The sequence below is a fragment of the Neoarius graeffei genome, chromosome 25 (genome assembly GCF_027579695.1).
Source record: "Neoarius graeffei isolate fNeoGra1 chromosome 25, fNeoGra1.pri, whole genome shotgun sequence".
Classification (NCBI taxonomy): domain Eukaryota; kingdom Metazoa; phylum Chordata; class Actinopteri; order Siluriformes; family Ariidae; genus Neoarius; species Neoarius graeffei.
Window position 1 is genome coordinate 15,996,119 of NC_083593.1, and position 72,089 is coordinate 16,068,207.

Below are 72,089 nucleotides of genomic sequence, written 5' to 3' on the forward strand. Positions count from 1 at the left end.
GTGATTGTCTCCAAAATCTGCTGCAAATTCTCACCGGAACAAAAAATATTGGTGTCGTCTGCAAACAAAACAAATTTCAGTATTTGCGAAACTCTACATATGTAATTGATATATAATATGAATAATTGTGGACCTAATATTGACTCCTGTGGTACCCCGCATGTAATGTTCATGAAATGAGATTTATGGTCACCTATCTGCACAAACTGTTGCCTGTTTCCTAGGTAGCTCGACAGCCAGCTCCACCCAACTCCCCTAACACCACACTTTTCTAGTTTACTTAATAATATACTGTGATCAATGGTATCGAATGCTTTTTTTAGGTCCACAAATACTCCAATTGCTATTTTTTTATTGTCTATACAGTTTGTGATTTCCTCTATTAGTTTCATTAGTGCCATCGATGTTGATCTGTCCGTTCTGAATCCATATTGACTGTCTGTAAGGAGGTTGTGTTTTTCACACAGAAGCCAAATACCCTTAGTCATCCATCAACATGGGAAAGATAAGAGAACACACAAACCAAATGAGGGAGAAGTGTGCTGACCTTCATAAATCAGGGAATGGTTATAAAAAAAGCCTGAAAATGCCCATTTTTACTGTTAGGGCAATAAAAAAAAGTGGACACCAACTGGAACTGTTCTAAACTTGTCTAGAAGAGGACCCAAGGTTATTTTGCCCCCGTGTACAGTGAGGATGATGGTAAGAGAGGCAAAAAAAAAAATCTTGGGGTTTCCAAATCTCCAAAACTACCATTATACTCTACCTCCATGCCAACAGATTATTTGGAAGGTACACCAGAAAAAAGACTTTTCTGTCTGTTAACCACAAACATAAGCACTTGAAGTTTGTGAAACACAACTACAACTTTGACTGGAACTGTGTTCTGTGGTCTGATGGAACATAAATGGAGCTTTTTGGCAATGAACAGTCAAGGTGGGTTTGGTGTAAAAAGAAGGACGGCTATAATGAAATGAACCCGATCCCGGCTGTAAAATATAGTGGAAGTTCTGTGATGTTTTGGGGCTGTTTTTCCTCCAAAGGCCTGGAAACCTTGTTCAGGTACATGGCATTATGGTCTCCATGAAATACCAGGACATTTTAAATAAAATCTGTCTGCCTCTGGCAGGAAAATAAAACTGGGTCGTCACTGAATCTTCCAGCAGGATAATGATCCGAAGCATATGCCCAAATTAGCACAAAAACAGTCGCTGAGCACAGAATCAAGCTTCTGCCCTGGCCATCTCATTCCGCTGACCTGAACCCCAGTGAAAACCTGTGGGCTGAGCTGAAGAGGAGAGAGCACAAGAGAGGGCCGAGGACTCTGGATGATCTGAAGAGATTGTGTAAAGAGGAATGGTTTCAGATGCCCTGCTCTGTATCTCCAACCTTATAAAATGTTATCAGAGAGACTCAGCGCTGTTTTACTGGCAAAGGGAGGTTGTACAAATTACAAAATACAAAATACAGAGGTGCTAATAATAGTGGCACACATGTTTTTGGTGGTGGCACAGTGGTGTAGTGGTTAACGCTGTCGCCTCACAGCAAGAAGGTCCGGGTTCGAGCCCCGTGGCCAGCGAGGGCCTTTCTGTGCGGAGTTTGCATGTTGTCCGCGTGGGTTTGCTCCGGTTTCCCCCACAGTCCAAAGACATGCAGGTTAGGTTAACTGGTGACTCTAAATTGACCGTGAGTGTGAATGGTTATCTGTGTCTATGTGTCAGCCCTGTGATGACCTGGCGACTTGTCCAGGGTGTACCCCACCTTTCGCCCGTAGTCAGCTGGGATAGGCTCCAGCTTGCCTGCGACCCTGTAGAACAGGATAAAGCGGCTACAGATAATGAGATGAGATGTTTTTGGTGAAAATAATTATTTCTTGATGAGGGATTTATTTTTCTCTGAATAAATTTATTTCAGTTAAAGGTTGGATTTTTCTCATTTTTTTTCAGTGTGAGATGAAGCGACTTCACCAAAAGGTGGATTTTTTTCTAGCAATTTTTAGTAATCTTTACAACGGGTGCCAATAATTGTGGAAGGCACTGTATATTAATTTGCTTTAATACTTCTGCATATCTGCAGTCATTTATTCCTGGATTTGTTTTTTACAGTAATCTTAGATAAATGTTTAATTCAGATTTAATTTTAAAATCAGATTTAAATTTCAGCGAAGTATTCATTTAAATATTGCATCTGAGGTGGTTTATATGTGTAAATTGCCAGCATGTATGAGATGCAATATTGGATGTTTTGATAATTTGATAATCCCAAGAGTAACAAGAGTAAAAAGTAAACAACCATTTACTTTTTCAGCTTGCAAATCTATCACGTTTGACAATCAGACTCAATCCCAAATGGGTTTTAATCACAGGAAAAGCGTTTAATTGTTGATTTACTGAGCCATGTTTAAAAGTAAATGATGAAAGAAGCTGAAAAATAAAATTGATTTCATCCTTGTTGGTGCAAGATTAAATCATGGGTTTGTCACGCAGAGTCACGGGCAGATTTAACCTGTCTTGTTTGGGGCCGCAGTCCAAAAGTCTGGTGGGCAACTTTTACAATCATGCTTGCCAATGAAATATAATATCTGTATCATAATGAAGGACTGCAGGCTCCTTCCTGTATGTTTTGTTGAAATTTTCTTTTTCTTTTCATTTCTGTACAGCCATCCACAAAGACAGTGGGATAGTGTTCTTGTGCTTCAGCACTATATGAACACACTATATGGCCTATTTATAAGTTTGTGGACACCTGACCATCAGACCCACGTGCATTTTTTGAATGTCCCATTCCAATTTTAGTCCCTCTTTGCAATTTGCAGCTAGATGTAAGTGTGAATTATATCAAACATAGCAGTAAAAGCGCTGATTTTAAGCACCATGAGATGTGAGCTTTCGTGTGATGTATAGCTGCAGTCGCTACACTGTGGTGAGAGTTCTCGATGTGTGACTAGTAGAGCCTGTGGGCCTTTTCAACTGGAGCAAGCTGTATTTGGCACTTGATTTAACTAATGTACTTGATATCCATCCATTATCCACAACTGCTTATGCTGTACAGGGTTGCGGACAAGCTGGAGCCTATCCCAGCTGACTATGGGCGAGAGACGGGGTACACCCTGGACAAGTCTCTAGATCATCGCAGGGCTGACACATACCGGTAGAGACAAACAACCATTCACACTCAGTCAATTTAGAGCTACCAGTTAACCTCACCTGTATGTCTTTGGATCGTGGGGGAAACTGGAGTACCCGGAGGAAACCCACGCAGACACGGGAAGAACATGCAAACTCCACACAGAAAGGCCCCCATCGGCTGCTAGGCTCGAACCCAGAACCTTCTTGCTGTGAGGCAACAGTGCTAACCACTACACCACCGTGCCGCCCCTACTTGATATCCAGCACCCTCCCAATTCCGGCCCATCTCAGAGTATCAGAAAGGGTTCCATGTAGATCATCTTGAGAAAGCTAAGAACTCTGACCTATCCAAATAATTAAGGGTTATTATACTAACAAGAAATCCCTCTCTCTATGAGTGCAGCACTGTGCTCATATCTCCTCTCCGCACAATCATTATTGCTCATTTCCAATATCACAAGTCAATCCAGGGAAGACTAGATGGTTATACAGGGATCAACACTGATCCAGGAATGTGATGAATTGGGGGTGTTGTGACCTTTAAATGTGTCTGTTAGAACAATCCTCCAGACCAGAGAGTTGTGGGTGGTTATAGTTCAGAACTCTTTAAATATCCCGTATGTAATTTGCTCAGCTCCGACATGGTCTATTCTGCATAGCTGTTTTATAGTTCACGTTTCTGAATGTTTCGAATTTCTTCAGGTGACATAAAACACACAAAGAAGCACACAGGAGAGGATGGAAAATAGATTTATGCTGAATGCCTTAAAAACACATGACCACCAACATCAACAATGCTACATGATCAAGAAAATGTAGATTTGCTTTTTTTGGTACATGCTCAGAAAATAATACCTTTGGGGTACAATGGCTTGCACTGGGGCAGGATGCTCTAAGGTATTTATTTGTACCCTTTATATACTGCTTGGGAATATATATGTACAACCCCGATTCCAAAAAAGTTGGGACAAAGTACAAATTGTAAATAAAAACGGAATGCAATAATTTACAAATCTCAAAAACTGATATTGTATTCACAATAGAATATAGACAACATATCAAATGTCGAAAGTGAGACATTTTGAAATTTCATGCCAAATATTGGCTCATTTGAAATTTCATGACAGCAACACATCTCAAAAAAGTTGGGACAGGGGCAATAAGAGGCTGGAAAAGTTAAAGGTACAAAAAAGGAACAGCTGGAGGACCAAATTGCAACTCATTAGGTCAATTGGCAATAGGTCATTAACATGACTGGGTATAAAAAGAGCATCTTGGAGTGGCAGCGGCTCTCAGAAGTAAAGATGGGAAGAGGATCACCAATCCCCCTAATTCTGCGCCGACAAATAGTGGAGCAATATCAGAAAGGAGTTCGACAGTGTAAAATTGCAAAGAGTTTGAACATATCATCATCTACAGTGCATAATATCATCAAAAGATTCAGAGAATCTGGAAGAATCTCTGTCCGTAAGAGTCAAGGCCGGAAAACCATACTGGGTGCCCATGATCTTCGGGCACTTAGACGGCACTGCATCACATACAGGCATGCTTCTGTATTGGAAATCACAAAATGGGCTTAGGAATATTTCCATAGAACATTATCTGTGAACACAATTCACCGTGCCATCTGCCGTTGCCAGCTAAAACTCTATAGTTCAAAGAAGAAGCCGTATCTAAACATGATCCAGAAGCGCAGACGTCTTCTCTGGGCCAAGGCTCATTTAAAATGGACTGTGGCAAAGTGGAAAACTGTTCTGTGGTCAGACGAATCAAAATTTGAAGTTCTTTATGGAAATCAGGGACGCCGTGTCATTCGGACTAAAGAAGAGAAGGACGACCCAAGTTGTTATCAGCGCTCAGTTCAGAAGCCTGCATCTCTGATGGTATGGGGTTGCATTAGTGCGTGTGGCATGGGCAGCTTACACATCTGGAAAGACACCATCAATGCTGAAAGGTACACAGTAAAAATCATAGTGTCAATTTTACTCTTTAAGAGTTGAATTTAACTCTCTGTCAGATAACATTTGGTCCCACTCAAAATCAGTGTAAAATTTACTCTATAGCCAGTGTAAGATTTTTAGAGTTAATTTTACTCTATTTTGTGTCAAAATTAACAATGAGGTGTGTAAAAATATTTAACACTATAGATAGTGTAAGATTTTCAGAGTTAATCTGACTCTATATTGTATTTTCGCGGGGAATCATCACCCTGCAGAGTAGATTTTGTCGTTGTGTGCAAGTGGGAATTAACTCTCACTTTTGACACTACCATTTAGACGATTTTACTCTGCATAGTGTTATAACTACTCTATCCAGAGGAAAATAGGTTTACACTGCAATATTGACACTCCATTTTTTTACTGTGTATATCCAGGTTCTAGAGCAACATATGCTCCCATCCAGACGACGTCTCTTTCAGGGAAGACCTTGCATTTTCCAACATGACAATGCCAAACCACATACTGCATCAATTACAGAATCATGGCTGCGTAGAAGAAGGGTCCGGGTACTGAACTGGCCAGCCTGCAGTCCAGATCTTTCGCCCATAGAAAACATTTGCCACATCATAAAACGGAAGATACGACAAAAAAGACCTAAGACAGTTGAGCAACTAGAATCCTACATTAGACAAGAATGGGTTAACATTCCTATCCCTAAACTTGAGTAACTTGTCTCCTCAGTCCCCAGACGTTTACAGACTGTTGTAAAGAGAAAAGGGGATGTCTCACAGTGGGAAACATGGCCTTGTCCCAACTTTTTTGAGATGTGTTGTTGTCATGAAATTTAAAATCACCTAATTTTTCTCTTTAAATGATAAATTTTCTCAGTTTAAACATTTGATATGTTATCTATGTTCTATTCTGAATAAAATATGGAATTTTGAAACTTCCACATCATTGCATTCCGTTTTTATTTACAATTTGCACTTTGTCCCAACTTTTTTGGAATTGGGGTTGTACCTTTGTGGCCCTTAAAAGGTACACATTACCTTGAGGTCCAATAATGAGCCCTAGGGGATACATTAGTATAGACCAGTGTTGTAGTTGAGTCACTAAGCCTCGAGTCCGAGTTCAGTCTCAAGTCCCCAGTGTTCAAATCCAAGTCAAGTCCAAGTCATTAAAGAAAATTTCGAGTCGAGTCCGAGAACAAGAATCCAACTGCACAATTTGACGGTGGCTGTTGCTGCCTTTATGTGAACCCGTCTCTGCTACTGTGTGGACTAACGTTACTGCTTGCCTGCCCCATTTTAGTTAATAGGCTACAGATAAAAAGCTTGTTCATCACTCAGCAAGCCACGCCCACTATCAACAGGGCAAATAACATGAGCGAGGGTTAACACTAGCTAGTTCATCAGTCAGCAAGCAAGCCCCGCTATCAACAGAGCAATGAACGTAGCGTATCACTTCCTTCTCTGGGTGGAGTTTTGCCAAATGACGATTGAAGTTCGAGGTTGTCCCCGTCGTCTCCTCGATAGTTCTTCTACATATGGAACACACAGCAGTGCATTTTTTTTCCCACTGCACAAGAAGCCTGTATAAGCAAAGCGGACAATCCTAGGGGCGTTCTCTCCAGGCATTTTAGTGCCATTAACGTTAGTTTGTTCCTGAACATGACGTATGAACAGGTGAATGTGCATTCTCTTGCATGAAATTAGTATAAAAATTAATGTAGATATAAATATCTTATGCCAGATTATTATGGCATGTTACAAATGTTACAAATCAGAGTCCTCGTCTCCAGTTTACGAGTCTGAATGCAGTGAATTCACAAGTCCAAGTCCGAGTCATCAGTGCTCAAGTCCAAGTCAAGTCACGAGTCCTTAAAATTAGGGCACGAGTCGGACTCGAGTACTACAAGCCTGGTATAGACTGTACCTTGAGGGACAGAAATGGACTCCTACTGTACCCCTATTTCTGACAGTGTAATATATACTGTATATATACACACACACGTAGTAGCGCATTATGTCAAGTGTGGATTTGTGTTTTGTGTGCCACAAACTTATTTCTACACTTTCGGTTCAGTGATACTCCTGAAATGCTGTAACCTTTGAGCTGCTGAAAGTTAACATGGCGCATCAAAGCCTAATGTCAGCTGAAATCAAGTGTGGTATTATGTTTGAACTGTAAGTTCCTTGAGTCAGTATTCAGTCTAAACCTCCATTAGAGGCATACAAAGAAATAGCCACCTACACACACACACACACACACACACACACACACACACACACACACACACACACACACACACACAGTAGGGGTTATGCCATGCTTAAAGTCACCTGGTATCTCAGCATTGTGTCTGAAGGAGATGGACCTTTAAACACAAACACACACATACACGCACTATGTCCTCTAAAAACAATGTTCCTGTAAAGGTCACGCTATTTCACATGGCAGTCAAATTGCATTAGAGAGTGACACTGTTTCCTGCTGAGAGACCTTATGATGTCTATGTTGTCATTCAACTCAGTGCTCATCACTGTGCCTTCTAGCTCAGGGACACAATCAGCACTATCTCGAGGTGGCACCTATTCCTACTTAATCAAATCCTAGCTTATTGAACTCACTGCTGCAGTTAAAAAAAAACCAACCCCCCCCACTAATTGTATTCTGTAGCTACAAGGTACCGAATATAGAAAAAGTTTTGAAAAAATGAAGCAAGAAGCCGGGCGGCATGGTGGTGTACGGCATGGCTGTTAGCGCTGTCGCCTCACAGCAAGAAGGTCCGGGTTCGAGCCCCGTGGCCGGCGAGGGCCTTTCTGTGTGGAGTTTGCATGTTCTCCCCGTGTCCACGTGGGTTTCCTCCGGGTGCTCCGGTTTCCCCCCCAGTCCAAAGACATGCAGGTTAGGTTAACTGGTGACTCTAAATTGACTGTAGGTGTGAATGTGAGTGTGAATGGTTGTCTATGTGTCAGCCCTGTGATGACCTGGCGACTTGTCCAGGGTGTACCCCGCCTTTCGCCCGTAGTCAGCTGGGATAGGCTCCAGCTTGCCTGCGACCCTGTAGAACAGGATAAAGCGGTTAGAGATAATGAGATGAGATGAGAAGCGAGAAACCCTAATGTGACATCTGCAGTGTGACATCTGACCGAGCCCATGGCTCCTTCCCCATCGGCTCATTTCCTTCCGACTTCTTCTAGGCATTTCTATAGTGAGAACAACACGCGGCACATCAGAAGGAAGAATGAAAATTCCCATACGCATATCTTCAGCTGTCCTCAGTCACTGCACTGTTCAGAATACTGGAAATAGCAAGTAACAAGTGTTTAGGTGAGCACAAAACAAACAATGACAGCGTTGTATTTAATAACTCAATAAGCGGATGAACAAGTCGGCTAATAGAATGTCTGGAAAAAAAGCTAGACGTGCTCACTTTGGTTGGATGAAAACAAATGTGATTTCTTGAGGCTGACAGCTGATAAATAAGAAAAGAAAACATCTCATCAAAAGCAATATTGCAATCGCCTTGTCGAATGCTAAGTAGATTTCCATACGGCTTGCTCTGTCACAGTCGAAGAATGCAGCGCGTCACAGCAGCCATCCTGGTTACTTTTCTGGCCAGGAGAAAATGACACAGTTCAGAGACAGTATACAGTTTTATCTATGAGAATGCATAAGAGAAGACGTTTGTCAATCAGACTTTCTAATATCAGAACACTTTGCAGGATTTGATGATATTCTGCTCCAATTCCTGCAGGTTTTTTTTTCATATATATTTTAAATGAAACACTCTGGTCTCGATGCCACCTCGAAAACAACTGATATGGATCACCAAGCTCTAACCAATCAGTACAAGGAGGAATATCAATCCAGAAAGCTCCCCTTCTGTTATTATTAGTATTCATGTATTTGTGCCAAGGCAGCACCACATGGCAGCAGGTGTGGTTACCCTGGTAGTGATCTTTCTTTCTTTCTTTCTTTCTTTCTTTCTTTCTTTCTTTCTTTCTTTCTTTCTTTCTTTCTTTCTTTTTATCCCTCGCCCAAACGAAGTTTGTGAGGGATATAGAAATGGGTTCTGTCCGTCCGTCTGGTCACATTTTTCATTTCATGAAACTTTGTATACATATCAAACAACATGTGAACTTTTGCTATTTTGGATTTTTGAAAAAAAAAATTCAAATTTTTACATTGACTTAGTTTCTAAGAGCAATGTTCGTTTCTGGAGCATATATCCAAAACTATTTACGATACGGATTTGAAGCTTGGTATACTTGTTAACAAGGGGATGTAGATGTGCCTTTTCATACTAAGACATTTGAGAATTTTTAATTTTTCATGTTTCCATGGAAACAATTTCAGACTTCGTCTCTCAGGTTAGTCTTAGGGGTAGGTTTTGTTTCTGGAGCAGAACTTGAAAACTGTGAGTGGTACGGTCTTGAAAGTTGGTATATGTGTTGATTAAGTAATGTATATGTGCCTTTTGATACTAAAAAATGTGAGAAATTTGAATTTTTAGCTCACCTGGACCAAATATGCCATGGGCTGCTGAGGTCAGTGTAAAGAGGTAGAGCTGGTTTCCTGCACCAGAACTTGAAAAATGTGACAAATAATGTCTTGAAACTTGGTATATAGTTGGTATATAGGGCGGGGGATATAGATGACTCTTTCTTTCTTTCTTTCTTTCTTTCTTTCTTTCTTTCTTTGTGATTCACTGCGTAGGATATATTTATTCAGGAACACTCCAGTATAATCGTTTTTTTAATTTATAAATTATATATATATATATATATATATATATATATATATATATATATATATATATATATATATATATTTTTTTTTTTTTTTTGAGCTTGCTTTTTCATTCAAACTAACTTGGTAATTTAACCCTCATGCTGTGTTCAAGTCAGTCAGTCAGAAGATTGAATATCCCACAGCACTGTAGAATTCTGCAATATGATTGGTCAGAAGGTATTGATTAGTTTTCTCAACAAGCAGCTCTGACAATAGTGTATGCTGCAATTCAAATCACAAGGTTTTAATAATGTGCTTGTTTTAATACATTATCGTTGCTGTCATAACAACTTGTATGACTCCACATGATCTAAGATGAATAATAAACGGACTAAAATGTGCTGTTATTTAATAAACTTCAAGAAAGAGTCAGGTGAGGGTTTATAACTCCTATACCATAAATGATAACAAGAAGTACAACCCCAGTACCAAAAAAAGTTGGGACACTGTTTAAAACATAAATAAAAACAGGATGTGAAGATTTGCAAATCATGGAAACCCTGTATTTCATTGAAAATAGTACAAAGACAACATATCAAATGTTGAAACTGAGAAATTTTTATTGCTTTAAAAAAATGTTCATTTTGAATTTGAGGTCAGTAACACATTTCAGAGAAGTTGGGATGGGGCAACAAAACACTGAAAAAGTTGTGTAATGCTAAAAACCCCCTAATGTGATTAATTGGCAACAGGTCAGTAAGATGATTGGGTATAAAAAGAGCATTCCAGAGAGGCGGAGTCTCTCAGAAGTAAAGATGGGGAGGGATTCACCACTCTATGAAAGACTGCGTGCGCAAACAGGGCAACAATTTAAGAATAATTTTCCGCAATGTAAAATTGCAAATAATTTGCGATCATATCATCTATGGTATGATTAAAAGGTTCATTAAAAGATTCAGAGAATCTGGAGAAATCTCTGTATGCAAGAGACAAGGCTGAAAACTGACACTGGATGCCTGTGATCTTCAGGCCCTCAGGAGACACTGCATTAAAAGCAGACAGGTGTCTGTAGTGGAAATCACTGTATGGGCTCAGGAACACTTCAGAAAATCATCGTCTGTGAAAACAGTTCATTATTGCATCCACAAATGCAAGTTAAAACCAGATATAAACAATATCCAGAAACACCGCCACCTTCTCTGGGCCCAAACTCTTTTACAATGGACTGAGGTGAAGTGGAAAATTGTCCCGAGGTCTGACGAATCAAAATTAGAAATTCTTTTTAGAAATCGTGGACACCACGTCCTCCAGGCTAAAGAGGAGCGAGATCATCTGGCTTGTTATCAGTGCACAGTTCAAAAGTCAGCATCTGTGATGGTATGAGGGGGCATTAGTGCATATGACATGGGTAGCTTGTACATCTCGGAAGGCATCATTAATGCTGAATGATATATACACGTTTCAGAGCAATATGCTGCCATCCAGATAAAATCTTTTTCAGGGAAGGCCTTCCTTCTTTCAGCAAGACAATGACAAACCACTTTCTGCACATATTAAAACTGTATGGTAAGTAAAAGAGTCCAGGTGCTAGACTGGCCTGCCTGCAGTCCAGACCAGTCTCCCATTTAAAACATTTGGCACATTATGAAGCGCAAAATACGACAAAAGAGACCCTGAACTGTTGAACAACTGAAATTGTATATCAGGCAAGAATGGGACAACATTTCTCTTTCAAAACTACAACAACTGGTCTCCTCAGTTCCCAAACATTTACAGAGTGTTGTTAAAAGTAGAGATGATGCAACACAGTTGTAAACATGGCCCTGTCCCAACTTTTTTGAAATGTGTTGCTGACATCAAATTCAAACAGCATATATTTAAAAAAAAAACAATAAAGTTTCTCAGTTTCAACATTCGATATGTTGTCTTTGTACTATTTTCAATGAAATATAGAGTTTCTATGATTTGCAAATTATCGCATTCTGTTTTTCAGGGCTGCCAACTTTTCAAAATTCCTTGGAGTGAGATTTTTTTTGGGGGGGGGTTGATGGCAAAATTTTTCTGCACACCATGCAGTAAGTGGGAATTTTGTATTCAGTTTGATATTCACATGTCCCCCTGCATTCTGGTGTTTTGTTTGTGGGTCGTCCAGCTGGAGATGGACAATGGGGGGGGGGGGGGGGGGGGGTGTTGAGATTTTGGATTTAGTAGATATTCCTGCATTCTGGTGGATTATTGGAGTGGCCTGCTGTGCCATACCTACATTCTTACACACCCTGACTTGCCAGGCCTTCAGCTTGTGGCCAACAAAAGCACCAAGTTTTGGCTTAAAAGCCCCCACACTAGAAAACTACAGATGACTGCCAATGTTCCTGTAGCCCTATAGACCTGTGTTTCAGATTTAAGGGGAAGTTCATGTTTGAAAATATTTCATCAGCTAAGCCTAAACACCTTCTGAATTGAAACTAAATGTTAAGTTTTTAATAACTGTTGCAAAAAATAAGATTGTCCCTCACTGACTATTCATTATGCATTTAAGGGCTTTCCCCACCACTGGGTTCAGCAGAAGATTGGCATGGGGAAAAATATCAACAGCAAAAGAACAAATAAAATGCTTAAACAGTAAGCAAAATGTGCATGTGCTACAAGAACATTAAAATGATTAAGTTTGAACAGTATTAAAACACAAAAAGCTGAACCTTGGCCATAGGTGGGACTGTGCACACAAAGTTGGGCTTAAAAATTTTGGTCATACTTAAATAAGCTATATTAATATATTTCTTATTAATTTATTTCTTATCTATGTTTCTTATTAGTAATAGAGCATTCGTCAGGGCCTGTTATCTGACAAATATTCTCTACCTGTCTTGCCCTCTTTGAAACCCTGTCTCCTCAGTATATTGTTCTCTGTCTTTTTTTTTAATTATTCACAAGTTCAAGTTCTTTGATATTACAGGTGACCATGCTTTATTTACTTTAACTGAGCAATTACATGCATCATAAATAATTAAAAATAAATACCCTGTAAATAAACAATAGGTATGGTGGCTAATGGCTCTTCTTGCATTTGTAATATTATCTCTTACTTTATTTTACAACATTTCCAGTATGGCTTCAAATAAAGTCATAAAGTATGATAACATACAGTAAACAAACTAAAAATGCGCCTTAATAAACGTGTGCTAAGGAGGTACTCTCCTGTGCTGCTTGTTGGGGAAGATAGAGGCTGTGGCATGGCAGTAGGCCTATAATGATTTATCATGCCTAGTACACAGCTCTCGATATGGCATTAAATATTCTCACAACACTTATAGGCTAAAACGATTAAGAAACTTTATATAAGTTCATAATTACGCCAGTAACGCCACACATTGGCGTGCATATGTACAAACCTGTCTGAGACACCCGTCTTCAACTCGGATACCTTCTTCTCTCTCCTCTTCCTCTAAATTGACGGTAGGCAATTATCCAACTTCCGGCGAGTGCAGCATCATTAGATGCGCCACCTACCATAGGGGAGTGTGTACAGAAGGGAACACCTCTCTGCCTGTTTAGCCGTGCATAAGGCGTAATTGGTCAATCGCAAGTGGTTGGCGCGACGCAATGGGTAGCCTAGATCAGATAGATAAACTAGATTTTTTTTCTAGCGTGAGAAATCGGAGGTATGGTGTGTGAGCGTGTGAAGACACTCATTGCGTGAGAGTTGGCAGCCCAGTGTTTTTCTTTACAATTTACACAGCGTCCCAACTTTTTTGGAATTGAGGTTGTAAGTTCTTTCACGAATGTTCCAATTTTTAACTATTAAATCATGTATTCTTCTGTAATTAATAAAAAAAATCTAATTGTCTGCAAATCACTGTGTTATCAGAGGAATAAAACACTTCGGGATGTGCTGTTATAGGGTAGCAACACCACCATATCATTGATTATTTTCCTATAACTGCATGCCCATTAGGTTGTATTCTTTACTTATTATGACCTATTTACACAACACAATTCTAACCATTATCATTATCATTATCATTAACAGCAAGCAATGTATAGTATGTAAAACTTATTTATATGCACAATGCATTTTTTATTTGCAGCAGTGGAGATCAGAGACCAGAAAAAAAAACCTTGAGTGAGTATTACAAGCTGGCAGGCCAGACTGCTGTGTCAAAGTTTAGCCAAGATACTTGTATTTCAAGCATTGCAAATTCAATCATATTAAAAGGAGAGCTGAACAGCGCCACAGAATAAAACAACAACAACAAAAAAAATTCAAATTAATATTCATTTGCAAATCTGATAAATGTGTGTTCAAGCATACAAGTGCCAATGTGTAGTCACAATAGCGGGTGAGCAGGTACTTATATAAAATATAATCAGAAAAGGGGTGAGAGAGAACAATGCGAGTGAGAAAAAGGAAGACTCAGGTGAGAGAACACATGAGACGTGGTAAAGGAGAAGACAATGATGGAGAACTCAGTAAAGGAGAACATAATGAGAACACAGAAAAGATGTGCATTTGTAAGTGTGTGCATGAGAGAGGAAGAGACAGAGAGAGTTCTTACTTCGCATCTTTTTATATCGTCGCCCATTAATTTTGCATGGCTGGTCAGATCTGACTGGAACACCACAGATGCAGAAACAGACTGTGCATTAACATGTTCTCTATGTCAGATTATATGAAAAAGACTCTCTAACGATAGACCTGTGATTAAAGAAAATTGCTACACTCTACTTACATAATCCATCAGTGTGATACAGGCCCTGCAGAAAATGTGGTTGGATAAACAAAACACTCTGAATTTTTAAGGTACAAAGGGAATTTTTTTGTCAGTTAGCATATATATATATATATTTTTTTTTTATTTTATTTTTTTTTACATTTTGCCATAATGCCACTACCACTGTCATTAGTTTCACATTATCCTCTGCCATCTTCTTATTGGTGTCTCTTGTATGAGCATTGGAACAGTTTTTTTCTGACACTGTCTGGCTGTCTTAGTCACAATAGCACTAAATCTGCTGCAAGTCAAATTATTTAGAGAGCACAGATCTCAACTCACGACCAAAGAATCCTCTTACGAGATTCAATTTTTTTTAACAAGACTGCTCTTTTTGCACAAGTGTCTAAGTGATAAGTCTCTCGTCTCACTACAGCTCGTGATGGATTTGCGAATAGCTGACAATGAAAAACTGGTAGCATCGCCACCAATTGTGTGATGCACGGTGAATATTCTCCGAGCTTCACAATTTTTTGGTGTTTCTCTGCTTCATGAATACCCAAAAACATCACGAAAAATTTCAATGCAGGTATTGAAATTTGGTGGCAATGTTTTCATTGGCAAATACTCATATATGGATTTGGGAATTCTTCCCAAAGCTCGGGGAACCTTCACCACCAAATGTCTCATTTTCATCGATAACCCATCGTAAAGCATCGCGAGCTATAGTGCAACCGTAGCCTAACTCTAATGTTAAAATACTATGTTCCTAAGCAAAAAGTGTAAAAGGTTGACAGGTCCTGGGGCAGTGGTGGCTCAACAGTTAAGGCTCTGAGTTACTGATCTGAAGGTCATGGGTTCAAGCCTGAGTACTGACAAGCTGCTACTGTTAGTCCCTTGAGCAAGGCCTTTAACCCTCTCTACTCTAGGAGCACTGTGTCACAAACCCCCTTGGTGTATGTTACTCTGGATAAGAGTGTCTGCTAAAAGTCTGCTAGCATGTGCCCAGCTTTGTAAAAATCCTTTGACCTGTAATAAAAGGCTTTCCATTAAAGGTAGACTGCCTTTCAGATTTTTCAAGTTTAGGTAATAAAAAGAATTTTCCCCGACACCCAATTATTTTTGTTTAGTGGACCGAAAGCTACTGAATTCAAATCATAGACTTCCAATTTTATTAGTTTTAAAAAAAATAGAACTATTAATGAATTTAAGGCCATGTGGCCCTAAATTCTCCACTATTTTTTCCTGCTTCACCATAACCCAATTCAAGATACTACATCATGCATCACGTGGTGGGCTTTCCCCATTCGCACAAGGCATTGTGGGATACAAATTTGAAATAGAAGAAGAAAATGGAGGACATGAATGAAACGTGGAAGACTGACTACAGTAACGGAAAGTGAGAAGAAAAGACGTTATGTTGCGAAGGAAAGGAAACACAGGACTAAGCTAATAAATATCGGCGGTCAGCGAGCACCTCGGTGTGATCAGCTGTTCGTTTAGCGACAGAATGATGGAACTGTCAGTGCACGGTCAAGGTAAACCTGCTCATGTGTATACGGACTTCCTCTGTCTGCTTGAATGTGCGAAGCGAGCGAGCGATTTCATGCACATTATTTACTTGGGAGTCCCCTCAAATTAAATAACTTCCCAGCCATAAATGGCTTGGTTTTTTTGAGATATTGCAGAAATAAACATATATCATGATGACCAAATTTCAGAGGGAACTAAATTTCACCAGTTTTCTGAAATCGAAAGGCCGTCTAGCTTTAAACAATGGCTGCTGCTTTCTTGGCCAGGTTACGCTTGAAAAAGAGATTTTAATCACAATGAGTTTTTACCTGGTTAAATAAAGGATGATGATGATGATCCACTACAATTGCAACAATAAATTTTCTTCCATCCTGAATGGGGACAATTTGTCTGATAAGAAGGATAAACCTTTATGGTGGAGAAAGCAAAGTGCTCTGAATCACATTGTCCTGAATCAACTCTTATTTGTAGTTGCCATGTCACTCATTCCAGCTAACAAAGCTCCAGCTGTCATAAAGATTCAGTTCTGTCCACTCTCTGTCTCTGCTGAATGGATGATCAGATTGTCTCATGAAACTACAGTGTTGTGAAGGGCCCAAGGACAGACCAAACTTGCGAATACCTCAAACTACAGTGTCCCAGGTTGTATGTTGAGCATCTGGAAGGCATCATATGGTTGCATGCCAATTGCTCCCGACACTGCATTTACTTTACAGGCCAAAAAAAGGTTTTTAAATTGGTGTCATCTGTCTGGTCAGATGTCTCATCGTGTCATATGGTTTGTCAACACAGAGTCCCTGTCTGTCCAATCACTGTCTCTTCAAATACAACGAATATAGAAATCAATTTTAAAGATTAGATACAGACAGAGAGACACAAAATACAACTAATCAACCCAATACCAACATGTAATGAGTAGTTAATTGAGAACTACTTGTGTTACATGCCACCTATGCATTGATAAATCTAAAGCATTGCAAGGACAAATAGCTACAGCTCTCTCATGCCCATAGAATTACTATCAAATGCAAACAAAGGGTAAAACGTTGCCCTAAATAAGGCTTATTACTAATATATTTAAGACCTGCTTTGCTCCGGGCTCCTGAGTTTTAAGGCAGGAGGCATTTCAGCATCATCTCAATTACAAATTCATATCAATTTGCATGACTCATTTTTAAAAATGGGTATGATGAGGTGGGGGTGGGCTTAGTGCTCATACTTTTGGTTCCAATTATGACTATATCATCATCATCATCATCATTGACTGTCCATGGCTAGCGATGGTGACTGCTTCATTAGGATGCACAGAAATGCAGATGGGCCTTGAGGCCCGCACCAGAGCGACAGAATCGCCTGCAGTGGTGGCACGAACGGCCCAGCCGAACCGCCACGTTATGTCTAGCTTCGTGAGCTCTCGCATACTATTCTCCTCTCCTAATGAAGTGCCTTGTATAGTAAGTTAAGACAAATGATGTCATGCCCCCATTGTGTTGTCTCTCTGGACCTCCAGACCTGATACTAAGTGGTGCACAAAAGTGCCACAGACCTGACGGGTATGGAAGTTGCTCCACAGTGACAACTGACTTGCCAAGTGATGCCATCGGTTGGCCATATGAGTGGCTCTTCTGAATGCCATGTGGTGGTGTGCCATTGACCTGTTGGGTTCATCTGCCACATTGCACCGAAAAGCGCCCTGCTGCCAGCGCCTTATTGGTGATGTACTATTTAACCCATAGCTGGAACCCAGGCAGGTGCTACCACTCTGGGTCAAAGTGGACTTGGGAGCAATGGTGATTAAGGGGTAGCTCCACTTTCCCCAATACTTAAGTTCTCCCGGACCTAAGACATTGCAGTTTACAGTCATACCCAAGACTAATGACTTTATATAGTTGGAAATCGAATGAAATTTGACCACATTGAACTCATTTATTTGAATTCACATGAAGTTTTTCTTGACTTTTTATTAGGCCAAAATGGGTCATTTTTCATGCTTAGTTGAACATTAAATCTAAAAGTATATTAAATGACCCCTTACTGCCTATGAATAATTTATGTTGTGGAAAAAATGTTCATGTGTACCCTGTGGTCTTAAATAATGTCAGTGAATCCAAACATTAAGCCAATATTTACACAGGAAATGTTACTGATATTCAGAAATGGCTTAAGTATCTGTTTAATTAGATTTTCTGGGCGCACCATTCAGATTATGCAAATTAGTTATATGTAGTTCATGCCAGATTTTTCACGAGTGTCTGAGACAGTATTTTTAATAGCATCTAGACCACTTTCTTTAAAAACAAGACACTCCCTCTAGACTCCTGGAAAAAAAATCAGGGACAGAAAATATGGACTGGAGAAGGAAATAGCATGTTTTTTCTTTCCTTGCAAATGTAACACAATATAACATAAAAGCAAGAGGCAATAAAAAAGATGCATATAAATGAGAAAATGGCAAGCACTGGAATAAACGTTTGATATTCTGCCAGTATATTGCTGCATGAACAATCCTGATTGTAATTATGATGTTAATCACTGTTAAAATTAGGTTAATTTTACAACATGACTTCCAACCTCCGGTGGTGTAGTGGCTAGCACTGTCGCCTCACAGCAAGAAGGTTCTGGGTTCAAGCCCAGCGGCTGATGGGGGCCTTTCTGTGTGGAGTTTGCATGTTCTTCTCGTGTCTGCGTGGGTTTCCTCCGGGTGCTCTGGTTTCCCCAACAGTCCAAAGACATGCAGGTTAGACTAATTGGTGGCTCTAAATTGACTGTGAATGGTTATTTGACTCTATGTGTCAGCCCTGCAATGATCTGGTGACTTGTCCAGGGTGTACCCTGCCTCTCGCCCATAGTCAGCTGGGATAGACTCCAGCTTGCCCGCGACCCTGCACAGGATAAATAGCTAGGGATAATGTATGTATGTATGTATGTATTGTGGTTATATCCTACAATGTCGCTGGACTTAATACTGTTCCTGCAAGGTCAGAATCATGCATGACTGAGACATGCCTCTGTTTAGGTAAATTCCACCCTGCATATTTAAATCTTGTGCAACATCCAAGTAGTTTGGTATTAAATCCTCACTATGCGTGCTTAACTCAAATCTGAATGTGTCCTTACTGAACAGACGGTGAGAAAAAAAAAGAGTGACCTGCATCACTCTGTTCCTTCTCTATTTCCTGAGTAGGCTCAGGTCCTTCAAGGTATGCAACAAGATGCTCCCTGTGTTCTATCAGTCTGGTATTGTGAGCACCATCTTCTATGCTGTTAGAGAGCAGGGAACACAGCAAAGGACACCAACAGTATAACGGCCTAAATGGAGTGATACAGGGTGTCATTCCTGTTGTGTGCTATCAGACTCTACAATTCATCTGCTTTTGCCAGGTCTGCTGACACCGAACTGCTTGTGGACTGAATTTACCTTCATGACTTATTCTTCACACTCTGCTCTTTGCATATCTGGACTACCAGAACACTTGAGTATATCAGAACTGATCGATCGATCTAGCTATCTACGTATACTTTAAAGTCCATCCCAACCCCATTAAATCACACAATTGCTTTTCATACATTTAAAGAAACCCTCAGAGGACCTTTCCTCACAGTACACCAAAAGTTCAGTTTTTGAAAGTAATTAGATTTACATGTTTACAGGATAATTATTGTTTGAGTATTACTAATCTGGCTCAGTCATACAGAATTTTCATTAAGATTGCCCCCCTGCTTTTATTCTAATCACATTATCAACTGGATTTTTAAAATGGATTATTAGGGCATATTTTTCAGCCAATATGGATCCCATTAGCTGGAAAATGAGATCATTATGAGAGAGTAATTTAGCTGGAGAAACTTACAGAAGACATAACATTTACCTGAAAGTGATTTCATACACTATTTATACACCATTTATAATTACTGCTGTGTATAATTTATGTCCTAGTCGATAGTTGGCAATGAACAAAATAAAAATGAATTCAACCTACTTTAGCGCACACACACACACACACACACACACACACACACACACACACACACACACACTTGTACTTCTATCTTTGTGGGGACACTCATTGACAAAATGCATTCCCTTGCCTCTTAACCATCACAACTAAATGCCTAACCCCAACCATTATTCGAACCCTAACCACAACCTAAACCTAATTCTTACCTGAACCCTAAAACCAAGTCTTAACCCTCAAAGAGACTTTGAAAAAGTGAGGACCAGCCAAAATGTCCTCACTTCCCAAAAATGTCCTAAGTCTGTTGCTTTAAAACGACAACAACAACAAAAAAAACATATTCTGGTCCTCAGTATGTAGTAAGTCCAAGTACACACACACACACACACACACAGAGTTGAGCGGACAGCTTTGTGTGAGTGAGATTATGCAATGAGTGAAATTCAACATCCAGAAAAGGTCCTGTAATATATCTCATTCTCATTATCTCTAGCCGCTTTATCCTACTACAGGGTCGCAGGCAAGCTGGAGCCTATCCCAGCTGACTACGGGCAAAAGGCGGGGTACACCCTGGACAAGTCGCCAGGTCATCACAGGGCTGACACATAGACACAGACAACCATTCACACTCACATTCACACCTACGGTCAATTTAGAGTCACCAGTTAACCTAACCTGCATGTCTTTGGACTGTGGGGGAAACCGGAGCACCCGGAGGAAACCCACGCGGACACGGGGAGAGCATGCAAACTCCACACAGAAAGGCCCTCGCCGGCCACGGGGCTCGAACCCGGACCTTCTTGCTATGAGGCGACAGCGCTAACCACTACACCACCGTGCCGCCCCCTGTAATATATCAGTGTGTAAATCATAGCCTTCACACACCTTATTAATGTGTATCTGGTATAAATAGATTAAGATGATAAAAGCCTTTGCCACAGGTTTTATCAGCTTTGCAGCTCAGATAAACAGAATGTTCCAGATGCCCTTACGGAAAGAGACTTCAGGCTAGCCTGTTCTCTGACAAGCTGTGCCATATGTGTGTGTGTGTGTGTGTGTGTATGTCTGAGTGAGTGAGGGGTACATGGCAGAAACAGAGACAGATGTGTAAACATTTACTGATGTGATTAATCAGCTCTCTCACTGTCTTGCCACCCAGTGCACTCTTTCTTTTTTTTTTAAATCTCCTCCTTTAGTCTTTCGTTCTATCCCTTTCTTCTCGTCGCTCTTCTGAAGAAGGGACCGAATGCTGAGTCACTTCCTAGCAGTGTCAACTCTGTTACGGCCCCCTTCCCTAATAATACTGTAAAACTCTGCTCTGTAATCGCACCCTAATAATCCCTTTAACTGCACTCAACGCTGCTCCGAAACGGTTCTCGAATAGCATTTTATAACACCGCTTTGAAACATATCTCCGTAATTCCGCTTTGTAATACGGCCCTGTGAAAGGTATGTGCAGCACCAATAAGTAATCTCTGATATCTAATAGCACTCAGTGTGTTCGGCATTCTTTACCAGCACCCTACATAACTGCTCGTAACACGGCTCTGTGAATTGTCCTCAGAAATATTGCTTTATGACACAGCATCATAATTACACTTTTGTGTAAGTATAACATTGCTCTTTGAGCTGTTATAGAGTTATAGGTTAGAGCTATGTCAAAGTAAAATAAAGGCTAAAATGAGATAGTTGTACTGAAGACTTTGAATGTTTTTGTTTGTGTTTCTTGAACTTGGGTTCTAAATGTATTCCTGATGAATATTTGCATGAGTTTTTTTTAACCAGTGTACAGTGCTTTGCAAAAGTATTCATCCCCCTTTGTGTTTGTCCTGTTTTGTCGCATTACAAGCTGGAATTAAAATGGATTTTGGGGGGTTAACACCATTTGATTTACACAACATGCCTACAATTTTAAAGGTGAAAATTGTGTGTTTTGTTTTTTTTAATTCTGACACAAACAATAATTAAGATGAAAAACAGGAATTTGGAGTGTGCATAGGTATTCACCCCCCCAGAGTCAATATTTTGTAGAACCACCTTTTGCTGCAATTACAGCTGCAAGTCTCGGGGTATGTCTCTATTAGCTTAGCATTTCTAGCCACTGGGATTTTTGCCCATTCCTCAAGGCAAAACTGCTCCAACTCCTTCAAGTTAGATGGGTTGCGTCAGTGTACAGCAATCTTCAAGTTATGCCACAGATTCTCAATTGGAATGACAGCTGGGCTTTGATTAGGCCAGACATGACATGTAAATGTTTCCCTTTAAACCACTCCAATGTAGCTTTAGCAGTATGTTTAGGGTCATTGTCCTGCTGGAACGTGAACCTTCGTCCCAGTCTCAAACCTCTGGCCGACTCAAACAGGTTTTCCTCCAGAATTACCCTGTATTTAGTGCCATCCATCTTTCCTTCAATCCTGACCAGCTTTCCTGTCCCTGCAGATGAAAAACATCCCCACACCATGATGCTGCCACCACCATGCTTCACTGTAGGAATGGTGTTCTCAGGGTGTTGGGTTTGTGCCACACATGGCATTTCCCATGATGGCCAAAAAGATCAATTTTAGTCTCATCTGACCAGAGAATCTTTTTCCATGTGTTTGGGGAGTCTGCCACATGCTGTTGGGCAAACTCCAAACATGTTTTCTTAAGCAATGACTTTTTTTCTGTCCACTCTTCCATAAAGCCCCACTCTGTGGAGTGTACGGCTTAAAGTAGTCCTATGGACAGATACTCCCATCTCCACTGTGGATCTTTGCAGCTCCTTAAGTGTTATCTTTGGTGTCTTTGTTGCATCTCTGATTAATGCCCTCCTTGCCCGGTCTGTGAGTTTTGGTGAGCAGCCTTCTCTTGTCAGATCTGTAGTGGTGCCATATTCTTTCCATTTTGCTATAATGGATTTAATGGTGCTCCATGGGATATTCAAAGTTTGGGATATTTCTTGTAACCCAACCCTGATCTATACTTCTCCACAGCCTTGTCTGACCTGTTTGGAGGCTCCTTGGTTTTCATGTTGCTTGCTTAGTAGTGTTGCAGAGTCAGGGTCCTTCCAGAACAGGTTGATTTAAACAGACATCATGTGACAGATCATGTGACACTTTGATTGCACACAGGTGGATCTTAATCAACTAATTATGTGACTTATGAAGTGAATTGGTTGGACCAGCTCTTAAATTGGGTATTGAATTACTCAAACTTTTCTTGGTTTCAGAGTTGTTTTGGAAGGTTTTTTTTTGCAGGGTATACTGGGTTATAAAAAGCAACTTGTGTAATCATATTTTTTGTTGAATAATTGCTCCTGCGCTGCAGTGCATGTCTTCCATCTTGACCATGGCTGTGGGTGTGACTCATGATGGGAATCATGCCATTTACATCTGATTGGCTGTCACCTGGCAATATTTCCTTCTCACTTAGACTTGGGAAAACTCTCAACTTTTCACCACTCTCATCACTTGCTGCATGCCTCTCTCACTCCCACAATCCTCTGCACAGGATTTTCAGCTGTCTCCATGGAAAATAAATGGGGGCCAGGATGAAAAAGACTTTGTACTGCTGCAGTGTGAATCCACTGCAATAGCTCTTTGTAACACTGATCTGTAAGAGTAGTCTAAATATCTGCTCTGTTATTGTACCCTGAAGCATGGTGTTACATCACTTTGTAACACTGCACTGTAACAGGTAAAGAGAGGTATTTCAAGCAAAATTATTATTCCATTGTATTTAAACTGCCGTGCTCAGACTCTGTGAGCTCTCTGTAACGCTACACTGTAATATCATTGTAATTGTAATTATAAAATACACTAAGTGACAACTTTCTTCTTAAAACTAGACGGCCTTTTGATTTCATAAAATTGGGAAAATTTAGTTCCCACTGAAATTTAGTCATTCTGAAATACACTACCATTCAAAAGTTTGGGGTCACCCAGACAATTTTGTGTTTTCCATGAAAAGTCACACTTTTATTTACCACCATAAGTTGTAAAATGAATAGAAAATATAGTCAAGACATTTTTCTGGCCATTTTGAGCATTTAATCGACCCCACAAATGTGATGCTCCAGAAACTCAATCTGCTCAAAGGAAGGTCAGTTTTATAGCTTCTCTAAAGAGCTAAACTGTTTTCAGCTGTGCTAACATGATTGTACAAGGGTTTTCTAATCATCCATTAGCCTTCTGAGGCAATGAGCAAACACATTGTACCATTAGAACACTGGAGTGATAGTTGCCGGAAATGGGCCTCTATACACCTATGGAGATATTGCACCAAAAACCAGATATTTAGTAGAATTGAGCTAGAATAGTCATTTACCACATTAGCAATGTATAGAGTGTATTTCTGATTAGTTTAAAGTGATCTTCATTGAAAAGAACAGTGCTTTTCTTTCAAAAATAAGGAAATTTCAAAGTGACCCCAAACTTTTGAATGGTAGTGTATGTTTTTCTGTAATATATAAAAAAAACCCAGGCCATTCACTCAAAAAAACAAAACAAAACATTGGATTTACTTAACCGAGTTATGGCAACCGGTCCCAAGAAACTGTGTTAATTTAGATGTATTGAATACAGTTATGTTGAGTTTTTCAACACATAACTGTATTCAATACATCTAAATTAACACAGTTTCGTTGGACCAGTTGCCATAACTCGGTTAAGTAAATCCAATGTTTTATTTTTATGAGTGTTCTGTGGCTGGGAAGTTATTTAATTTGAGGGGATTAAAGCAAATAATGCACATGAAATCGCTCGCTTCATGCAGTCAAGCAGACAGAGGAAGTCTGTGTGCTCATGTGCACGCTTACCTTCGTCTTCTTCCTCTTCTTCTTCTTTTGGGTTTTACGGCAGCTGGCATCCAATGTTGCATTACTGCCATCTACAGGTTTACCTTGACCGTGCACTGACAGTTCCATCATTCTGTCGCTAAACAAACAGCTGATCACACCGAGGTGCTCGCTGACCGCCGATATTTATTAGTTTGGTCCTGCGTTTCCTTTCCTTCGCAACATAACATCTTTTCTTCTTGCTTTTCATTACTGTAGTTGGTCTTTCACGTTTCATTCGCATCCTCCATTTTCCTCTCCTGTTTCAGATTTGTATACCGCAATGCCTTGCGTGAACGGGGAAAGCCCACCATGTGATGCATGACGTAATATATTGTATTGGGTCATGGTGAAGCAGGAAAAAATAGCGGAGAATTTAGGGCCACATGGCCCTAAATTCATTAATTGTTCTATTAAAAAACAATGATGATAATGTCTATTCTTCTCGCTTTCTGTTACTGTAGTGGGTCTTTCACATTTCATTCACATCCTCCATTTTTCTCTCCTGTTTCAAATTTGTATCCCACAATGCCGTGCGCGAACGGGGAAAGCCCACCGTCATGCATGACATAATATCTTGTATTGCGTCATGATGAAGCAGGAAAAAATAGTGGAGAATTTAGGGCCACATAGCCTTAAATTCATTAATTGTTCTTTGTTTTAATCTATACAATTGGAAGTCTGTGATTCAAATTCAGTAGCTTTCAGTCCACTAAACAAAAATAATTGGGTGTCAGGGAAAATTCTTTTTACGACCTAAACGTGAAAAATCTGAAAGGCAGTCTACCTTTAATATTCCAGCACACAGCTGATTGCATGGACATGATGAGAGACAGAATCCCTTTGCACTGGCTCAACTGCCATTTTCTTATGAAGAGAAAGAGCGCAAAAATACTATGTGGTGACATTTTCAACTGAGATACATTTTCTCAAAAACTGCATCCAGTATAATCCACAGTGAGACTTGCTGATGCGCTAAACTGAAGTCAAAACTTTCACAACCTCTAGACCTTAACTCACTAATAGCATTCGTTACTACAATCATGGCAAACATGAACCTCCTATTAAATACAATTTAAAAACAGGGCTGTGTCTTCCTATAAGCAGTGTAAGAGGTCGCTCAGGGCCTCCAGACCACCAGGAAACACCAGGATTTTTAAAAAAAGCAGTTTATTCTCATTTGATGAACAGATTTACATATGAAACAGTTGCAGGGGGATCCTTGTGCTGTGAAAAGAATAGAAACTGCAATTTATCTATCTCTCTACATCTGTACACTGTAAAACCTCTATCTGTCTCTACATTGTAACAGCTCTCTGTTATGATCCACAGTCATATAGCTGTTATCATCATTGTTAATTAATATTTTTCTATAACGCCACTCTATAATAATTTTATGATAGCTGTCTATAATATGCTCTGTAACAGTTATGTAATTCCCTCTCTGTCTCTCCTCAGCTGTAGTCTCAGGGCATCAGCCTAACTCACCAAAGAAGAGGAGGTGGACTGACACTTTGTCAGATGTGGATTGACAGATTTGAATGTCATCTTCCTACTATGCATAAGCAAACAAGTAAAGGTTAAAAGGTGCAGTAGGTACTACCAGTTTAAAGAGAAATATTAATTATATACATGCAATTTCAAAGGTAACTTAGAAAAACTGAGATTCACAATATTGTCATCAAATGGATCCTTCACTTGTTTCTTTCAGGCTTGTAGTACTGGAGTCTGACTCGTACCCTAATTTTAAGGAGTCGTGACTCGACTTGGACTTGAGCACCAATGACTCGGACTCGGACTTGTGCATTAACTGCATTCGGACTCGTAAATTGGAGACAAGGACTCTGATTTTTTCTTTATTTTTTGTTACATGCCATAATAATTTGGCTTAAGATATTTATATCTACATTAATTTTTGTACTAATTTCGTGCAAGAGTGTCACATCTGTGCACCTTGGCACGTGCATCAGATAGACTCTTGGGCGCGCTCCGGACAGTGCGCTCACCAAGCGGACTCTCATGCGCACGCTGTAAAAACATCTTGTGCCTGCACAGGATTAAGGCACAATCAGTGCATCGATATATAAACTGTGAAAACACACTTACTTTGCGAAGTATTGAGTTGCATTGCTGACATGTTACTGAGCCTTATTTCCTTGTTTGGTTTCCTGATCCCTGATTTCCTGTTTCTTGTCTTTGATTCTGCCGAGTCTACGATAGCCTGTTTGTGCCTCACTCGACCTATTGCCTGTTTCACCTTTTTACGATTTTGCCTGCCATTCTGGATTGTTTACCTGTCTTCACTTGTATTAATAAACACACCTTCTGCACTTACATCCATCTCCCAACCATCTCTGACAGAATACTTCGCACTCCCTGACAAAGAGAATGCACATTCACCTGTTCATACATCATGTTCAGGAACAAACTAATGTTAATGGCACTAAAACAGCCACCGTCAAATGGTGTGGTTGGAATCTTGTTCTCAGACTCGACTCGGATCAGTAGTGGACTCAACTTGGACTTGACTCGAAATTTTTCTAATGACTTGGACTTGACTCAGACTTGAACACTGGGGACTCAAGACTGGAGTCGGACTTGAGGTTTAGTGACTTGACTACAACACTAGTTTCTTTATTTCAGGTTTCTGAGCTGAAACAGAGCTGCTCAGGTCTGCCCTATTTCCTTCAAATGCAAACCATGAACACATAAAAATACAAAGCAGAGCTTTAAAACAAAGCTGTGCAAAGTTGTCATTAACATTTCTCTAATCTGGTTCTGCCATTTCGCCGACATCTCTGCAACTTATCTTTCTAACAATACTATGAACAGCTCATTTAGTGATTTTTAAGAGCAAATCAGAATTTGTTTTCTAAAATGTTGCATTATGCTGTTGGGTTTTCAGCAGGGTCATTTTTGAACATTTGGGAGTTCTAAGAGAAAATGAACTCAGGGGCCCCTCTGCCACACCTATCATATTATTTTACATGCAAAAATGAACAGAATTATTACTTCATCATCTTGGATTAGGAAAACTTAAACAACTGAACAAACTACTAGATACTAGTTAACGTTAGATCACTGCACTGTAAAAAATGATTTGTTGTTTTAACTTAAAAAAGTTAGTGCAAGGGTTGCCTTAAGGGCTGCCTTAAAATTTTGAGTTCACTGAAATTAATATAGTAAGTTCACAACAATTTAACTTACTATGTGAATTCCAGTGAACTCAAAATTTTAAGTCAGCCCTTGCACTAACTTTTTTAAGTTAAAACAACAAATATTTTTTATAGTGTGGTGTCAAACTCAAAATTTCACATCAGCCCTTTTGTCAAAGTCTCTCTCTCTTTTATATATATATATATAGGGTTGTAACTAGACCAAAATATCAGTGTAGTGGCACCAGTCATAATGGCCGGGGGTTCGGGGGATAGTTACACTTTTAGTACAGACATATCGAGGTGAGATTCACTCATGTTGCTTGCTGGAATTTACTCCAAAAGAAAAATCGATCAATATGTGTATAAAAGTGGCACGGTGGTGTAGTGGTTAGTGCTGTCGCCTCATAGCAAGAAGGTCCGGGTTTGAGCCCCGTGGCCGGCGAGGACCTTTCTATATGGAGTTTGCATGTTGTCCGCGAGGGTTTGCTCTGGTTTCCCCCACAGTCCAAAGACATGCAGGTTAGGTTAACTGGTGACTCTAAATTGACCGTAGGTGTGAGTGTGAATGGTTGTCTGTGTCTATGTGTCAGCCCTATGATGACCTGGCGACTTGTCCAGGGTGTACCCCGCCTTTCGCCCGTGGTCAGCTGGGATAGGCTCCAGCTTGCCTGCGACCCTGTAGAACAGGATAAAGTGGCTAGAGATAATGAGATGAGATTAGATGTATATAAAACCATACAAGATTTTAATTTCCCCTTGTTATTAGGCAAGGCAAGGCAAGGCAAGTTTATTTATATAGCACATTTCATACACAATGGCAGTTCAATGTGCTTTACAGAAGTAAAAACAAAAACAGTAAACAATAGAGAAATAAAATTACATAAAATAATTTTATCTTTATTCTAAAATAATTAATTAAAAGAATTAAAAGAAAATAATAAGAATTAAACAATAGTAGAAATAAAATATTAAAATGCCAAAAAGAAAAAGGAGAAAGAGAAAGAGAAAAAAAAAACTAGCAGAATAAAATAGAATAAAGTTAAAATAAATTTAAAACATGCAGAGAAAAAGATTATAAAAAATGTAAAATATTAATTATTTAACAGAAAGCATCTGAAAACAGCTTGGTCTTTAACCTAGATTTGAAGCTGCCAACAGCAGGAGCATTTTTAATGTCCTCTGGCAGTTGGTTCCATAGCTGTACTGCATAGTAGCTAAAAGCTGCTTCACCACACTTTGTTTTAACAACTATTAATGTTATTTTAATCATTTTCAGTGGAACTGACGAAGGTATTGTATGGCAACTTTATTGATATAGAAAGATTATTTGATAGTATATTGTGCCTTGACCACGAGTTGGCCTAGTGGTTAGCGTGTCTGCCTCTTGACTGGGAGATCGTGAGTTCTACTTGCGGTTGGGTTATACCAAAGACCATCATAAAAATGGTACCTACTGCCATCTGGCAAGGCACGCTGCAATATAGATGCGAGTGGGGAAGTCAAACTCTTGTGGTTACCAGAGGACTAGCACCCCCACTGTAACCCTAGCTATATAATAGGCGAGAGGCCAAGGGCTATAGAAATGGAGATCGGCTCTGCACCCATACTCCTCAAGGAGTTGGGTAATACGGGGACAGGAGACTGCCTGGGAAGACCAGATCCTGGCACGAGAGGGACTTTGACTTGATATTGTGCCTTAAATGATTAAAATAACACATTCATGCTTCTTGTGCTGTCTGACATCCACCTGAAATGCATGAGCATGCCACACTAACCAAATGAATTAAACAGATCAGGAAAACAATCATGATTTTAATTTGTATATTTCTTGATCTGACTGTTTCTGGTTACGCCGCTGCCAGCACAAAACATGACTCGTTTTGAGCTCCTGGCTTTGCAGTGCCCAGTTTATCTCAGCTAAGAATCCAGTCCAATTGGTTTACTCACTAAGAATTTAATAAGCTTACCTTACTAGTTAGCTAACACACCTAAATTATTATTATTATTATTATTATTATTATTATTAAATTTAACAAACCTACACAGTACACCTTAAATCTACTTCAAGAAACTTCATAAATAACTGAAGATAGATAGTTCATGTTCTTGCAAAGGAGTTGCCAATAATGGACACATTTAGCTCACTATCTTTGTTCATGTATGAATCATAACTGTAATTGTAAAATGTCTCGAATGTGCCTGCGAACAAACGATGTGCTTGCTTCCAGTTTCTCTCAAGTATAAATGCTCAGAGTTTCTATGAGACATATGCATATGTCGAACCATTCCAGGATAGACCATTGCTGAGGATCATTTAGCCGCTAACAAGGTGCCAAGCCATAAAGAACTTCTAGAGTTACACCATTTGAAAGTTTAGCGGAAGACCATTCCCTAACTTTCAGTGGTAATTCATAATAATAAGTAGAGATCATTTTAGCGAATGTTAATCTGATTCCTAAATAAAATTCATGATGGATTCTTCAGTCAGAATATAATCAAGTAGCATCAGGTTGCGGCTACTCAGGTCTTTTTGCAGCCAGGATCTGCGTGCATCTCTTTTTGTCAACAAACACTAAAGGGGTCTATAAACATTTGATTATGAAATGTGTACAATCAAATGTATCCACTAAAACATGTCACCCAGTAATTTTTGTTTCAAGTCACCCGAAATTTTCTAAGACGTACGCTGTTCGGGGATTCATTTGAGTGAGAAACCTCACTGCAGTAGTTTTGCCATATTCCTTTAAGAAACCAGGAGTTAAACATCTAACTGGAAATCCAAGTTAAGACCCACAAGAAGGGAGTATTAATGAATCATAAAATACAAGAGCCAACCATATTCAGATGTAAATGCAGGTCATGCAAATTTTAGGACGATATATGAAACCTTTCCACAAAAGGAGGCCTGCCAAAATGACAGATTGCATGCGTTGGGGTGCAATCCAGCACCTGGGGACTCAGTAAGTTATCTGCCAAGGGGTCTGGTGTTACTCTATTTACAAAAAATAAAAAATAAAATAAATCACATGGTGTATGAAACTCAGGAATGAGTGTTGATCGACAGTGTTCATTGAATCAATTTTCAATACAAGATGAAAAAACAAAAACCAAAATACTTTTGCGAAGCTATTCTCAGGGAATAGCTGCTAGCGGTGCACAGCAACTAACTAATACTTCTGATACTTGCGTACTTCCTCCAATATGTACCATTAGTTAAGCTAGTTGTATAGTAAAATAAATACAGTGATATCTCTAAACAACTCTAGTGATATCTAGAACAGCATTCTTCAGCACTGCTTTATAACAACAACACTCTGTAACACTGCTTTATAACAACAGCACTCGTAAGACTGCTTCATAAGAGCACTCTGTAACACTGCTTTATAAGAGCACTCTGTCAAACTGCTTCATAACAGCTCTCTGTAACACTGCTTTATAAGAACAACACTCTGGAACACTGCTTCATAACAACAGCACTCTGGAACAGTGCTTCATAACAGCACTCTGGAACAGTGCTTCATAACAGCACTCTGGAACAGTGCTTCATAACAGCACTCTGGAACACTGCTTCATAACAGCACACTAACACTGTTTCATAACAGCACTCTAACAATGCTTCATAACAGCACTCTGGAACACTGCTTCATAACAGCACTATGTAAGACTGCTTCATAACAACACTGTAACATTGCTTCATAACAGCACTCTGTAACACTGCTTTATAACATGCTGTAACACTGCTTCATAACTGTGCTCTGTAGCACTGGTTCATAACAGCACTGTAAAACTGCTTCATGACAGCACTCTGTAACATTGCTTTACAACAATATACTGTAACACTGCTTTAGAAGAGCACTCTGTTACACTGCTTTATGAGAGCACTCTGTTACAATGCTTCATAACAGCACTCTGTAGCATTGCTTTATGACAATATACTGAAACACTGCTTTATAAGAGCACTCTGTAACACTGCTTCATAACAGCACTGTAACATTGCTTTACGACAATATACTGTAAAACTGCTTCATAACAGCACTCTGTAACATTGCTTTACGACAATATACTGTAAAACTGCTTTATAAGAGCACTCTGTAACAGCTTCATAACAGCACTCTGGAAAACTGCTTCATAAAAGCACTCTGTAACATTGCTTTATGACAATATACTGAAACACTGCTTTAAAAGAGCACTCGGTCATACTACTTTACAACAACACACTGTAACACTGCTTTACAAGAACACTCTGTAACACAGCTTCATAATAGCACTCTGTAAAACAGCTTCATAACAGCACTCTGTAACATTGCTTTACGACAATATACTGAAACACTGCTTTATAAGAACACTCTGTCACACTACTTTACAACAACACACTGTAACACTGCTTCATAACAGCACTCTGTCACACTGCTTTATAAGAGCACTCTGTCACACTGCTTTACAACAACACACTGTAACACTGCTTCATAAGAGCACTCTGTTACACTGCTTTACAACACTCTGTTACATAACAGCACTCTAACACTGCTTCATAACAACAGCACTCTGTAACACTGCTTCATAACAGCACTCTGTAACACTGCTTCATAACAGCACTCTGTAGCACTGCTTCATAACAGCACTCTGTAACACTGCTTCATAACAGCACTCTGTAACACTGCTTCATAACAGCACTCTGTAACACTGCTTCATAACAGCACTCTGTAGCACTGCTTCATAACAGCACTCTGTAACACTGCTTCATAACAGCACTCTGTAGCACTGCTTCATAACAGCACTCTGTAACACTGCTTCATAACAGCACTCTGTAGCACTGCTTCATAACAGCACTCTGTAACACTGCTTCATAACAGCACTCTGTAGCACTGCTTCATAACAGCACTCTGTAACACTGCTTCATAACAGCACTCTGTAACACTGCTTCATAACAGCACTCTGTAGCACTGCTTCATAACAGCACTCTGTAACACTGCTTCATAACAGCACTCTGTAGCACTGCTTCATAACAGCACTCTGTAACACTGCTTCATAACAGCACTCTGTAACACTGCTTCATAACAGCACTCTGTAGCACTGCTTCATAACAGCACTGTAACACTGCTTCATAACAGCACTCTGTAGCACTGCTTCATAACAGCACTCTGTAACACTGCTTCATAACAGCACTCTGTAACACTGCTTTACAACAACACTCTGTCACACTGCTTTACAACAACACTCTGTAACACTGCTTTATAAGAACACTCTGTCACACCACTTTACAACACACTGTAACACTGTTTATAACAGCACTCTGTAACACTGCTTTATAAGAGCACTCTGTCACACTGCTTTACAACACACTGTAAGAAAGCTTTATAAGAGCACTCTGTCACACTGCTTTAGAACACTAACACTGCTTTACAACAGCACTCTGTAACACTGCTTTACAACAACACTCTGTAACACTGCTTTACAACAACACTCTGTAACACTGCTTTAAAACAGCACTCTGTCACACTGCTTTACAACAACACACTGTAACACTGTTTATAACAGCACCCTGTAACACTGCTTATAAGAGAACTCTGTCACACTGCTTTACAACACACTGTAAGAAAGCTTTATAAGAGCACTCTGTCACACTGCTTTACAACACTGACACTGCTTTACAACAGCACTCTATAACACTGCTTTACAACAACACACTGTAACACTGCTTTACAACAGCACTCTGTCACACTGCTTTACAACAACACACCAACACACTGTAACATTGTTTATAACAGCACTCTGTAACACTGCTTTATAAGAGCACTCTGTCACACTGCTTTACAACACTAACACTGCTTTACAACAGCACTCTGTAACACTGCTTTACAACAGCACTCTGTAACACTGCTTTACAACAACACTCTGTCACACTGCTTTACAACAACACTCTGTCACACTGCTTTACAACAACACTCTGTCACACTGCTTTACAACAACACTCTGTCACACTGCTTTATAACAACACTGTCACACTGCTTTACAACAACACTCTGTAACACTGCTTTACAACAACACTGTCACACTGCTTTACAACAACACTCTGTCACACTGCTTTACAACAACACTCTGTAACACTGCTTTACAACAACACTCTGTAACACTGCTTTACAACAACACTCTGTAACACTGCTTTATAAGAACACTCTGTCACACCACTTTACAACACACTGTAACACTGTTTATAACAGCACTCTGTAACACTGCTTTATAAGAGCACTCTGTCACACTGCTTTACAACACTGTAAGAAAGCTTTATAAGAGCACTCTGTCACACTGCTTTACAACATTAACACTGCTTTACAACAACACTCTGTAACACTGCTTTACAACAACACTCTGTCACACTGCTTTACAACAACACTCTGTCACACTGCTTTACAACAACACTGTCACACTGCTTTACAACAACACTCTGTAACACTGCTTTACAACAACACTCTGTAACACTGCTTTACAACAACACTCTGTAACACTGCTTTATAAGAACACTCTGTCACACCACTTTACAACACACTGTAACACTGTTTATAACAGCACTCTGTAACACTGCTTTATAAGAGCACTCTGTCACACTGCTTTACAACACACTGTAAGAAAGCTTTATAAGAGCACTCTGTCACACTGCTTTACAACACTGACACTGCTTTACAACAGCACTCTATAACACTGCTTTACAACAACACACTGTAACACTGCTTTACAACAACACTCTGTCACACTGCTTTACAACAACACTCTGTAACACTGCTTTATAAGAACACTCTGTAACACCACTTTACAACACACTGTAACACTGTTTATAACAGCACTCTGTAACACTGCTTTATAAGAGCACTCTGTCACACTGCTTTACAACACTAACACTGCTTTGCAACAGCACTCTGTAACACTGCTTTACAACAGCACTCTGTAACACTGCTTTACAACAACACTCTGTCACACTGCTTTATAACAACACTGTCACACTGCTTTACAACAACACTCTGTAACACTGCTTTACAACAACACTCTGTCACACTGCTTTACAACAACACTCTGTAACACTGCTTTATAAGAACACTGTCACACCACTTTACAACACACTGTAACACTGTTTATAACAGCACTCTGTAACACTGCTTTATAAGAGCACTCTGTCACACTGCTTTACAACACACTGTAAGAAAGCTTTATAAGAGCACTCTGTCACACTGCTTTAGAACACTAACACTGCTTTACAACAGCACTCTGTAACACTGCTTTACAACAACACTCTGTAACACTGTTTTACAACAACACTCTGTAACACTGCTTTAAAACAGCACTCTGTCACACTGCTTTACAACAACACACTGTAACACTGTTTATAACAGCACCCTGTAACACTGCTTATAAGAGAACTCTGTCACACTGCTTTACAACACACTGTAAGAAAGCTTTATAAGAGCACTCTGTCACACTGCTTTACAACACTGACACTGCTTTACAACAGCACTCTATAACACTGCTTTACAACAACACACTGTAACACTGCTTTACAACAGCACTCTGTCACACTGCTTTACAACAACACACCAACACACTGTAACATTGTTTATAACAGCACTCTGTAACACTGCTTTATAAGAGCACTCTGTCACACTGCTTTACAACACTAACACTGCTTTACAACAGCACTCTGTAACACTGCTTTACAACAGCACTCTGTAACACTGCTTTACAACAACACTCTGTCACACTGCTTTACAACAACACTCTGTCACACTGCTTTACAACAACACTCTGTCACACTGCTTTACAACAACACTCTGTCACACTGCTTTATATCAACACTGTCACACTGCTTTACAACAACACTCTGTAACACTGCTTTACAACAACACTGTCACACTGCTTTACAACAACACTCTGTCACACTGCTTTACAACAACACTCTGTAACACTGCTTTACAACAACACTCTGTAACACTGCTTTACAACAACACTCTGTAACACTGCTTTATAAGAACACTCTGTCACACCACTTTACAACACACTGTAACACTGTTTATAACAGCACTCTGTAACACTGCTTTATAAGAGCACTCTGTCACACTGCTTTACAACACTGTAAGAAAGCTTTATAAGAGCACTCTGTCACACTGCTTTACAACATTAACACTGCTTTACAACAACACTCTGTAACACTGCTTTACAACAACACTCTGTCACACTGCTTTACAACAACACTCTGTCACACTGCTTTACAACAACACTGTCACACTGCTTTACAACAACACTCTGTAACACTGCTTTACAACAACACTCTGTAACACTGCTTTACAACAACATTCTGTCACACTGCTTTACAACAACACTCTGTAACACTGCTTTATAAGAACACTCTGTCACACCACTTTACAACACACTGTAACACTGTTTATAACAGCACTCTGTAACACTGCTTTATAAGAGCACTCTGTCACACTGCTTTACAACACACTGTAAGAAAGCTTGATAAGAGCACTCTGTCACACTGCTTTACAACACTGACACTGCTTTACAACAGCACTCTATAACACTGCTTTACAACAACACACTGTAACACTGCTTTACAACAACACTCTGTCACACTGCTTTACAACAACACACTGTAACACTGCTTTACAACAGCACTCTGTCACACTGCTTTACAACAACACACCAACACACTGTAACATTGTTTATAACAGCACTCTGTAACACTGCTTTATAAGAGCACTCTGTCACACTGCTTTACAACACTAACACTGCTTTACAACAGCACTCTGTAACACTGCTTTACAACAGCACTCTGTAACACTGCTTTACAACAACACTCTGTCACACTGCTTTACAACAACACTCTGTCACACTGCTTTACAACAACACTCTGTCACACTGCTTTACAACAACACTCTGTCACACTGCTTTATAACAACACTGTCACACTGCTTTACAACAACACTCTGTAACACTGCTTTACAACAACACTGTCACACTGCTTTACAACAACACTCTGTCACACTGCTTTACAACAACACTCTGTAACACTGCTTTACAACAACACTCTGTAACACTGCTTTACAACAACACTCTGTAACACTGCTTTATAAGAACACTCTGTCACACCACTTTACAACACACTGTAACACTGTTTATAACAGCACTCTGTAACACTGCTTTATAAGAGCACTCTGTCACACTGCTTTACAACACTGTAAGAAAGCTTTATAAGAGCACTCTGTCACACTGCTTTACAACATTAACACTGCTTTACAACAACACTCTGTAACACTGCTTTACAACAACACTCTGTCACACTGCTTTACAACAACACTCTGTCACACTGCTTTACAACAACACTGTCACACTGCTTTACAACAACACTCTGTAACACTGCTTTACAACAACACTCTGTAACACTGCTTTACAACAACATTCTGTCACACTGCTTTACAACAACACTCTGTAACACTGCTTTATAAGAACACTCTGTCACACCACTTTACAACACACTGTAACACTGTTTATAACAGCACTCTGTAACACTGCTTTATAAGAGCACTCTGTCACACTGCTTTACAACACACTGTAAGAAAGCTTTATAAGAGCACTCTGTCACACTGCTTTACAACACTGACACTGCTTTACAACAGCACTCTATAACACTGCTTTACAACAACACACTGTAACACTGCTTTACAACAACACTCTGTCACACTGCTTTACAACAACACACCAACACACTGTAACATTGTTTATAACAGCACTCTGTAACACTGCTTTATAAGAGCACTCTGTCACACTGCTTTACAACACTAACACTGCTTTGCAACAGCACTCTGTAACACTGCTTTACAACAGCACTCTGTAACACTGCTTTACAACAACACTCTGTCACACTGCTTTATAACAACACTGTCACACTGCTTTACAACAACACTCTGTAACACTGCTTTACAACAACACTCTGTCACACTGCTTTACAACAACACTCTGTCACACTGCTTTACAACAACACTCTGTAACACTGCTTTACAACAACACTCTGTAACACTGCTTTACAACAACACTCTGTAACACTGCTTTATAAGAACACTCTGTCACACCACTTTACAACACACTGTAACACTGTTTATAACAGCACTCTGTAACACTGCTTTATAAGAGCACTCTGTCACACTGCTTTACAACACACTGTAAGAAAGCTTTATAAGAGCACTCTGTCACACTGCTTTACAACACTAACACTGCTTTACAACAACACTCTGTAACACTGCTTTACAACAACACTCTGTCACACTGCTTTACAACAACACTCTGTCACACTGCTTTACAACAACACTGTCACACTGCTTTACAACAACACTCTGTCACACTGCTTTACAACAACACTCTGTAACACTGCTTTACAACAACACTCTGTCACACTGCTTTACAACAACACTCTGTAACACTGCTTTATAAGAACACTCTGTCACACCACTTTACAACACACTGTAACACTGTTTATAACAGCACTCTGTAACACTGCTTTATAAGAGCACTCTGTCACACTGCTTTACAACACTAACACTGCTTTGCAACAGCACTCTGTAACACTGCTTTACAACAGCACTCTGTAACACTGCTTTACAACAACACTCTGTCACACTGCTTTATAACAACACTGTCACACTGCTTTACAACAACACTCTGTAACACTGCTTTACAACAACACTCTGTCACACTGCTTTACAACAACACTCTGTCACACTGCTTTACAACAACACTCTGTAACACTGCTTTACAACAACACTCTGTAACACTGCTTTACAACAACACTCTGTAACACTACTTTATAAGAACACTCTGTCACACCACTTTACAACACACTGTAACACTGTTTATAACAGCACTCTGTAACACTGCTTTATAAGAGCACTCTGTCACACTGCTTTACAACACACTGTAAGAAAGCTTTATAAGAGCACTCTGTCACACTGCTTTACAACACTAACACTGCTTTACAACAACACTCTGTAACACTGCTTTACAACAACACTCTGTCACACTGCTTTACAACAACACTCTGTCACACTGCTTTACAACAACACTGTCACACTGCTTTACAACAACACTCTGTCACACTGCTTTACAACAACACTCTGTAACACTGCTTTACAACAACACTCTGTCACACTGCTTTACAACAACACTCTGTAACACTGCTTTATAAGAACACTCTGTCACACCACTTTACAACACACTGTAACACTGTTTATAACAGCACTCTGTAACACTGCTTTATAAGAGCACTCTGTCACACTGCTTTACAACACACTGTAAGAAAGCTTTATAAGAGCACTCTGTCACACTGCTTTACAACACTAACACTGCTTTACAACACTAACACTGCTTTAGAACAGCACTCTGTCACACTGCTTTACAATACTAACACTGCTTTATGACAACACTCTGTAACACTGCTTTACAACAACACTCTGTAACACTGCTTTATAATAGCACTCTATAGCACTGCTTCATAACAGCACTCTATAACACTGCTTCATAACAGCACTCTGTAGCACTGCTTCATAACAGCACTCTGTAACACTGCTTCATAACAGCACTCTGTAACACTGGTTCATAACAGCACTCTGTAGCACTGCTTCATAACAGCACTCTGTAACACTGCTTCATAACAGCACTCTGTAGCACTGCTTCATAACAGCACTCTGTAACACTGCTTCATAACAGCATTCTGTAGCACTGCTTCATAACAGCACTCTGTAACACTGCTTCATAACAGCACTCTGTCGCACTGCTTCATAACAGCACTCTGTAGCACTGCTTCATAACAGCACTCTGTAACACTGCTTCATAACAGCACTCTGTAGCACTGCTTCATAACAGCACTCTGTAACACTGCTTCATAACAGCACTCTGTCACACTGCTTTACAACAGCACTCTGTAACACTGCTTTACAACAATACACTGTAACACTGCTTTATAACAGCACTCTGTAACACTGCTTTATAAGAGCACTCTGGAACACTGCTTTATAACAACACTCTAACACTGCTTTATAACTACATTTCTCTGTAACACTGCTTCATAACAGCACTCTGTCGCACAGCTTCATAACAGCTCTCTGTAACACTGCTTCATAACAACAGCACTCTAACACTGCTTTATAACAACAGCGCTCTGTAACCCTGCTTCATAACAGCACTCTGTCGCACAGCTTCATAACAGCTCTCTGTAACACTGCTTCATAACAACAGCACTCTAACACTGCTTTATAACAACAGCGCTCTGTAACACTGCTTCATAACAGCACTCTGTAGGACTGCTTCATAACAGCACTCTGTAACACTGCTTCATAACAGCACTCTGTAACACTGCTTCATAACAGCACTCTGTCGCACTGCTTCATAACAGCACTCTGTAACACTGCTTCATAACAGCACTCTGCGACACTGCTTTATAAGAGCACACTGTCACACTGCTTTACAACAGCACTCTGTAACACTGCTTTACAACAATACACTGTAACACTGCTTTATAACAGCACTCTGTAACACTGCTTTATAACAACACTCTAACACTGCTTTATAACTACATTTCTCTGTAACACTGCTTCATAACAGCACTCTGTCGCACTGCTTCATAACAGCACTCTGTAGCACTGCTTCATAACAGCACTCTGTAGCACTGCTTCATAACAGCACTCTGTCGCACTGCTTCATAACAGCACTCTGTAGCACTGCTTCATAACAACACTCTGTAGCACTGCTTCATAACAGCACTCTGTAGCACTGCTTCATAACAACACTCTGTCGCACTGCTTCATAACAGCACTATGTAACATCGCTTTACGACAATATACTGTAACACTGCTTTATAAGAGCACTCTGTAACACTGCTTTACAAGAGCACTCTGTAACACTGCTTCATAACAGCACTCTGTAAAACTGCTTCATAAAATCACTCTGTATCATTGCTTTATGACAATATACTGAAACACTGCTTTAAAAGAGCACTCTGTCCTACTATTTACAACAACACACTGTAACACTGCTTTACAAGAACACTCTGTAACACTGCTTTACAAGAACACTCTGTAACACAGCTTCATAATAGCACTCTGTAAAACTGCTTCATAACAGCACTGTAACATTGCTTTACGACAATATACTGAAACACTGCTTTACAACAACACTCTGTAACACCACTTTACAACAACACACTGTAACACTGTTTATAACAGCACTCTGTAACACTGCTTTATAAGAGCACTCTGTCACACTGTTTTACAACACACTGTAAGAAAGCTTTATAAGAGCACTCTGTCACACTGCTTTACAACACTAACACTGCTTTACAACAGCACTCTGTAACACTGCTTTACAACAACACTCTGTAACACTGCTTTACAACAACACACTGTAACACTGCTTTACAACAACACTCTGTCACACTGCTTTACAACAACACTCTGTAACACTGCTTTATAAGAACACTCTGTCACACCACTTTACAACACACTGTAACACTGTTTACAACAACACTCTGTAACACTGCTTTACAACAACACACTGTAACACTGTTTTACAACAACACTCTGTCACACTGCTTTACAACAGCACTCTGTAACACTGCTTTACAACAACACTCTGTCGCACTGCTTTACAACACACTGTAAGAAAGCTTTATAAGAGCACTCTGTCACACTGCTTTACAACACTAACACTGCTTTAGAACAGCACTCTGTCACACTGCTTTACAATACTAACACTGCTGTTAGGGTTTTGCTGGGATTCGAACCTGGTTCGTTGGTGTGATGATCCAGCAAACCCCCACTAGGCCACCAGGGGAATGACTCAAATGCAGAGGCGTGAGGCGGAAGTAGAAAAAGTAACAAAAGGTTTATTTATACTATGTACACTATATACAATCCAGGGCAATACAAAAAAATAAAAACAAAGAGTATAATTCAAAAAGAAGAAGGCAAAAATGCAAAAGCTCAGAAGATCCACAAAACACAGTACAAAGGAAACTGGAGATAAACATAACAGCACAAAGACTCCGTGACAAGAGGACTGAACTCAGGGGTATAAATACACAAACTAATTAAGGACACAGGTGAAGATAATTAGGACTAACAGGCAATTAACAAAAAAAAAACACAAAACACAGGAACAGTGGCGGCCTCTAGAGGCCAAAATAAATATGACACGAAAAGGAAATAACAGCGGCCTCTAGAGGCCAAAACAGTCCAAGTCCTAACAGGACCCCCCCCTCTAGGAGCGTCTCCTGACGTTCCCAGGGCGATCCGGATGGGCCGAATGGAAGTCCCAACACAGTTCTTTATCCAGGACATCCCGAGCAGGAACCCAGCAGCGCTCCTCAGGACCATAGCCCTCCCAGTCCACCAGATATTGCAACCCGCCGCGGACCCGGCGGGAGTCAAGCAGGCGATGCACAGTGAACACAGTCTGCCCCTGGAAGATGCGGGGGGGTGGGGGGTTCCTAGGGGCAGGGGCATACGTAGACGTCAGTACAGGCCGCAACAGGGAAACATGGAAAGTGGGGTTGATCCTCAGAGTCCGGGGCAACTGGAGCCGGTAGGAGACAGGGTTCACCCTGCGCACCACCTTGAAGGGGCCAATGTAGCGAGGAGCAAGCTTGCGGTTCTCCACCCGCAGCGGAAGGTCCTTAGTGGACAGCCAAACCTGCTGCCCAGGGCGGAAAGTGTGTGCAGGTCTTCTGTGGCGGTTGGCCTGAGTCTGGTTGGTTCTGGAGGTCTGTATGAGGGTCTTCCTGACCTTGCTCCAGGTCTTGCGACACCGTCTCACATATTGGTTGACCGAGGGCACCCCCGCGTCCTCCTCCTGGTCCGGGAACAGAGGTGGCTGGAACCCGAATTGGCACTGGAATGGCGACAGCTTGGTGGCCGATGACTGCAGGGTGTTGTGGGCGTACTCTGCCCATGGCAGCCAGGTGCTCCACGATGTCGGGTTATCCATAGCCAGGCCACGCAGGGTGGTTTCCAGGTCCTGGTTGAGCCTCTCCGTCTGACCATTGGACTGTGGGTGAAACCCAGAGGAGAGGCTGGCAGTGGCTCCGATGACCTTGCAGAACCCGTGCCACACTCGGGAGGAGAACTGGGGCCCTCGGTCTGAGACGATGTCCTGTGGAAGACCAAAGACTCGGAAGACATGATTAAATATAAGTTTCGCTGTTTCAAGAGCAGAGGGGAGTTTGCACAGAGGTATGAAGCGGCAGGCCTTGGAGAATCTGTCAACAATGACCAAAATGTGTTAGGACTAGGACTGTTTTGGCCTCTAGAGGCCGCTGTTATTTCCTTTTCATGTCGTGTTTATTTTGGCCTCTAGAGGCCGCCACTGTTCCTGTGTTTTGTGTTTGTGTTAATTGCCTAATTATCTTCACCTGTGTCCTTAATTAGTTTGTCTATTTATACCCCTGAGTTCAGTCCTCTTGTCACGGAGTCTTTGTGCTGTTATGTTTATCTCCAGTTTCCTTTGTACTGTGTTTTTTGATCTTCTTAGCTTTTGAATTTTTGCACTTTGCTTTTCTTTTGGATTATACTCTTTGGTTTTTTTTGTCTTTTGTTTTGCCCTGTATATAGTGTATATAGTTTAAATAAACCTTTTGATTCTTTTTCTACTTCCGCCTCACGCCTCTGCATTTGAGTCATCCCCCTGGTGGCCTAGTGGGGGTTTGCTGGATTATCACACCAACGAACCAGGTTCGAATCCCAGCAAAACCCTAACAGAAAGACTCCGTCATGACCGACTCAGCAGAGGCTGCTTCAACTGTCTACCCGGCCAACCTTCAGGGAATTATGGCAGCTTTGACACGCTTCGGAGCGACCATGGACGCTCATGGACGTACGCTCACCAGCCAACGTGAGGCCCTCGCTCGCCACGAGGAACTGCTTCAGCAAATTGGGAAAACCCTGGCACAGCTGACATCTCTGCCTGCATCTCCTGCTCCTGATCCAGTTCCTGCTCCTGATCCAGCTCCCACTCCTGCTCCAGTGCCTCCTGCAATGCTGCCTTCTTCACCTCGCGAACCCAGCCTTCCTGCACCACAGAGGTATGACGGCAAGCACAGTGAGTGCCGAGAGTTCCTTACCCAGTGTCAACTCACCTTTGAGCTTCAGCCTACCACCTACACTACGGATCGCCGCAAGATTGCCTTTGTGATCACCTTATTAGCTGGTAAGGCGCGAGCCTGGGCTACTGCTATCTGGCAAAGACAGGGACCTGAGTGCTTTGATTTCCAGCTGTTTTCTGAAGAGATGCTTCGGGTCTTCGATCAGGCAGACATCAGTACCGACGCAGCCCGAAAGCTCATGTCCATCCGGCAAGGAGGAAGCGTCGCAGATTACGCCATCTCGTTCCGAACACTCGCAGCAGTAAGTGGATGGAACGAGACTGCCCTGGTGTCAGCCTTCCACCATGGTCTGTCTGACCCCATCAAGGACGGTCTGGCCTCTATTGGATGCCCAAGTGACCTCGAAACCCTCATCTCACATGCTATTCGTCTGGACAACAGGATGAGAGAACGCCACCAAGCCTTGAGCCCCCCCAGCCTCCCTACCTCTACCTGGAAACCGTCTACCTCCTTCAGTGACTGTCCAGAACCCATGCAAGTGGGTCGTACTCGCCTCTCCGCATCTGAGAGGGAGCGCAGAAGGAGGGACAAGTGCTGCATCTACTGTGGCAAGCCTGGTCACTTCCGAGCATCATGTCCCGAACTCTTGGGAAAAGGACCGCCCCGTCCAGCCGAGGGAGGGTTGTGACGGGGCCTACCCTCTCTCCCGGACTCCCTGGCCAAGGAATCTACATCCCGGTCTCCATCTCCTGGGGTGAGTCTGTCCACTCTTGTCAAGCTTTGATAGACTCAGGGGCGGCTGGGAATTTTATGGATATTCACTTCGCCCAAAGCATCAATATTCCGACTGCACCTCTTGAAGTCCCACTGTCTGTGTCTGCCCTCGATGGCCAAGCGTTAGGTGATGGAAGAGTCACCCAAGTTACTTCTCCAGTCTTCCTCCAGTCTCAAGGTCACAAGGAAGAAATATCCCTGCACCTGATTCCTTCACCTGAGTTCCCAGTTATTCTAGGCCTTCCTTGGCTTACTTGCCACAACCCTCGCATAGACTGGGTAACAAGCCAGGTTGTGGAATGGGGCCCTGCATGCCATGCCTCTTGTCTGCTCTCTAGCTCTCCTGTGTCTCCTGCCGAGCCCCCTGATCTCACCGAGTTATCTCAAGTTCCCACAGAGTACTGGGATCTCAAGGAGGTATTCAGCAAGAGCAGGGCCGCCGTTCTTCCTCCGCACCGGGCCTACGACTGTGCCATCGACTTGCTCCCTGGGACTACCCCTCCTCGTGGCAGACTGTTTTCACTCTCTCAGCCAGAACGCAAGGCCATGGAGGAATACCTCAAAGATGCCCTGGTCTCTGGGTTTATTCGACCCTCCACTTCACCTGCTGGAGCCGGCTTCTTCTTTGTCGGCAAGAAGGATGGGGGGCTCCGACCATGTATTGATTACAGGGGCCTGAATAAGATCACTGTGCGCAACCGATATCCCCTTCCGCTGATGTCCACAGCTTTCGACCTGCTCCAAGGCGCCACCGTCTTCACCAAGTTGGACCTACGGAACACATACCACCTCATCCGTATCCGACAGGGAGACGAGTGGAAGACTGCCTTTAACACCCCGTCTGGGCACTACGAATACCAGGTGATGCCCTTCGGACTCACCAACGCACCAGCTGTTTTTCAGTCCCTAATCAACGACGTCTTAAGGGACATGATTAACCTATACGTTTTTGTCTACCTCGACGACATCCTTATCTTTTCCAAGACCGTGCAGGAGCACCGCCACCATGTCCGCCAGGTTCTCCAGAGGCTGCTACAGAACAATCTGTTCGCCAAGGCCCAGAAATGCGAATTTCATGTTCCCGAGGTCTCCTTTCTGGGATTTATTGTACGGACAGGCCAACTCCAAATGGACCCTGCCAAGACCCTGGCCGTCCGGGATTGGCCTACTCCCAAGTCCGTTAAGGAGGTTCAGCGGTTCTTAGGATTCGCTAACTTCTACCGCAAGTTCATCAGGAACTTCAGTTCTGTGGCAGCACCCATGTCAGACCTCACCAAAGGGACAGGTGGATCTTATGGCTGGTCTCCTCAGGCAGAAAAGGCGTTCAAAGACCTCAAGGAACGCTTCTGCATGGCACCCATTCTGGTTCTCCCGGACACCTCCCAACCATTCATCGTGGAGGTGGACGCCTCGGACAGTGGTGTCGGCGCGGTGCTCTCTCAACGTTCGGAAGGAAAGCTGCACCCCTGCGCTTACTTCTCCCACCGCCTGAGTCCTGCTGAGTCCCGGTACGATGTGGGGGATCGAGAACTGCTAGCGGTCAAACTGGCCCTTGAGGAGTGGAGGCACTGGCTGGAGGGAGCACAACATCCATTCCTGGTTTGGACTGACCACAAGAACCTGGAGTACCTCCAGCAAGCCAAGAGACTGAACCCTCGACAGGCTAGGTGGGCCCTGTTTTTCAGTCGGTTTGACTTCACCCTCTCATACCGCCCCGGCTCCAAGAACACCAAACCTGACGCACTGTCCAGACTGTTCTCTGCCACTAACAGGGAGAATGAAGTCGGGCCTATTATCCCTGTGTCCCGGATTGTGGCCCCTGTCCGCTGGGGTATTGAGGAGGCTGTCCGACGAGCCCAACGCCAGGACCCCGGTCCTGGGACGGGGCCACCAGGCCTCTTGTACGTCCCACATCAAGCCCGGGCCAAGGTTCTCCAGTGGGGTCACTCTTCCCCTCTCACCGCCCACCCGGGAGCTCGGAGGACCCTGGACTTCCTGAAAAGACGCTTCTGGTGGCCTAACATGGAGAAGGAAGTAAGGTCATTTGTCCTGTCCTGTGAGGTTTGCACCAGAACCAAGAACCCACGACAGCGTCCCCAGGGTCTCCTGCATCCTCTGACCATTCCCCGGCGTCCCTGGTCCCACGTGGCAGTCGACTTTATCACGGGTCTCCCTGAGTCACAAGGTAACACGGTCATTTTGGTCTTAGTTGACAGATTCTCCAAGGCCTGCCGCTTCATACCACTGTGCAAACTCCCCTCTGCTCTTGAAACTGCGAAACTTTTGTTTAATCATGTCTTCCGAGTCTTTGGTCTTCCACAGGACATCGTCTCAGACCGAGGGCCCCAGTTCTCCTCCCGAGTGTGGCACGGGTTCTGCAAGGTCATCGGAGCCACTGCCAGCCTCTCCTCTGGGTTTCACCCACAGTCCAATGGTCAGACGGAGAGGCTCAACCAGGACCTGGAAACCACCCTGCGAGGCCTGGCTATGGATAACCCGACATCGTGGAGCACCTGGCTGCCATGGGCGGAGTACGCCCACAACACCCTGCAGTCATCGGCCACCAAGCTGTCGCCATTCCAGTGCCAATTCGGGTTCCAGCCACCTCTGTTCCCGGACCAGGAGGAGGACGCGGGGGTGCCCTCGGTCAACCAATATGTGAGACGGTGTCGCAAGACCTGGAGCAAGGTCAGGAAGACCCTCATACAGACCTCCAGAACCAACCAGACTCAGGCCAACCGCCATAGAAGACCTGCACACGCTTTCCGCCCTGGGCAGCGTGTTTGGCTGTCCACTAAGGACCTTCCACTGCGGGTGGAGAACCGCAAGCTTGCTCCTCGCTACATTGGCCCCTTCAAGGTGGTGCGCAGGGTGAACCCTGTCTCCTACCGGCTCCAGTTGCCCCGGACTCTGAGGATCAACCCCACTTTCCATGTTTCCCTGTTACGGCCCGTACTGACGTCTACGTATGCCCCTGCCCCTAGGAACCCCCCACCCCCCCGCATCTTCCAGGGGCAGACTGTGTTCACTGTGAATCGCCTGCTTGACTCCCGCCGGGTCCGCGGCGGGTTGCAATATCTGGTGGACTGGGAGGGCTATGGTCCTGAGGAGCGCTGCTGGGTTCCTGCTCGGGATGTCCTTGATAAAGAACTATGTCGGGACTTCCATTCGGCCCATCCGGATCGCCCTGGGAACGTCAGGAGACGCTCCTAGAGGGGGGGGTCCTGTTAGGACTAGGACTGTTTTGGCCTCTAGAGGCCGCTGTTATTTCCTTTTCATGTCGTGTTTATTTTGGCCTCTAGAGGCCGCCACTGTTCCTGTGTTTTGTGTTTGTGTTAATTGCCTAATTATCTTCACCTGTGTCCTTAATTAGTTTGTCTATTTATACCCCTGAGTTCAGTCCTCTTGTCACGGAGTCTTTGTGCTGTTATGTTTATCTCCAGTTTCCTTTGTACTGTGTTTTTTGATCTTCTTAGCTTTTGAATTTTTGCACTTTGCTTTTCTTTTGGATTATACTCTTTGGTTTTTTTTGTCTTTTGTTTTGCCCTGTATATAGTGTATATAGTTTAAATAAACCTTTTGATTCTTTTCTACTTCCGCCTCACGCCTCTGCATTTGAGTCATCCCCCTGGTGGCCTAGTGGGGGTTTGCTGGATTATCACACCAACGAACCAGGTTCGAATCCCAGCAAAACCCTAACAAAATGACCATGTTACCTTGTGACTCAGGGAGACCCGTGATGAAGTCGACTGCCACGTGGGACCAGGGACGCCGGGGAATGGTCAGAGGATGCAGGAGACCCTGGGGACGCTGTCGTGGGTTCTTGGTTCTGGTGCAAACCTCACAGGACAGGACAAATGACCTTACTTCCTGCTCCATGTTAGGCCACCAGAAGCGTCTTTTCAGGAAGTCCAGGGTCCTCCGAGCTCCCGGGTGGGCGGTGAGAGGGGAAGAGTGACCCCACTGGAGAACCTTGGCCCGGGCTTGATGTGGGACATACAAGAGGCCCGGTGGCCCTGTCCCAGGACCGGGGTCCTGGCGTTGGGCTCGTCGAACAGCCTCCTCAATACCCCAGCGGACAGGGGCCACAATCCGAGACACCGGGATAATAGACCCGACTTCATTCTCCCTGTTAGTGGCAGAGAACAGCCTGGACAGTGAGTCAGGTTTGGTGTTCTTGGAACCGGGACGGTACGAGAGGGTGAAGTCAAACCGACTGAAAAACAGGGCCCACCTAGCCTGTCGAGGGTTCAGTCTCTTGGCTTGCTGGAGGTACTCCAGGTTCTTGTGGTCAGTCCAAACCAGGAATGGATGTTGCGCTCCCTCCAGCCAGTGCCTCCACTCCTCAAGGGCCAGTTTGACCGCTAGCAGTTCTCGATCCCCCACATCGTACCGGGACTCCGCAGGACTCAGGCGGTGGGAGAAGTAAGCGCAGGGGTGCAGCTTTCCTTCCGAACGTTGAGAGAGTACCGCGCCGACACCACTGTCCGAGGCGTCCACCTCCACGATGAATGGTTGGGAGGTGTCCGGGAGGACCAGAATGGGTGCCATGCAGAAGCGGGCCTTGAGGTCTTTGAACGCCTTTTCTGCCTGAGGAGACCAGCCATAAGATCCACCTGTCCCTTTGGTGAGGTCTGACATGGGTGCTGCCACAGAACTGAAGTTCCTGATGAACTTGCGGTAGAAGTTAGCGAATCCTAAGAACCGCTGAACCTCCTTAATGGACTTGGGAGTAGGCCAGTCCCGGACGGCCAGGGTCTTGGCAGGGTCCATTTGGAGTTGGCCTGTCCGTACAATAAATCCCAGAAAGGAGACCTCGGGAACATGAAATTCGCATTTCTGGGCCTTGGCGAACAGATTGTTCTGCAGCAGCCTCTGGAGAACCTGGCGGACATGGTGGCGGTGCTCCTGCACGGTCTTGGAAAAGATAAGGATGTCATCGAGGTAGACAAAGACGTACAGGTTAATCATGTCCCTTAAGACGTCGTTGATTAGGGCCTGAAAAACAGCTGGTGCGTTGGTGAGTCCGAAGGGCATCACCTGGTATTCGTAGTGCCCAGACGGGGTGTTAAAGGCAGTCTTCCACTCATCTCCCTGTCGGATACGGATGAGGTGGTATGCGTTCCGTAGGTCCAACTTGGTGAAGACGGTGGCGCCTTGGAGCAGATCGAAAGCAGTGGACTTCAGCGGAAGGGGATATCGGTTGCGCACAGTGATCTTGTGCGACCCTGTAGTCAATACATGGTCGAAGCCCCCCATCCTTCTTGCCGACAAAGAAGAAGCCGGCACCAGCAGGTGAGGTGGAGGGTCGAATGAACCCAGAGACCAGGGCGTCTTTGAGGTATTCCTCCATGGCCTTGCGTTCTGGCTGAGAGAGGGAAAACAGTCTGCCACGAGGAGGGGTAGTCCCAGGGAGCAAGTCGATGGCACAGTCGTAGGCCCGGTGCGGAGGAAGAACGGCGGCCCTGCTCTTGCTGAATACCTCCTTGAGATCCCAGTACTCTGTGGGAACTTGAGATAACTCGGTGAGATCAGGGGGCTCGGCAGGAGACACAGGAGAGCTAGAGAGAAGACAAGAGGCATGGCATGCAGGGCCCCATTCCACAACCTGGCTTGTTACCCAGTCTGTGCGAGGGTTGTGGCGAGTAAGCCAAGGAAGGCCTAGAATAACTGGGAACTCAGGTGAAGGAATCAGGTGCAGGGATATTTCTTCCTTGTGACCTTGAGACTGGAGGAAGACTGGAGAAGTAACTTGGGTGACTCTTCCATCACCTAACGCTTGGCCATCGAGGGCAGACACAGACAGAGGGACTTCAAGAGGTGCAGTAGGTATATTGATGCTTTGGGCGAAGTGAATATCCATAAAGTTCCCAGCCGCCCCTGAGTCTATCAAAGCTTGACAAGAGTGGACAGACTCACCCCAGGAGATGGAGACTGGGATGTAGATTCCTTGGCCAGGGAGTCCGGGAGAGAGGGTAGGCCCCGTCACAACCCTCCCTCGGCTGGACGGGGCGGTCCTTTTCCCAAGAGTTCGGGACATGATGCTCGGAAGTGACCAGGCTTGCCACAGTAGATGCAGCACTTGTCCCTCCTTCTGCGCTCCCTCTCAGATGCGGAGAGGCGAGTACGACCCACTTGCATGGGTTCTGGACAGTCACTGAAGGAGGTAGACGGTCTCCAGGTAGAGGTAGGGAGGCTGGGGGGGCTCAAGGCTTGGTGGCGTTCTCTCATCCTGTTGTCCAGACGAATAGCATGTGAGATGAGGGTTTCGAGGTCACTTGGGCATCCAATAGAGGCCAGACCGTCCTTGATGGGGTCAGACAGACCATGGTGGAAGGCTGACACCAGGGCAGTCTCGTTCCATCCACTTACTGCTGCGAGTGTTCGGAACGAGATGGCGTAATCTGCGACGCTTCCTCCTTGCCGGATGGACATGAGCTTTCGGGCTGCGTCGGTACTGATGTCTGCCTGATCGAAGACCCGAAGCATCTCTTCAGAAAACAGCTGGAAATCAAAGCACTCAGGTCCCTGTCTTTGCCAGATAGCAGTAGCCCAGGCTCGCGCCTTACCAGCTAATAAGGTGATCACAAAGGCAATCTTGCGGCGATCTGTAGTGTAGGTGGTAGGCTGAAGCTCAAAGGTGAGTTGACACTGGGTAAGGAACTCTCGGCACTCACTGTGCTTGCCGTCATACCTCTGTGGTGCAGGAAGGCTGGGTTCGCGAGGTGAAGAAGGCAGCATGGCAGGAGGCACTGGAGCAGGAGTGGGAGCTGGATCAGGAGCAGGAACTGGATCAGGAGCAGGAGATGCAGGCAGAGATGTCAGCTGTGCCAGGGTTTTCCCAATTTGCTGAAGCAGTTCCTCGTGGCGAGCAAGGGCCTCACGTTGGCTGGTGAGCGTACGTCCATGAGCGTCCATGGTCACGCCGAAGCGTGTCAAAGCTGCCATAATTCCCTGAAGGTTGGCCAGGTAGACAGTTGAAGCAGCCTCTGCTGAGCCGGTCATGACGGAGTCTTTCTGTTAGGGTTTTGCTGGGATTCGAACCTGGTTCATTGGTGTGATGATCCAGCAAACCCCCACTAGGCCACCAGGGGAATGACTCAAATGCAGAGGCGTGAGGCGGAAGTAGAAAAAGTAACAAAAGGTTTATTTATACTATGTACACTATATACAATCCAGGGCAAAACAAAAAAACAAAAACAAAGAGTATAATTCAAAAAGAAGAAGGCAAAAATGCAAAAGCTCAGAAGATCCACAAAACACAGTACAAAGGAAACTGGAGATAAACATAACAGCACAAAGACTCCGTGACAAGAGGACTGAACTCAGGGGTATAAATACACAAACTAATTAAGGACACAGGTGAAGATAATTAGGACTAACAGGCAATTAACAAAAAAAAAACACAAAACACAGGAACAGTGGCGGCCTCTAGAGGCCAAAATAAATATGACACGAAAAGGAAATAACAGCGGCCTCTAGAGGCCAAAACAGTCCAAGTCCTAACAACTGCTTTACAACAACACTCTGTAACACTGCTTTACAACAACACTCTGTAACACTGCTTTACAATACTAACACTGCTTTACAACAGCACTCTAACACTGCTTTACAACAACACTCTGTAACAGTGCTTTATCAGAGGATTCTGTCACACTACTTTACAACAACACACTAACACTGCTTCATAAGAGCACTCTGTTACACTGCTTTACAACACTCTGTTACATAACATCACTCTAACACTGCTTCATAACATCATTCTAACACTGCTTTATAAATACAGTGCTCTGTAACACTGCTTCATAACAGCACTCTGTCGCACTGCTTCATAACAGCTCTCTGTAACACTGCTTCCTAATAACAGCACTCGGTCGCAATAGTTCATAACAACAGCACTCGAACACTGATGTATAACAACAGCGCTGTGTAACACTGCTTCATAACAGCACTCTGTCACACTGCTTCATAACAACAGCACTCTGTAACACTGCTTCATAACAGCACTCTGTAACACTGCTTCATAACAACACTCTGTAACACTGCTTTATAACAGCACTCTGTAACACTGCTTCATAACAACACTCTGTAACACTGCTTTACAACAACACTCTAACACTGCTTTACAACAACACTCTGTAACACTGCTTTATAAGAGCACTCTGTAACACTGCATCATAACAGCACTCTGTAGCACTGCTTCATAACAGCACTCTGTAACACTGCTTCATAACAGCACTCTGTCGCACTGCTTCATAACAGCACTGTGTAACACTGCTTCATAACAGCACTCTGCGAAACTGCTTTATAAGAGCACACTGTCACACTGCTTTACAACAGCACTCTGTAACACTGCTTTACAACAATACACTGTAACACTGCTTTATAACAGCACTCTGTAACACTGCTTTATAAGAGCACTCTAACACTGCTTTATAACTACATTTCTCTGTAACACTGCTTCATAACAGCACTCTGTCGCACAGCTTCATAACAGCTCTCTGTAACACTGCTTCATAACAACAGCACTCTAACACTGCTTTATAACAACAGCGCTCTGTAACCCTGCTTCATAACAGCACTCTATAGCACTGCTTCATAACAGCACTCTGTAGCACTGCTTCATAACAGCACTCTGTAACACTGCTTCATAACAGCACTCTGTAACACTGGTTCATAACAGCACTCTGTAGCACTGCTTCATAACAACACTCTGTAGCACTGCTTCATAACAGCACTCTGTAACACTGCTTCATAACAGCACTCTGTAACACTGGTTCATAACAGCGCTCTGTAGCACTGCTTCATAACAGCACTCTGTAGCACTGCTTCATAACAGCACTCTGTAACACTGCTTCATAACAGCACTCTGTAGCGCTGCTTCATAACAGTACTCTGTAACACTGCTTCATAACAGCACTCTGTCGCACTGCTTCATAACAGCACTCTGTAACACTGCTTCATAACAGCACTCTGCGACACTGCTTTATAACAGCACTCTGTAACACTGCTTCATAACAGCACTCTGTAACACTGCTTTATAAGAGCACACTGTCACACTGCTTTAAAACAGCACTCTGTAACACTGCTTTACAACAATACACTGTAACACTGCTTTATAACAGCACTCTGTAACACTGCTTTATAAGAGCACTCTGGAACACTGCTTTATAACAACACTCTAACATTGCTTTATAACTACATTTCTCTGTAACACTGCTTCATAACAGCACTCTGTCGCACAGCTTCATAACAGCTCTCTGTAACACTGCTTCATAACAACAGCACTCTAACACTGCTTTATAATAACAGCGCTCTGTAACCCTGCTTCATAACAGCACTCTGTCGCACTGCTTCATAACAGCACTCTGTAGCACTGCTTCATAACAGCACTCTGTCGCACTGCTTCATAACAGCACTCTGTCGCACTGCTTCATAACAGCACTATGTAACATTGCTTTACGACAATATACTGTAACACTGCTTTATAAGAGCACTCTGTAGCACTGCTTTACAAGAGCACTCTGTAACACTGCTTCATAACAGCACTCTGTAAAACTGCTTCATAAAATCACTGTGTATCACTGCTTTATGACAATATACTGAAACACTGCTTTAAAAGAGCACTCTGTCCTACTATTTACAACACACTGTAACACTGCTTTACAAGAACACTCTGTAACACTGCTTTACAAGAACACTCTGTAACACAGCTTCATAATAGCACTCTGTAAAACTGCTTCATAACAGCACTGTAACATTGCTTTACGACAATATACTGAAACACTGCTTTATAAGAACACTCTGTAACACTACTTTACAACAACACACTGTAACACTGTTTATAACAGCACTCTGTAACACTGCTTTATAAGAGCACTCTGTCACACTGCTTTACAACACACTGTAAGAAAGCTTTATAAGAGCACTCTGTCACACTGCTTTACAACACTAACACTGCTTTACAACAGCACTCTGTAACACTGCTTTACAACAACACTCTGTAACACTGCTTTACAACAACACTCTGTAACACTGCTTTACAACAACACTCTGTCACACTGCTTTACAACAACACTCTGTAACACTGCTTTATAAGAACACTCTGTCACACCACTTTACAACACACTGTAACACTGTTTACAACAACACTCTGTAACACTGCTTTATAAGAGCACTCTGTCACACTGCTTTACAACACACTGTAAGAAAGCTTTATAAGAGCACTCTGTCACACTGCTTTACAATACTAACACTGCTTTACAACAGCACTCTAACACTGCTTTACAACAACACTCTGTAACAGTGCTTTATCAGAGGATTCTGTCACACTACTTTACAACAACACACTAACACTGCTTCATAAGAGCACTCTGTTACACTGCTTTACAACACTCTGTTACATAACATCGCTCTAACACTGCTTCATAACATCAGTCTAACACTGCTTTATAACTACAGTGCTCTGTAACACTGCTTCATAACAGCACTCTGTCGCACTGCTTCATAACAGCTCTCTGTAACACTGCTTCCTAATAACAGCACTCGGTCGCAATACTTCATAACAACAGCACTCGAACACTGATTTATAACAACAGCGCTGTGTAACACGGCTTCATAACAGCACTCTGTCGAACTGCTTCATAACAACAGCACTCTGTAACACTGCTTCATAACAGCACTCTGTAACACTGCTTCATAACAACACTCTGTAACACTGCTTTATAACAGCACTCTGTAACACTGCTTTATAACAGCACTCTGTAACACTGCTTCTTAACAACACTCTGTAACACTGGTTCATAACAGCACTCTGTAACACTGCTTTACAACAACACTCTGTAACACTGCTTTACAACAACACTCTGTAACACTGCTTTACAACAACACTCTGTCACACTGCTTTACAAGAACACTCTGTAACACTGCTTTACAACAACACTCTGTAACACTGCTTTACAACAACACTCTGTAACACTGCTTCATAAGAGCACTCTGTCACACTGCTTTACAACAGCACTCTAACACTGCTTTACAACAACACTCTGTAACACTGCTTTACAACAACACACTGTAACACTGCTTCATAAGAGCACTCTGTTACACTGCTTTACAACACTCTGTTACATAACATCACTCTAACACTGCTTCATAACATCATTCTAACACTGCTTTATAACTACAGTGCTCTGTAACACTGCTTCATAAAAGCACTCTGTCGCACTGCTTCATAACAGCTCTCTGTAACACTGCTTCCTAATAACAGCACTCGGTCGCAATGCTTCATAACAACAGCACTCTAACACTGATTTATAACAACAGCGCTGTGTAACACTGCTTCATAACAGCACTCTGTCGCACTGCTTCATAACAACAGCACTCTGTAGCACTGCTTCATAACAACAGCACTCTGTAACACTGCTTCATAACAGCACTCTGTAACACAGCTTCATAACAACACTCTGTAACACTGCTTCATAACAGCACTCTGTAACACTGCTTCATAACAACACTCTGTAACACTGCTTTATAACAGCACTCTGTAACACTGCTTCATAACAACACTCTGTAACACTGCTTTACAACAACACTCTAACACTGCTTTACAACAACACTCTGTAACACTGCTTTATAAGAGCACTCTGTAACACTGCATCATAACAGCACTCTGTAGCACTGCTTCATAACAGCACTCTGTAACACTGCTTCATAACAGCACTCTGTCGCACTGCTTCATAACAGCACTGTGTAACACTGCTTCATAACAGCACTCTGCGAAACTGCTTTATAAGAGCACACTGTCACACTGCTTTACAACAGCACTCTGTAACACTGCTTTACAACAATACACTGTAACACTGCTTTATAACAGCACTCTGTAACACTGCTTTATAAGAGCACTCTAACACTGCTTTATAACTACATTTCTCTGTAACACTGCTTCATAACAGCACTCTGTCGCACAGCTTCATAACAGCTCTCTGTAACACTGCTTCATAACAACAGCACTCTAACACTGCTTTATAACAACAGCGCTCTGTAACCCTGCTTCATAACAGCACTCTATAGCACTGCTTCATAACAGCACTCTGTAGCACTGCTTCATAACAGCACTCTGTAACACTGCTTCATAACAGCACTCTGTAACACTGGTTCATAACAGCACTCTGTAGCACTGCTTCATAACAACACTCTGTAGCACTGCTTCATAACAGCACTCTGTAACACTGCTTCATAACAGCACTCTGTAACACTGGTTCATAACAGCGCTCTGTAGCACTGCTTCATAACAGCACTCTGTAGCACTGCTTCATAACAGCACTCTGTAACACTGCTTCATAACAGCACTCTGTAGCGCTGCTTCATAACAGTACTCTGTAACACTGCTTCATAACAGCACTCTGTCGCACTGCTTCATAACAGCACTCTGTAACACTGCTTCATAACAGCACTCTGCGACACTGCTTTATAACAGCACTCTGTAACACTGCTTCATAACAGCACTCTGTAACACTGCTTTATAAGAGCACACTGTCACACTGCTTTAAAACAGCACTCTGTAACACTGCTTTACAACAATACACTGTAACACTGCTTTATAACAGCACTCTGTAACACTGCTTTATAAGAGCACTCTGGAACACTGCTTTATAACAACACTCTAACATTGCTTTATAACTACATTTCTCTGTAACACTGCTTCATAACAGCACTCTGTCGCACAGCTTCATAACAGCTCTCTGTAACACTGCTTCATAACAACAGCACTCTAACACTGCTTTATAATAACAGCGCTCTGTAACCCTGCTTCATAACAGCACTCTGTCGCACTGCTTCATAACAGCACTCTGTAGCACTGCTTCATAACAGCACTCTGTCGCACTGCTTCATAACAGCACTCTGTCGCACTGCTTCATAACAGCACTATGTAACATTGCTTTACGACAATATACTGTAACACTGCTTTATAAGAGCACTCTGTAGCACTGCTTTACAAGAGCACTCTGTAACACTGCTTCATAACAGCACTCTGTAAAACTGCTTCATAAAATCACTGTGTATCACTGCTTTATGACAATATACTGAAACACTGCTTTAAAAGAGCACTCTGTCCTACTATTTACAACACACTGTAACACTGCTTTACAAGAACACTCTGTAACACTGCTTTACAAGAACACTCTGTAACACAGCTTCATAATAGCACTCTGTAAAACTGCTTCATAACAGCACTGTAACATTGCTTTACGACAATATACTGAAACACTGCTTTATAAGAACACTCTGTAACACTACTTTACAACAACACACTGTAACACTGTTTATAACAGCACTCTGTAACACTGCTTTATAAGAGCACTCTGTCACACTGCTTTACAACACACTGTAAGAAAGCTTTATAAGAGCACTCTGTCACACTGCTTTACAACACTAACACTGCTTTACAACAGCACTCTGTAACACTGCTTTACAACAACACTCTGTAACACTGCTTTACAACAACACTCTGTAACACTGCTTTACAACAACACTCTGTCACACTGCTTTACAACAACACTCTGTAACACTGCTTTATAAGAACACTCTGTCACACCACTTTACAACACACTGTAACACTGTTTACAACAACACTCTGTAACACTGCTTTATAAGAGCACTCTGTCACACTGCTTTACAACACACTGTAAGAAAGCTTTATAAGAGCACTCTGTCACACTGCTTTACAATACTAACACTGCTTTACAACAGCACTCTAACACTGCTTTACAACAACACTCTGTAACAGTGCTTTATCAGAGGATTCTGTCACACTACTTTACAACAACACACTAACACTGCTTCATAAGAGCACTCTGTTACACTGCTTTACAACACTCTGTTACATAACATCGCTCTAACACTGCTTCATAACATCAGTCTAACACTGCTTTATAACTACAGTGCTCTGTAACACTGCTTCATAACAGCACTCTGTCGCACTGCTTCATAACAGCTCTCTGTAACACTGCTTCCTAATAACAGCACTCGGTCGCAATACTTCATAACAACAGCACTCGAACACTGATTTATAACAACAGCGCTGTGTAACACGGCTTCATAACAGCACTCTGTCGAACTGCTTCATAACAACAGCACTCTGTAACACTGCTTCATAACAGCACTCTGTAACACTGCTTCATAACAACACTCTGTAACACTGCTTTATAACAGCACTCTGTAACACTGCTTTATAACAGCACTCTGTAACACTGCTTCTTAACAACACTCTGTAACACTGGTTCATAACAGCACTCTGTAACACTGCTTTACAACAACACTCTGTAACACTGCTTTACAACAACACTCTGTAACACTGCTTTACAACAACACTCTGTCACACTGCTTTACAAGAACACTCTGTAACACTGCTTTACAACAACACTCTGTAACACTGCTTTACAACAACACTCTGTAACACTGCTTCATAAGAGCACTCTGTCACACTGCTTTACAACAGCACTCTAACACTGCTTTACAACAACACTCTGTAACACTGCTTTACAACAACACACTGTAACACTGCTTCATAAGAGCACTCTGTTACACTGCTTTACAACACTCTGTTACATAACATCACTCTAACACTGCTTCATAACATCATTCTAACACTGCTTTATAACTACAGTGCTCTGTAACACTGCTTCATAAAAGCACTCTGTCGCACTGCTTCATAACAGCTCTCTGTAACACTGCTTCCTAATAACAGCACTCGGTCGCAATGCTTCATAACAACAGCACTCTAACACTGATTTATAACAACAGCGCTGTGTAACACTGCTTCATAACAGCACTCTGTCGCACTGCTTCATAACAACAGCACTCTGTAGCACTGCTTCATAACAACAGCACTCTGTAACACTGCTTCATAACAGCACTCTGTAACACAGCTTCATAACAACACTCTGTAACACTGCTTTATAACAGCACTCTGTCGCAGTGCTGCATAACAGCACTCTGTAACACTGATTTATAACAACAGCACTCTGCAACACTGCTTTATAACAACAGCACTCTGTAACACTGCTTTATAACAGCACTCTATAACACTGATTTATAACAACAGCACTCTGTAACATTGCTTTATGACAGCACTCTATAACACTGCTTTATAACAGCACTCTGTAACACTGCTTCATAACAGCACTCTGTCGTACTGCTTCATAATAGCACTCTGTAACACTAATTTATAACAACAGCCCTCTGCAACACTGCTTTATAACAGCACTCTATAAAACTGCTTCATAACAGCACTCTGTAACTCTACTTTATAACAGCACTTTGTAACACTGCTTTATAACAACAGCACACTGCAACACTGCTTTATAATAACAGCCCTCTGCAACACTGCTTTATAACAGCACTCTGTAACACTGCTTTATACCAGCACTCTGTAACTCTACTTTATAACAGCACTTTGTAACACTGCTTTATAACAACAGCACTCTGCAACACTGCTTTATAATAACAGCCCTCTGCAACACTGCTTTATAACAGCACTCTGTAACACTGCTTTATACCAGCACTCTGTAACTCTATTTTATAACAGCACTTTGTAACACTGCTTTATAACAACAGCACTCTGCAACACTGCTTTATAATAACAGCACTCTGTAAAACTGATTTATAACAACAGCACTCTGTAACACTGCTTTATAACGACAGCACTCTATAACACTGCTCTATAACAGCACTCTGTAACACAACAGCACTCAGTAACACTGCTTTATAACAGCACTCTGTAACACTGCTTTATAACAACAGCACTCTGTAACACTGCTTTACAACAACACTTTGTACCACTGCTTTATAACAGCAATCTGTAACACTGCTTTGTAACAGCACTCTGTAACACTGCTTTATAACAGCAGTCTGTAACACTGCTTTATAACAGCACTCTGTAACACTGCTTTATAACAGCAGTCTGTAAAACTGTTTTATATCAACAACACTCTGTACCACTGCATCATAACAGCATTTTGTAACATTTCTTTATAAAAACACTCTCTAACACTGCTTTACAATAGTCTGTAACACTGCTTCATAACAGCACTTTGTAACACTGCTTTATAACAAAAGGACTCTGTAACACTGCTTTATAACAACATCACTCTGTAACACTGCTTTATAACAACAGGACTCTGTAACACTGCTTTATAACAACAGGATTCTGTAACTCTGCTTTATAACAATAGGACTCTGTAACACTGCTTTATAACAACAGCACTCTGGAACACTGCTTCATAACAGCACTTTGTAACATTTCTGGATAAAAACACTAACACTGCTTTACAACAATTGCTTGTAACACTGCTTCATAACAGCACTCTGTAACACTGCTTCATAACAGGACTCAAGCACTGCTTTATAACAATAGCACTCTGTAACACTGCTTCATAACAGCACTCTGTAGCACTGCTTTATAACAACAGCACTCTGTAACACTGTTTTATAACAACAGGACTCTGTAACACTGCTTTATAACACTCTGTAACACTGCTTTACAACAACACTTTGTACCACTGCTTTATAACAACAGCACTCTGTAACACTGCTTTATAACAGCAGTCTGTGACACTGCTTCATAACAGCACTCTGTAACACTGCTTCATAACAGCACTCTGTAACACTGCTTCATAACAGCACTCTGTAACACTGCTTCATAACAGCACTCTGTAACACTGCTTCATAACAGCACTCTGTAACACTGCTTCATAACAGCACTCTGTAAAACTGCTTTTTAACAGCACTCTGTAACACTGCTTCATAGCAGCACTCTGTAACACTGCTTCATAACAGCACTCTGTCGCTGTTGGGTCAAATTTTATTATGTGTAGATTATGATCAGAATATGAATCAGAATCAGTAGGTTAAATCAAGATATATGTAGGTATATGTAAGTTTAGTGAAATAGTAATTCTTAGCTTATTCTGTGTTAAAATTTAGTTTGAAATGACCTTAGGTCCGGCTGGACATTGTTTGGGAACATTTTGTTTATGAATGTGTATTTTGAATAGAGAAGTGTCTGAAGGTCTGTTTTAGTGTCAGATCGACTCATACCCACTTTGAAACAGTAGAATTAAAGTTCATGATCATGCTTATTCATTCAGTTGAATCTTAGGTCATGGCTTCATAAAGGCTATGAAATATACTGAAATATATTGAAATATACTATGGTAATGATTAATGCTAGTTTTATAGATCCCGTAATTAATGAATACATTCCGTGATTAATGTTAGTTTCATAGTTCTAGATTAGTTCCATAATGACATTATAATTATAATTAAGATCTTATGATTCTAAGGATTTTTAGTTTAAGAGCATTAACCTAATTTAGTTATAAGTTTAATCCTGTTAGTGGTTTAATTGTTCTCTCTCTTTCAGACATATTCTCATGGTTCTTGTGGTTAAGTTGTTCTTATTTTTTATGTTTATTCTCTTATAACATTCATTATTAAGAGCTGATTGTTATTTGTTATTTTACTTATGTTGATGGAATCAAGATAATCAAGATGTAATTTACTGACATTCATGTGTTAAGAATTATTCATGTTAATTATTAAGAATTAGTAAGATCCTTTCTGTGCAAACTAGTGTTTTTTGACCTTCTTCGTAGGCAAACATTAAACATTATCTATGTTTAACATTCCAAACTATTCCACAAAGAATCAGACATAATATCTATCTGTACCTTACTGTCAGCAAAAATATGTTATTATATTATTATGATTGATTCAAAATCATTACACACTTCTACATAGACACACACCCATAGACACACACACACACACACGAAGACAAAACATAAACATAGCAACACTATAAGACATTCCCACAAATGTTTTCATTCTGACGAAGTGACTGAGCGAATAAACTGACATGTGAACAACTCTCACGTGTTCCCTTGTCTGAGTTCGAGCTGTTGATTCGTCTACCTCGGGCCCGAGGGAAAGGCATTCACGAAGGAATCCAGGGTCTCTTTCTGGGCGAACCCAACAGTAGCACTGCTTTTTAACAGCACTCTGTAACACTGCTTCATAACAACAGCACTCTAACACTGCTTTATAACAACAGCACTCTGTAACACTGCTTCATAACAACAGCACTCTAACACTGCTTTATAACAACAGCACTCTGTAGCACTGCTTCATAACAACAGCACTCTGTAACACTGCTTTATAACAACAGCACTCTGTAGCACTGCTTTATAACAACAGCACTCTGGAACACTGCTTTATAACAACAGCACTCTGTAGCACTGCTTCATAACAACAGCACTCTAACACTGCTTTATAACAACAGCACTCTGTAGCACTGCTTCATAACAACAGCACTCTAACACTGCTTTATAACAACAGCACTCTGTAGCACTGCTTCATAACAACAGCACTCTGTAACACTGCTTTATAACAACAGCACTCTGTAACACTGCTTTATAACAACAGCACTCTGTAGCACTGCTTTATAACAACAGCACTCTGTAGCACTGCTTCATAACAGCAGTCTAACACTGCTTTATAACAACAGCACTCTAACACTGCTTTATAACAACAGCACTGTAACACTGCTTTATAACAACAGCACTCTAACACTGCTTTATAACAACAGCACTGTAACACTGCTTCATAACAACAGCACTCTGTCACTGCTTTATAACAACAGCACTCTAACACTGCTTTATAACAACAGCACTGTAACACTGCTTTATAACAACAGCACTCTGTCACTGCTTTATAACAACAGCACTCTAACACTGCTTTATAACAACAGCACTCTAACACTGCTGTATAACAACAGCACTCTAACACTGCTTCATAACAGCACTCTGTAACACTGCTTTATAACAGCACTCTAACACTGCTTTATAACAACAGCACTCTAACACTGCTTCATAACAGCACTCTGTAACACTCTTTCATAACAAGAGCACTCTGTAACACTGCTTCATAACAGCACTCTAACCCTGCTTTATAACAACAGCACTCTGTCGCACTGCTTCATAACAGCACTCTAACACTGCTTTATAACAGCACTCTAACACTGCTTTATAACAGCACTCTAACACTGCTTTATATCAACAGCACTCTGTAACACTGCTTTATAACAGCAGTCTGTAACACTCTTTTATATCAACAGCACTCTAACACTGCTTCATAACAGCACTCTGTAACACTCCTTCATAACCACAGCACTCTGTAACACTACTTCATAACAGCACTCTAACACTGTTTTATATCAACAGCACTCTGTAACACTGCTTCATAACAACAGCACTCTAACACTGCTGTATAACAACAGCAGTCTAACACTGCTTTATAACAACAGCACTCTGTAACACTGCTTCATAACAGCACTCTGTAACACTCCTTCATAACAACAGCACTCTAACACTGCTTCATAACAGCACTCTGTAACACTCCTTCATAACAACAGCACTCTGTAACACTACTTCATAACAGCAGTCTAACACTGCTTTATAACAACAGCACTCTAACACTGCTTTATAGCAACAGCACTCTGTCGCACTGCTTCATAAGAGCAGTTTTACACTGCTTTATAACAGCACTCTGTAACACTCCTTCATAACAACAGCACTCTGTAACACTGCTTCATAACCGCACTCTGTAACACTGCTTCATAACAACAGCACTCTGCAACACTGCTATATAACAACACCACAATGTACCACTGCTTTACAACAGTCTGTAACTCTGCTTTATAACAGTCTGTAACACTGCTTTATAACAGCAATCTGTGACACTGCTTTATAACAGCAATCTGTAACACTGCTTTATAACAGCAATCTGTAACACTGCTTTATTACAGCACTCTGTAACACTGCTTCATAACAACAGCACTCTATAACACTGCTTTATAACAGCACTCTGGAACACTGTTTTATAACAACAGCACTCTGTAACACTGCTTTATAACAACAGCACTCTGTATCACTTCTTTATAACAACAGCACTCTGTAACACTGCTTTATAACAACAGCACTCTGTAACACTGCTTTTAACAGCACTCTGTAACTCTGCTTTATTACAGCACTCTGTAAGACTGGTTTATAACAGCACTCTGTAACGCTCCTTTATAACAGCACTCTGTAACACTGCTTTATTACAGCACTCTGTAACACTGGTTTATAACAGCACTCTGTAACACTGCTTTATTACAGCACTCTGTAACACTGCTTTATAACAACAGCATTCTAACACTGCTTTATAAAAGCACTCTGTAACACTGCTTTAGTACAGCACTCTGTAACACTTCTTCATAACAGTACTCTGTAACACTGCTTTATAACAGCACTCTGTAACACTGCTTTTAACAGCACTCTGTAACTCTGCTTTATTACAGCACTCTGTAACACTGGTTTATAACAGCACTCTGTAACACTCCTTTATAACAGCACTCTGTAACACTGCTTTATTACAGCACTCTGTAACACTGGTTTATAACAGCACTCTGTAACACTGCTTCATAACAGCACTCTGTAACACTGCTTTATAACAACAGCATTCTAACACTGCTTTATAACAGCACTCTGTAACACTGCTTTATTACAGCACTCTGTAACACTGCTTCATAAAAGTACTCTGTAACACTGCTTTATAACAGCACTCTGTAACACTGCTTTATAACAGCACTCTGTAACACTGCTTTATAACAACGTCACTCTGTAACACTGCTTTATAACAGCACTCTGTAACACTGCTTTATAACAGCAGTCTGTAACACTGGTTCATAACAGCACCCTGTAACACTGCTTCATAACAACAGCACTCTATCACTGCTGTATAACAACAGCACTCTAACACTGCTTTATAACAACAGCATTCTCTAACACTGCTTCATAACAGCACTCTGTAACACTCCCTCATCACAACAGCACTCTGTACCACTGCTTCTTAACAGCACTCTGTAACACTGCTTCATAACAACAGCACAATGTTCCACTGCTTTATAACAACAGCACAATGTAAGACAGCTTTATGACACTCTGTAACACTGCTTCGTAACAGCACTCTGTAACACTGCTTTATAACAACCCCACAATGTTCCACTGCTTTATAACAACAGCACAATGTAAGACAGCTTTATAACACTCTGTAACTCTGCTTTATAACACTTTGTAACACTGCTTTATAACAGCAATCTGTAACACTGCTTCATAACAACAGCACTCTGTAACCCTGCTTTATAACAGCACTCTGTAACACTGCTTTATAACAACAGCATTCTAACACTGCTTTATAACAGCACTCTGTAACACTGTTTTATTACAGCACTCTGTAACACTGCTTCATAATAGTACTCTGTCACACTGCTTTATAACAGCACTCTGTAACACTGTTTTATTACAGCACTCTGTAACACTGTTTTATATCAACAGCACTCTGTAACACTGCTTTATAACAGCAGTCTGTAACACTGTTTTATATCAACAGCACTCTGTAACACTGCTTCATAACAACAGCACTCTAACACTGCTGTATAACAACAGCAGTCTAACACTGCTTTATAACAACAGCACTCTGTAACACTGCTTCATAACAAGAGCACTCTAACACTGCTTCATAACAGCACTCTGTAACACTCCTTCATAACAACAGAACTCTGTAACACTACTTCATAACAGCAGTCTAACACTGCTTTATAACAACAGCACTCTAACAATGCTTTATAGCAACAGCACTCTGTCGCACTGCTTCATAAGAGCAGTTTTACACTGCTTTATAACAACAGCACTCTGTAACACTCCTTCATAACAACAGCACTCTGTAACACTGCTTCATAACAGCACTCTGTAACACTGCTTCATAACAACAGCACTCTGCAACACTGCTATATAACAACACCACAATGTACCACTGCTTTATAACTGTCTGTAACTCTGCTTTATAACACTCTGTAACACTGCTTTATAACAGCAATCTGTAACACTGCTTTATAACAGCAATCTGTAACACTACTTCATAACAGCAGTCTAACACTGCTTTATAACAATAGCACTCTAACACTGCTTTATAGCAACAGCACTCTGTCGCACTGCTTCATAAGAGCAGTTTTACACTGCTTTATAACAACAGCACTCTGTAACACTCCTTCATAACAACAGCACTCTGTAACACTGCTTCATAACAGCACTCTGTAACACTGCTTCATAACAACAGCACTCTGCAACACTGCTATATAACAACACCACAATGTACCACTGCTTTATAACTGTCTGTAACTCTGCTTTATAACACTCTGTAACACTGCTTTATAACAGCAATCTGTAACACTGCTTTATAACAGCAATCTGTAACACTACTTCATAACAGCAGTCTAACACTGCTTTATAACAATAGCACTCTAACACTGCTTTATAGCAACAGCACTCTGTCGCACTGCTTCATAAGAGCAGTTTTACACTGCTTTATAACAACAGCACTCTGTAACACTCCTTCATAACAACAGCACTCTGTAACACTGCTTCATAACAGCACTCTGTAACACTGCTTCATAACAACAGTACTCTGCAACACTGCTATATAACAACACCACAATGTACCACTGCTTTATAACTGTCTGTAACTCTGCTTTATAACACTCTGTAACACTGCTTTATAACAGCACTCTGCAACACTGCTTTATAACAACACCACAATGTACCACTGCTTTATAACTGTCTGTAACTCTGCTTTATAACACTCTGTAACACTGCTTTATAACAGCAATCTGTAACACTGCTTTATAACAGCAATCTGTAACACTGCTTTATAACAGCAATCTGTAACACTGCTTTATAACAGCAATCTGTAACACTGCTTTATAACAGCAATCTGTAACACTGCTTTATTATAGCACTCTGTAACAATGCTTCATAACAACAGCACTCTATAACACTGCTTTATAACAGCACTCTGGAACACTGTTTTATAACAACAGCACTCTGTAACACTGCTTTATAACAACAGTACTCTGTATCACTTCTTTATAACAACAGCACTCTGTAACACTGCTTTATAACAACAGCACTCTAACACTGCTTTTAACAGCACTCTGTAACTCTGCTTTATTACAGCACTCTGTAAGACTGGTTTATAACAGCACTCTGTAACGCTCCTTTATAACAGCACTCTGTAACACTGCTTTATTACAGCACTCTGTAACACTGGTTTATAACAGCACTCTGTAACACTGCTTTATTACAGCACTCTGTAACACTGCTTCATAACAGTACTCTGTAACACTGCTTTTAACAGCTCTCTGTAACTCTGCTTTATTACAGCACTCTGTAACACTGGTTTATAACAGCACTCTGTAACACTCCTTTATAACAGCACTCTGTAACACTGCTTTATTACAGCACTCTGTAACACTGGTTTATAACAGAACTCTGTAACACTGCTTTATAACAGCACTCTGTAACACGGCTTTATAACAACAGCATTCTAACACTGCTTTATAACAGCACTGTGTAACACTGCTTTATTACAGCACTCTGGAACACTGCTTTATTACAGCACTCTGTAACACTGCTTTATAACAACAGCATTCTAACACTGCTTTATAACAGTACTCTGTAACACTGCTTTATAACAGCACTCTCTAACACTGCTTTATAACAGCACTCTGTAACACTGCTTTATAACATCGTCACTCTGTAACACTGCTTTATAACAGCACTCTGTAACTCTGCTTTATAACAACAGCACTCTGTAACACTGCTTTATAACAGCAGTCTGTAACACTGGTTCATAACAGCACTCTGTAACACTGCTTCATAACAACACTCTAACACTGCTTTATAACAACAGCACTCTATCACTGCTGTATAACAACAGCACTCTAACACTGCTTTATAACAACAGCATTCTCTAACACTGCTTCATAACAGCACTCTGTAACACTCCCTCATCACAACAGCACTCTGTAACACTGCTTCTTAACAGCACTCTGTAACACTGCTTCATAACAACAGCACAATGTTCCACTGCTTTATAACAACAGCACAGTGTAAGACAGCTTTATAACACTCTGTAACACTGCTTCGTAACAGCACTCTGTAACACTGCTTTATAACAACCCCACAATGTTCCACTGCTTTATAACAACAGCACAATGTAAGACAGCTTTATAACACTCTGTAACTCTGCTTTATAACACTTTGTAACCCTGCTTTATAACAGCACTCTGTAACACTGCTTTATAACAACAGCATTCTAACACTGCTTTATAACAGCACTCTGTAACACTGTTTTATTACAGCACTCTGTAACACTGCTTCATAACAGTACTCTGTCACACTGCTTTATAACAGCACTCTGTAACACTGTTTTATTACAGCACTCTGTAACACTGCTTCATAACAGTACTCTGTCACACTGCTTTATAACAACACTCTGTAACACTGTTTTATTAGAGCACTCTGTAACACTGCTTCATAACAGTACTCTGTAACACTGCTTTATAACAGCACTCTGTAACACTGCTTTATAACAACAGCACTCTGTAACACTGCTTTATAACAGCACTCTAACACTGCTGAAAACAACAGCACTCTAACACTGCTTCATAACAGCAATCTGTAACACTCCTTCATAACAACAGCACTCTGTAACACTGCTTTATAACAACAGCAATCTAACCCTATTTATAACAATAGCACTCTGTAACACTGCTTCATAACACCACTCTAACACTGCTTTATAACAACAGCATTCTAACACTGCTTTATAACAGCACTCTGTAACACTGTTTTATTACAGCACTCTGTAACACTGCTTCATAACAGTACTCTGTCACACTGCTTTATAACAGCACTCTGTAACACTGTTTTATTACAGCACTCTGTAACACTGCTTCATAACAGCACTCTGTAACACTGCTTTATAACAGCACTCTGTAACACTGCTTTATAACAACAGCACTCTGTAACACTGCTTTATAACAGCACTCTAACCCTGCTGAAAACAACAGCACTCTAACACTGCTTCATAACAGCAATCTGTAACACTCCTTCATAACAACAGCACTCTGTAACACTGCTTTATAACAACAGCACTCTAACCCTATTTATAACAACAGCACTCTGTAACACTGCTTCATAACACCACTCTAACACTGCTTTATAACAACAGCACTCTAACCATGCTTCATAACAGCACTCTAACCCTATTTATAACAACAGCACTCTGTAACACTGCTTCATAACACCACTCTAACACTGCTTTATAACAACAGCACTCTAACACTGCTTCATAACAGCACTCTAACACTGCTTTATAACAACAGCACTCTCACACTGCTTCATAACAGCACTCTAACACTGCTTTATAACAACAGCACTCTCACACTGCTTCATAACAGCACTCTGAAACACTCTTTCATAACAACAGCACTCTGTAACACTGCTTCATAACAGCACTCTAACACTGCTTTATCACAACAGCACTCTGTCACACTGCTTCATAACAGCACTCTAACACTGCTTTATGACAGCACTCTAACACTGCTTCATAACAGCACTCTAACACTGCTTTATAACAACAGCACTCTAACACTGCTTCATAACAGCACTCTGTAACACTCTTTCATAACAACAGCACTCTGTAACACTGCTTCATAACAGCACTCTAACACTGCTTTATAACAACAGCACTCTGTAACACTGCTTCATAACAGCACTCTAACACTGCTTTATAACAACAGCACTGTAACACTGCTTCATAACAGCACTCTGTAACACTGCTTCATAACAGCACTCTAACACTGCTTTATAACAACAGCACTCTGTAACACTGCTTCATAACAGCACTCTAACACTGCTTTATAACAACAGCACTGTAACACTGCTTCATAACAGCACTCTGTAACACTGCTTCATAATAGCACTCTAACCCTGCTTTATAACAACAACACTCTGTCGCACTGCTTCATAACAGTACTCTAACACTGCTTTATAACAACAACACTCTGTCGCACTGCTTCATAACAGCACTCTAACCCTGCTTTATAACAACAGCGCTCTGTAACACTGCTTTATACGAAAAGCACTCTGTTGCATTGCTTCATCACAACACTCTGTCGCACTGCTTTATAACAGCACTCTAACACTGCTTTATAACAGCATTCTGTAACACTCCTTCATAACAACAGCACTCTGTCACACTGCTTCATAACAGCACTCTGTCGCACTGCTTCATAACAACAGCACTCTGTAACACTGCTTTATTACAGCACTCTGTAACACTGCTTCATAACAGTACTCTGTAACACTGCTTTATAACAACAGCCCTCTGTAACACTGCTTTATAACAGCACTCTGTAACACTGCTTTATAACAACAGCACTCTGTAACACTGCTTTATAACAGCAGTCTGTAACACAGGTTCATAACATCACTCTGTAACACTGCTTCATAACAGCACTCTAACACTGCTGTATAACAACAGCACTCTAACACTGCTTTATAACAACAGCATTCTATAACACTTCTTCATAACAGCACTCTGTAACACTGCTTCATAACAGCACTCTAACCCTGCTTTATAACAGCACTCTGTAACACTGCTTTATAACAACAGCATTCTAACACTGCTTTATAACAGCACTCTGTAACACTGTTTTATTACAGCACTCTGTAACACTGCTTCATAACAGTACTCTGTAACACTGCTTTATAACAGCACTCTGTAACACTGCTTTATAACAGCACTCTGTAACACTGCTTTATATCAACAGCACTCTGTAACACTGCTTTATAACAACAGCACTCTGTAACACTGCTTTATAACAACAGCACTCTGTAACACTGCTTCATAACAGCACTCTAACCCTGCTTTATATCAGCACTCTGTAACACTGCTTTATAACAACAGCATTCTAACACTGCTTTATAACAGCACTCTGTAACACTGTTTTATTACGGCACTCTGTAACCCTGCTTCATAACAGTACTCTGTAACACTGCTTTATAACAGCACTCTGTAACACTGCTTTATAACAACAGCACTCTGTAACACTGCTTTATAACAACAGCACTCTGTAACACTGCTTTATAACAACAGCACTCTGTAACACTGCTTTATAACAGCACTCTAACACTGCTGTATAACAACAGCATTCTAACACTGCTTTATTACAGCACTCTGTAACACTGCTTTATAAC